The sequence below is a fragment of the Phragmites australis genome, chromosome 12, assembly GCF_958298935.1.
Source record: "Phragmites australis chromosome 12, lpPhrAust1.1, whole genome shotgun sequence".
NCBI lineage: Eukaryota > Viridiplantae > Streptophyta > Magnoliopsida > Poales > Poaceae > Phragmites > Phragmites australis.
This window is the reverse complement of record NC_084932.1, coordinates 14,991,103-15,063,191: the sequence shown is the minus strand read 5'-3', so window position 1 is coordinate 15,063,191 and position 72,089 is coordinate 14,991,103. Positions and strand designations below refer to the sequence as shown.

At 46.9% G+C, this 72,089-nt stretch overlaps 1 protein-coding gene across 1 annotated transcript; it reads left to right on the top strand.

Annotated features, from left to right (window-relative positions):
- Positions 1-41,693: 41,693 nt before the first annotated feature.
- On the top strand, positions 41,694-57,308 carry LOC133887199 (uncharacterized). Its single transcript, XM_062327149.1, has 8 exons — positions 41,694-41,862; positions 42,817-42,840; positions 43,852-43,957; positions 44,625-44,693; positions 46,113-46,609; positions 46,762-47,023; positions 56,622-56,830; positions 56,986-57,308. Exons 1-8 carry the CDS (start codon positions 41,858-41,860, stop codon positions 57,050-57,052), a joined length of 1,239 nt encoding a protein of 412 aa, XP_062183133.1. The 5' UTR covers positions 41,694-41,857; the 3' UTR covers positions 57,053-57,308.
- The last annotated feature ends 14,781 nt before the right edge of the window (positions 57,309-72,089 follow it).

Sequence of the window (72,089 nt, the reverse complement as noted above, 5' to 3'; positions counted from 1 at the left end):
TCCTGTCCCAGGATGCATTCTAGAAACTGCAGGTGCCTTCAAGGCGCCTAAAGCCGTCGCTCCCCTTCTATGGGGTGACGCCAGGGCACACTCTACCCCTCGGGCAGGTCGAGCTGCCTGTCACATTCGGGAGCCGGGACAATTTCCGGACGGAGAACGTCCTCTTCGATGTCGCGGAAGTCCCCCTCCCCTACAATGCCATACTCGGGCGCCCGGCGCTCTCCCGGTTCATGGTGGTCACGCACTATGCCTACCTCACGGTTAAGATGCCAGACCCTGATGGCCCCATCTCCGTGCCCACTGAGACCGGCAGCGCCGTCTCCTGCGCCGAGCAGCTCTACTCGGCCTTGGTCTCTGCTCGAGCCGAGGTCGAAGGACACCCAGGGGGCCCGGAACCCTCTTCATCCAAACCCCGACTCGCCGCCGACGCCTCCATCCCTACGAAGGAGGTCGTGGTGGGCGAAGACTCCTCCCAGGTCATCCGGATTGGCGGTGACCTGGGCGGCAAATAGGAAAGTGCGCTTGTCGCCTTCCTCCGGGCTAACGTCAACATGTTTGCTTGGCAACCGTCCGATATGCCCGGGATCCCTAGAGAGGTGATCGAGCACCACCTGGCTGTACGCCCCAATGCACGGCCGTGAGGCAGAAGGTCCGACGGCAGGTGCCCGAGCGCTAGGAGTTCATTCGAGAGCAAGTCAGCAAGCTCCTTGACGCCGGCTTCATCCGAGAGGTCCTCCACCTAGAGTGGCTGGCAAACCCAGTCATCATCCCGAAGGCCAACGGCACGCTTCGCATGTGCGTCGACTACACCGACTTAAACAAGGCTAGTCCGAAAGATCCTTTTCCTTTACCACGCATAGATCAGATTGTAGATGCCACTGTGGGATGTGATCTTTTGTGTTTTTTAGATGCAAATTTGGGTTATCACCAAATCCGCATGGTCAAACAGGACGAGGAAAAAACTTATTTTACTACCCAGGTGGGGACCTATTGTTATGTCTCAATGCCTTTTGGTTTGCGCAACGCTGGGCCGTCATTCCAGCGGGCCGTGCGCATTACCCTTGATTCGCAGGTTGGCTGCAACGTCGAGGCTTACATCGATGATCTCGTGGTCAAGTCCCGAGACCGTGCCACCTTACTGGAGGACTTAGCCGAGACTTTCAATAGTCTCCGCACTACCCGCCTGAAGCTCAACCTCGAGAAGTGCATCTTCGGGGTGCCCGTGAGCAAGCTCCTCAGTTTCTTGGTTCCAGCCGAGGAATCAAGGCCAATCCTGAAAAGATCCAAGCCATCGAACAGATGCATCCCTCGGCTCGACTCAAGGAGGTCCAGCGTCTCGCTGGCTGCATGGCAGCCCCGGGGCGCTTCATCTCCAAGCTCGGGGAGCGAGGGCTCCTGCTCTTCAAACTGCTGAAGAAGACCGGTCATTTTGGCTGGACACCGGAGGCCTAACTGGCCTTCCAGAACTTGAAGAAGTATCTCACCTCACCGCCCGTACTGGTGGCCCCCTCTGAGGGCGAGCCTTTATTGCTCTACTTCTCGGCCACTCCTCAGGTCGTGAGCATGGTACTGGTGATAGAGCGTGACGAGTGCTTGGGGCAAGGTGTTGGGTCCGAGCTCCCAACCGCCCCCGAGCAGCCTTCAGTTCTTGGGGGCCCTCCCGAGCAGGGAGTCGAGCCTGAGACCACCGCTCCTCCCAACCAGGGAGTCGAGCCCGAGAACCCGGCCGGCCCTGACCACTATGCCGAGCTCGGGGGCTATGACAAGCCCTCGGGTGAGGCTCCAGTCCGGGCCCGCCGCATACAGCGATCGGTGTACTTCATCAGTGAAGTCCTTCGGGACACCAAGACAAGGTATCCCCAAGCCTAGAAGATGCTCTATGCCATACTCGTCACTTCCAGAAAGATGCGCCACTACTTCCAGGTGCACAAGGTCTCGGTGGTCACCACATATCCACTGGGGTTAATCCTCTGGAACCAAGAAGGCACTAGGCGTATCGTCAAGTGGGCAGTGGAGCTGGCGGAGTTCGATCTGCACTTCGTCAGTCGCCAGGCAATCAAAAGTCAGGCCCTATCTGATTTCGTGGCGGAGTGGACGCCGGTCCCCGAGATCGACCATGAAGAAATTTTCGCGTACCCCGGGCAAGATGGGCCCGGGTACTGGGTCATGCACTTCGACGGTTCTCTCACGCTGAAAGGTGCGGGGGCTGGAGTGGTTCTCACCTCCCCAATGGGTGAAGTACTCCAGTACATTGTGCAGCTGCATTTCCGAGCAACCAACAACATGGCGGATATGAGGGCCTCATCGCTGGCCTCCGAGCAGCGGTGGGCCTCGGGATTCATCGCCTGCTGGTCAAGGGAGACTCCCAACTGGTGGTAAACCAAGTGTCCAAGGAATACCAAGCGGATCCTCAGATGGCGGCGTACGTGGTAGAAGTCAGGAGGCTGGAGAGGCACTTCAACGGCCTAGAGCTGCGGTACAAACCTCGCCGCGACAATGCTCTGGCCGATGACCTCTCTCGCCTGGCCTCTGCCCGGGCGCTCATCCCAGCCAGAGCCTTTGAAGAAAGGCTCACACGGCCATGCGTCCTGCCTGCCGACTAGGATGAAGGGGAACCCTCGAGCCTAATTGAGGGGACCTAGGTAGCACCCTCAGTGGGAGGTCCTGTCAGGGTGCCGCCACCCGGTGAGTGCGCTGCGCTTGCCGGTGGTTCTCAAGAGGCCTCGTGGATCGACGAGATCCGATGGTACTTGAAAGAAAACATCCTTCCCGGGGATGATGTCTCTGCGGAGAAGATTGCACGGCAGTCCAAACGCTATGTCATAGTAGATGGGGATCTCTACCGGCGCAGCATGGACGGTGTCCTCCTGAAATGCATCACCCGGGAAGAAGGCAGTGATCTCCTCACTGAGATCCACGAGGGCGAGTGCGGTGGCAATGCATCGTTCCGCACGCTGGTCGGGAAGGCCTTTCGGTAAGGCTTCTATTGGCCTACAGCTCTCCAGGAGGCTTCCGAGTTGGTTCGGCACTGCAGGGCGTGCCAGTTCCACGCAAAGCAAATTCACCAGCCAGCTCAGGCTCCATACTATCCCCCTGTCAGGGCCCTTTGCGGTCTGGGGGCTGGACATCCTGGGTCCTTTCCCTCGAGCAATCGAGGGCTATGAGTACCTCTACGTCACCATCGACAAATTCACCAAGTGGTCGGAGGCGGTCCCAATTATCAAGGTTACCAAGAACACCGCGCTTCAATCCATCTGTGGTATCACAAGTCGCTTCGGCGTCCCAAACAGAATCATCACCAATAATGGCACCCAGTTCACAAGTGCCCTGTTCGGGGATTACTGCGAGGACCTCGGCATCAAGCTCTGCTTCACCTCTGTCGCTCATCCTCGGAGCAATGGGCAAGTCGAGCGCGCAAATACTGAGATACTGAAGGGGCTCAAAACCCGGACCTACGACGTGCTCGCAAAGCACGGGAAATGGTGAATCGATGAGCTGCCTGCTGTGTTATGGGCCAACCGGACCACGCCAAGTCGCGCCACCAGGGAGACTCTGTTCTTCCTCGTGTATGGTGCTGAGGCGGTCCTCCCCTCTGAGCTCACTCTTGGCTCCCCTCGGGTGAATGCCTACTCCGAAGGCGAACAGGAACAGCAAAGACTCGATGACATCGACCACTTGGAGGAGCACCGGCGATGAGCCACCGTCCGAGCAGCCAAATACCAGCAGAGCCTGCGGCGTTATCATCAGCGTCACATCCGGGCCCGGTCACTCGAGGTTGGGGATCTAGTTCTCCAACGCGCTCAATCGCACGAAGGAAAGAATAAACTGTCCCCTATGTGGGAAGGCCCCTTCATCGTGACCGGTGTCCCGCGACAAGGCTCGTTTTGGCTGGCCACAGAGGAGGGGCAGCCGCTCCCAAACGCGTGGAACATCGAGCATCTGCGCAAATTTTACTCCTAGGTGGACATGTTCGTGCCCGGGCCAACCAGGCCAGGGGTCCCCCCTGCCCAAGTTGGCCGGGGGCTGCCACCAACCATGTAAGTTACCACTTCTGTACAAAATTATCAATATACACTCTTATTCTGAGCTTTCTCTCTGGAATCCATATGTTTAATCTGTTTGGTGAGATACTCAATTTGTGCGAGAAAACATGCTCTCTCATTTTTCCTGCTGATAAAAATGAATCCCGGTCGGTATGCGCGTAGGCAGTAGCTGCTAACTTAAGTCTGTTGTGGTAGGCTGTGGTGTCCGGTTGCATGGCAGTGCCCTGAGCACTACCGAGCCTCTTGGGTTCTCGGGTAATCCTACCACTTGAGCAAAGAGTGGTCGGGACCGCCTAGACCCCAGGGGCGGGCTGTCGGTGCTCGGTCTGGTCAGTCCTACACCGGGCTCCACCGGACCATTGGACCTCTTGGTTATGCCTCTGTCTATACACTTCGCTGGTCCGGGTATTCGAGAGGTCTCGGGTAAAAAACGAGAGCAGTCTATAATGAGTACCACACTAACAAAGCGCATCAGGCAAAGAACCTTTTCCTATTTTTCAAACTTGCAAATCAATGATCAAGAACAAAGCAGCCCGACCAAAAAGGGCGTCAGTGCCTAGGGCGTTGCTCGAACTTATGGGGTCCTCGGTAATCCTACCGCTCGAACATGAGTAGTCGGGACCGCCTAGCCCCTGGACCTCTCACCTGCCTTCCAGTGCTCAGGCATTCTGTACGAGGGAACCAAGTTCCCGGGCACCCCAAGCTCGAGGCACCTACCCCTCCTGGATTGGTCGGCTGGTAGGCTCACAGCTGTCCGGTGAGTGACTAAAGTCATATGAATTTTCCTTTCGTACATACGCAATAAACAATTGTTCCGAGTGATCCTCGAGACCCTCGCATTCTAATATGTTCGGCGAGATGGTCTCCTCGCGCACAAAACCCTGCCCACGTGCTCGCTTTTTCGGAACGACAGAAATAGACAGTAGTCGGTGCACCATACAGGCGGCAATGTCTGACGGAGGTCCTTTATGGTGGCCGTGGTGTTCGGCCGGCTTGGCAGTACCCCGAGCACTACCGAGTCTCTTGAGTTCTTAGGTACTCCTACCGCTTGAGTAAAGAGTGGTCAGGACCGTTTAGACCCCAGGGGCGGGCTGTCGGTGCTCGGTCTGGTCAGTCCTACCTCGGACACCATCAAACCATGGGGACTCTTGGTCGCGTTTCCGCCCGCACGTGTCTCCGGTCTACTTGTTTGAGAGGTTACGTGGTGGAAAGTGTTCACTGGTCATGGCGTGCTCCGCGCTCAATGGACTTATCTCCCGAGCAAGGAAATTCGTGTCCATGTCTCTTTGACTTAGCAGCTGCGGACTTGTGAGGGCTCGGGGGCTGGATGCTTGGATGGTCCCACTACTCGGACAGTGAGTGGTCGGGGCAACAGAACCTCTCGGGGGAAGAAGGTAGGGCTCGGTCTGGCTAGTACCTCTCGGGACATCAAGCAGAAAGCAAACAATATGAAGACAAGCACAATGGAGTTGCGATCCCAAAGAAAGACTTCTATTATATTTCAAAAGAAGCATTCTGGAGGGGATCACTCCCATATTTACAACATTCAAAAAACAAAAATATCTAAACTAATCCGCAGGCTCCGACGGAGGCGAAGACGTGTCGCTGCTGCTCGGTTCCGACGTCGGCTCCCGCGTAAAACATGCCGCCACCTCGGCGGTGACGTCACGAACGGCTTCCTAGGCGGCAACTTCCTTGGCCTCGACCACTCCCTGCCGGACCGGCTCTAGCGAGAAGGCAGGGTCTCGGCTGCGGTAGCAGGTGAGAATGTGCTCGGCCACTGCTTGTAATATGAACAAGGGTTCCCGATCTTCCGAAAGGTTCTGGTAACTCTCGATTTGGTGGAAACGAGACACAAGTCGATCCGGCTTCCGAACAACACGATACGAAACCCCGCAATCGCAGCACCACGTCTCCTCTGGTTATCAACCGGCGTTGCACGGTTGACCTCGCCAAGAAGGCTAAAATCCTTGCCTGCGAATCGAAGAACACAAGCAAGAACAAGGAAGAATGCAACCAAATTGCAGATGAATGATTAATCTCACGAGTTGGGGTCTCACAAACCGACGAAACGGCGAAACTGTTCTTGACAGAATAATCTAAGCAAAACCTGCCCTAACGAGAGCGGCGGTGGCTGATAATAAGGGTCTAGGGTCGTCATCCCCCCTGGTCACGCCCCCCTAATGGGCTCAATGACGATACACGGCCCAACGGACCAAAAACGGTGACGCAGCACCGGGACAGATTCTGGACGCTGACTTATTTCGACGTTTCCCGTTGACTCAGAAGGAATTTGGACCTTAAACCAACGCCATTGGTTTCCTTATGAAATTATCTTTCCAACCATATGTGAATCGTCGAAAACGGAGTCCGGATGCATCCTGGGCGTCCGTTTTACTGCTCGCTGGTCCTGGAGGTCGAGGCTGATTCGGACTCGAGTTGGACTGGACCTCCTGCTGTTGTTGGACGTCCTAACTGCTCCTCCACGCCTCCAAGCCTTCCTCTATGTGTCTCCTTGTCCTCTTCATGATTCCTAAGCAACACATAATCATTAGGTAGTAATCTATTCTCAAAATTATATAAAGAGTTGCTTAGGAACGAGCTCACCTCTACATTTAATTGTCGTGCGCGAGCTCTTGTGATTGGACCTTGAAAGTTCAATGGAGGATCATTGTATGTATCCGAGGGAGTGATGTCCTCATCATCCTCCCCCTCTTGAATTGGAGTCGTCCTCGACTCAAGCTCATCATCGGCTCCCAAGTAAGGTTTCAAATCTGCAATGTTAAAAGAAGGACTAACCCCGAACTCGGGTGGCAACTCAAGTTTATATGCATTATCATTTATTTTCTCAATTATCTTATAAGGACCAGCAGCTCTTGGCATTAATTTAGACTTACGCAGCTTTGGAAACCTATCTTTTCTTAAATGTAACCACACTAAATCACCCGGTTCAAGTTTGACTTCTTTCCTACCTTCACTACCAGCAATTCTATACTTTTCATTCATCTTTTCGATATTTATTTTAGTTGTTTCATGCAACTTACGAATAAAATCAGCACGTGCACTAGCATCACTATGTGTTCTTTCAGTGGTAGGTAAAGGCAAAAGATCAATAGGAGCGCGAGGGGTAAAACCATACACTACCTGAAAAGGACTTACCTTGGTGGTAGCATGTGTTGCCCGATTATAAGCAAACTCCACGTGGGGCAAACATTCTTCCCACATCTTCAATTTTTTCTTCAAAATAGCTCTCAACATGGTACCCAAAGTGCGGTTCACTACCTCCGTTTGGCCATCAGTTTGTGGGTGGCAAGTAGTAGAAAATAATAGTTTTGTACCCAACTTATTCCATAGAGTGCGCCAAAAGTGACTCAAAAATTTAGCGTCGCGATCTGAAACAATAGTAGAAGGCATACCATGCAAGCGAACAATCTCTTTGAAAAAGAGGTCAGCAATATAAACGGCATCATCACTTTTATGACAAGGTATAAAATGTGCCATCTTAGAAAAACGATCCACAACAACAAAAATGCTATCCCTCCCCCTCTTAGTCCTAGGCAATCCCAAAACAAAGTCCATCGAAATATCTGCCCAAGGAATAGAAGGAATAGGAAGAGGCATATACAAACCATATGGATTCAAGCGAGACTTAGCCTTTTGACATGTGGTACAGCGTGCCACGAACCGCTCAACATCTCTCCTCATCTTTGGCCAAAAGAAATGTGTGGCCAACATATCCTCCGTCTTCTTAGCACCAAAATATCCCATCAATCCTCCTCCATGTGCTTCCTGCAACAACAAAAGACGAACGGAACCAACTGGAATGCATAGACGGTTAGCTCTAAACACAAATCCATCATTGATCACAAACTTGTTCCATGTACATCCCTCTTTACAGTTCAGCAATACATCTTTAAAATCAGGATCAAGCACATATTGTTCTTTTATTGAGTCAAGTCCAAAAATTCTATAATCAAGTTGGGACAACAAAGCATATCGTCTAGACAAAGCATCAGCAATTATATTATCCTTCCCTTTCTTGTGTTTGATAACATAAGGAAAAGATTCAATAAATTCAACCCACTTAGCATGTCTACGATTCAGATTATTTTGAGAACAAAGATACTTAAGCGATTCATGATCTGAATGTATAACAAATTCTTTAGGCCACAAATAATGACGCCACGTCTCTAAAGAACGTACAAGTGCATACAATTCCTTATCATACGTAGAGTAATTAAGAACAGGGCCATGCAATTTTTCGCTAAAGTATGCAACGGGCTTACCTTCTTGCATCAAAACACCTCCAATGCCAACTCCACTAGCATCACATTCTAGCTCAAAGGTCTTACCAAAATTTGGAAGTTGCAGCAATGGCGCGTGCGTAAGCTTGTCCTTCAAAGTGTCAAAGGACTCCTCTTGTGCCTTACCCCAATGGAACACCACACCTTTCTTTGTCAACTCGTGTAAGGGGGCAGCAATGGCGCTGAAATCCTTCACGAAACGACGATAAAAACCTGCAAGTCCAAGAAAACTTCTCACCTGTTTGATGTTTTGGGGCACCGGCCAACTCTTTATGGCTTCAATTTTCATCTCATCCACCTCAATTCCCTGTGGAGTAATAACATAGCCAAGAAAAGAGACTCGATCCGTGCAAAAGATGCACTTCTCAAGGTTACCAAATAAACGTGCATCACGTAAAGCATTAAAAACAGCACGTAAGTGATCCATATGTTCATCCAAAGACTTGCTATAAATCAATATGTCATCAAAGTAAACCACCACAAATCATCCAATAAAAGCTCTTAAAACCTCATTCATCAAACGCATGAAAGTGCTAGGTGCATTAGTTAAACCAAAAGGCATTACTAACCACTCATATAATCCGAATTTAGTTTTGAAAGCTGTTTTCCATTCATCTCCAAGTTTCATTCTAATTTGGTGGTAACCACTACGCAAGTCGATCTTTGTAAAAATTACAGAGCCACACAAATCATCAAGCATATCATCAAGTCTAGGAATAGGATGGCGATATTGAATAGTAATATTATTGATGGCTCTACAATCAACACACATACGCCAAGTACCATCTTTCTTAGGAACCAAAATCACAGAAACAGCACAAGGACTAAGGCTCTCACGTACATACCCGCGGTCCAAAAGCTCTTGGACTTGCCGCTGAATTTCCTTAGTCTCCTCGGGATTGGTTCGATACGCAGCACGATTTGGCAATGTTGCTCCCGGGATCAAATCGATTTGATGCTCTATCCCTCTCATAGGTGGCAGTCCCGGGGGTATCTCAGCTGGGAAAACATCCTCATACTCCTGCAAAAGGTTAGTGGCAGCAGGAGGTATCGAACTAATAACATCATCAAGCGAATACAAAACTCGTTTGCAAACCAAGGTGTAGCAAATATCATTATTAGAAATTTCAGCAAGGTCACTTTTTAGTGCAAGCATAACACCACCCTTCAATTTTATGCCCTCTACCTTAGAACTAGGTGCAGACTTATCCTTTTTAGGTGGGTAAAGAGAATTAGCAACTTGCTGATTTTCAGATTTAGTATCACGCAAATTAGCAGCTCGTTCTTTATCAGCTTGTACAATTTCAGCAGGGGTCATAGGAACCAAAGTAATTTTCTTTCCTTTATGCATAAAAGTATATGTATTACTTGTACCATGGTGTATAGCATCATTATCAAATTCCCAAGGTCGACCCAATAAAAGTGAGCAAGCTTCCATAGGTACCACATCACAGTCAACATAATCAGCATAGGAACCAATGGAAAAAGAAACTCTGCAAGTTTGTGTTACCTCAGCTTTTCCAGCATCATTAAACCACTGAAGGTTATATGGATGGGGGTGTTGGCGTGTGGTCAAGCCAAGCTTCTTGACCAAATCTGAACTCACCAAATTATTACAACTACCTCCATCGATGATGACACGTGCTCGCCGATTTTGGATGACGAAGAAAATCTGGAACAAGTTATGGCGTTGCAGCTTCTCTGGTTGTTGTACCTTTGTGCTGAGCGCCCGCTGCACAATGATGCTCCTATAGGTCGCTGTGTCATCACTGCCCAAGATTTCGTTGCTCTCCTCAACAACTGGTTCTTCTTCTTCTTCAATGTCAGAGGCGCTGATGTACCCATCTTCCGTTGCAATGTATGCCCGCTGACTTGGGCAATCCTTCTGCACATGACCGAATCCATGGCAGCGACGGCATTGAATGCCAGAGGTGCGTCCCGTTGATGCAACAGAGGAAGCACTCTTGGAAGGTCCCTGCAAAACAGAATTTTTACCTGAGCCTGAAGGTCGTGTAGTGACCGGATTTGGTGCCGTAGCTGCTTGTTGCTTGCTCGCTGGTGAGGGAGCCCTGTAAGTGGATGGTTTGGACAGCCCAAAGGATGGTCCTGTGCGCGGCGTGTATGTGGTGCTGGCCTTGTACTTGCCCTGCTGCTCACGCCCCTGCAACTCCTTCTCTGCAAGCATAGCAAACTGAAACAACTGGTTGACATTGTTAAATTCTTTATAATCAATAATATCCTGGATTTCACGTCTCAAACCCGAATAAAATCGACAAATAGAATCTTCGTTTCCCTCTACTATTCCACAACGCATCAAGCCCTTTTGAAGCTCACCATAATGATCCTGCACAGATTTATCTCCCTGTTCTAAGCGCATCAATTTCTTACGCAAGTCTCTATGATAAGATGGGGGAACAAATCTATCACGCATAGCAACCTTAAGCTCTTCCCATGTACGAGGTGTGGCACCATCTGCAGCTAAACCAGTCCACCAAATAATAGCAAAATCTTTAAACTCACTAGTGGCTTGTCTAACTCTATGTTGTTCAGGTACTTGGTGGGCACTAAATTTTTGCTCTACTGTCATCTCCCAATCAAGATATCCCTCAGCATCATAATGTCCCAAAAAAGAAGGTATAGTAAATTTAACCTTAGCATAAGGATCTTCAGAAGCTCGATTATACATACCTCGATGGTGGTGGTGATGTGGAACGCCACCCATACCTGTGGTGTTAGTGCGAAGACGACGCCGTAATCTGTTTTGCAATGTCGCCGCTGGATCAACATTAACATCGTCATCATACAACTCATCACCGGTGTTGCTTCCATTCACATCTTCGTTGTGCACAGGACGGTTTTCCAAAGCATTTACCCTGTCGGTGAGCTCGGATAACCGTTTGTCCACCCGCTCAACCGCGTTTGCGAGTTTCATCTCAATTATCGCTTCAGTGACAGCCTTGATGACTGTCTCCTTCATCTCCTTCTGAGCATTGTCTACAACAGCTTGTAGCTGCTCTTGGCTGACACACTCCTTGAAGTCCTTTGGTGTTTTATCTCCTTCAACTGACATTGTGGAAACAAACACAACAACAAACAGTGAAGGTTATCCCTAATAATCGTACTACAAAGGTGGAGTGGTGCCTCTCAATCAAGATCAGCAAAGGTAGACACCTTACCAAGCTCTTACCAGGGTTCTTACCAGCAAAACAAAGGATACCTGGAAGGCGTGCGAGCGATTGCAGGGATGCAAACCAGTGCTGTCCAGAAGAATCTATGGAGCTTGGAAGGCACACAAAGAGAACAAATATGTATATGTGGAACACAAATCAGAAACAGATAGTAATGCTGAATTATAGTCCCAAGTACTTGTTCTCGTTGCTGGCCTAAAGTGTTGCAAGTACCAAGTATGTGTGATAAACAAGGTGGAGAAACAAGTATGATGGATAGCAAGAGCAACAGAAACAAAGAACTAAACAGCACACGCTAACACAGCTCACTTTGCCCTTCTCTATGTGCTCCTCTAGATATTGTTCCTCTTTTGCCCCTCTCTTTTTTCTATTTTTTTGGCTGTCGTTGTTTTTTTGGGAAAATTCGACTTTTTCTTTTTATTTTTTTGATATTTTTTTTCACTTAGGAGCACACAAGAGGGAACCACAGAAAATTTGAGCTTAAACAAGTGAAAGACGTGGCCTGTAGAATTTTCTGAAGTTCAGCCGGAAAATGAGAAAAATATTTGGAATTTGAAAACTCAAACTTCGGAGGCGAATTTGGGAATTCTGATTTCGCCGAACCCGGCAAAGCAGGGGACGAACGGATCCGAAACGCCGTTTCGATGCGAAAAACTCTGTGACTTTTCTGAAAACGGAGTTCGTACGCGAAAGTTATGCCTGATTTGAGAAACGACTCCGAATTAGAGGACAAAACGGGAAGAAAGTGGGGAAAATATGCGACGGAGGCTAGGGTTTGATGGAAACGGTGGGGGAAAACACACGAACTGGACTCTAACACGACCTAACCAGCAACAAGACCTTGACCAGGACACAAACTCAACACGACGAACTCTGAAACTGAAATATGCAAAAGCTAAAGGCGCGGAAGGTTGTAGGACAGGAAAAAAAACGATATGGCAGTGGACTATGGAACGAAGGCGAAAACACTCGAAACTAAGGGTAGATATGAACCTGACGGTATACCTGAAGCTCTGAATACCACTTAATATGAACAAGGGTTCCCGATCTTCCGAAAGGTTCTGGTAACTCTCGATTTGGTGGAAACGAGACACAAGTCGATCCGGCTTCCGAACAACACGATCCGAAACCCCGCAATCGCAGCACCACGTCTCCTCTGGTTATCAACCGGCGTTGCACGGTTGACCTCGCCAAGAAGGCTAAAATCCTTGCTTGCGAATCGAAGAACACAAGCAAGAACAAGGAAGAATGCAACCAAATTGCAGATGAATGATTAATCTCACGAGTTGGGGTCTCACAAACCGACGAAACGGCGAAACTGTTCTTGACAGAATAATCTAAGCAAAACCCGCCCTAACGAGAGCGGCGGCGGCTGATAATAAGGGTCGAGGGTCGTCACCCCCCCTGGTCACGCCCCCCTAATGGGCTCAATGACGATACACGGCCCAACGGACCAAAAACGGTGACGCAGCACCGGGACAGATTCTGGACGCTGACTTGTTTCGACGTTTCCTGTTGACTCAGAAGGAATTTGGACCTCAAACCAACGCCATTGGTTTCCTTATGAAATTATCTTTCCAACCATATGTGAATCGTCGAAAACGGAGTCCGGATGCGTCCTGGGCGTCCGTTTCACTGCTCGCTGGTCCTGGAGGTCGAGGCTGATTCGGACTCAAGTTGGACTGGACCTCCTGCTGTTGTTGGACGTCCTAACTGCTCCTCCACGCCTCCAAGCCTTCCTCTATGTGTCTCCTTGTCCTCTCCATGATTCCTAAGCAACACATAATCATTAGGTAGTAATCTATTCTCAAAATTATATAAAGAGTTGCTTAGGAACGAGCTCACCTCTACATTTAATTGTCGTGCGCGAGCTCTTGTGATTGGACCTTGAAAGTTCAATGGAGGATCATTGTATGTATCCGAGGGAGTGATGTCCTCATCAGCTTGGGCCAGAGCACGCCCCTCCCAGGATGCCAGCTCCTGCACAGCGTTTGGAAGAGCCTTGAGACACTGGGCGATCTCTTCAAAGCCGAGGGCGATGTGGCCGATCGTCTCCTTGTCCAGCCCCTGCTGACCCACGTGCACGTGCCCGAGCCTGGCTGCCTTCACGGACTTCCGTGCCTGATGGAGAATGTCTCGCTTCATCAGCTTCACGTTGGTTTGCTCGGCGACGACGGTCTCGAGCTCGTCCTTTGCGATCTTCAACTGGTCCTAGAGGCTGGTATCGTCGGCTGCGCTGGCAGGGACGCTCCTGGTGGGCGGGGTCTCAGCTTGAGCTCGCTGCAGCTGCTCGGCCCGGGCGGCGACGGCCTGCTCTTGGGCGGCCACGTCGGCCTCCCGCTTGGCGACCAGCTCCTCCCGGGCGGTAAGAGCCAACGATGCCGAGGCAGCATCCGCCTCGCGCCATGTGATCTACTCCTCCCGGGCGTCAAGGGCCATTGCCGTTATCTCGACGTCGATTCACGCAACTTGACCTGCTCCTGCCGACGGAGAACATCGGTGCGGCTGTGCTCGAGCTCGTGGTTCTGGCAAGCCAAGCCCGCCTGGGCAGACCGCACGACTTTCTCGCACTTGCCGACCGCCTCCTCCCGAGACAGAAGCAGCCGCTCCCGAGCAAGCAGCTCCGTAGCCCGCCTCCGGGAAGCCTGGTCGCGCTCGGTCGCGAGCCGCTCCATGCGGCTGGCCTTCTCCTGCACGGTGATGGCCTTGTCACGTGTCTCCTCCAAAAGTTTGCCGACCTCTTCCAGCCGCCCCCTCTCTTCAACCAGGGCAGTGCGCTCCTTGTTGAGCTCGGCCCGCTCCACCGTTACAGCCACTTCAAGCCGCCCGATGACCTCCCGGACGCTTTCGAGCACCTCCGGGAGGGGTTCCGGGGCCTGGCTCAACGGTGGCCGGGGGCTGGGTCCCCTGCGAGCCCTCTCTGCAGAGGCGCTTGGGGTCCCCGACAACTACCGCGCCGGCGCTGCCCTCGTCACGACCACCTCCACCGCGGCCACTCGCTCCATCCTCTTAGTGCTCAGGGCGGGCTCGGTCGGCGCTGGCTGCTCAGGACCAGCTGGGGCCCTCGGCTCAGGGCTGGTCGGTGCCCTCGGCTCTGGGCCTGCTGGTGCGCTTGGCTCTGGAACGGGCACGCTCAGCCCGGAAGTGGGGGCTGGCCTCGGCCCCTCCGGTTGCCTTTGGCCTCCTGCTGGGTCCTTGGGTGGCTTGAAAACAGAAAAAAGTTAGTGAGAAGTCAACACCTGGGCAGGCATGCTCGAGACAGAAAGGGACCTGATGTGGTCTTCGGCCCGCGGTACTGCCACCGGGATTCGGGAATCTTGAAGCTGGGGCCCTGCGGCTTTGGTCCGGGCTCTCCCTTCCTCCTCTTCGGTGGAGGGCTCTGGTCCTCGGGCCATTGTGGGCTGGTGTCAGCGGCCGGTTTGGAGCCTGCCTCTGGCGGCTGGTCGGTTTGGGCGCCAGCTGTTGCATCGTCGGCCGGGCCCTGGCCCTCAGGTTCCCGCGCCCTTGACCTGGCCTCCGTCCCGGACTCCGCTCCCAAAGATTGGCCACCCCAGCCACCCTTCGTCGCGCAGCCCGCCACTGGCCGTTGTCGCGGAGGTGACGAGAAAGATGGCTGAGGCACGTTTGCCCGGGGACTCTTCCCCTTATCCCCTTGGGCCACCGGTCTGCTGCCTGCGGCGTCCCTGCGGCCGGCCTGCTGCCTGCTACTGGACTCTTCATCCACCTTGGGGATTTGTATGGTCCCAGGGTTCCGGTGCCCTGGACGATCCACCAGGCCTTGAGCGTCGAACTCCGGCATAGACGCTTGCAGTGCCGCCCAGCCCGGGTCCGCGCAGAGCGTCAGCTCCTGACGGGGCAAGACATCTCATCTTCCGCGGGGGCCGCCTCCCAGGTCGCCTGTGGGGTTCCGCCGGTGTCTTGGGCAGCGTGAGGTGGTCATGGGGGCTGAAGTCAACGTAGACCTAGTCCCGGCGCCAGTCCTCCCATTTGCTGCGTAGCACTTGCGGAATGTAAAGTTCGTCGAGCCCGTCCCACAAGCGGAAATTGCAACAGCCGGCGACGTCCACATCGGAGGACCCCTTCTTCTTCCTGGCCGCTTGCAGGACGAAGAAGTGTCGGAATAGGGCCACCGACGGAGGCACTCCCATGAATTTCTCACAGAAGTGCACGAAGATGGCTAGAATCACCACCGAGTTCTGACTCAGGTGGACAACCTTGATGCCAAAGGTGTCCAGCACTTGAAGGAAGAAGGTCGAGAAGGGTGGCACCAGCCCGGCGATGACGAAGGATACAAAGATGACAATCCGCTCCGGGCGGCGCGTGGAGGGCGGAAAGCTCACCAGCGTCACCACCGACACCTCCCGCTGGCCGGCGGGCACCATCAGCTTGCGGACTTTCTCCGCCCCCTCCTCGTTCACGATGCGTGATTCCGGCAGAACACTATCGGAGCTCGCATTGTCCCGATAGCTGCTTCCTGCCCTCGGCATCTTTGGGGGCGAGGAGTGTGCTGGAAGGGATGAGAGAGAGGGTGCGTTGCGGGCCGAAAGGAGAACGAGAGCTCCTGAGCGCAAGGAGGAAGAAGACAGAGGTGGTGATCGTAAGAATGGCGTAAGGGGCAAAAGTTCGCTCCCCCTCCCTTTTTTATATCCTGGGGATTTCAAACGGCGCTTTCCGTGGAGCATTCTGCGAAGCGCATTCCCTCGATCGGCGCGGGTACCAGGCGAATCTCCCTCGGAAGTCGGAAGGACATGCGTCCTTTTGTTTCCCGCCTAGGCCATACCAAGAGCCTGGGCCAGAAAGACCAGCGCCCCAGAACAGGACACATGGCATCGATGCTGGGATCAGCCTCGAAGAAAACGAGGGCCCCATCTGCAGTCTCTGGGCCATGCCTACCAATGGGCCCGGGGGCTGCTATCGGTGACATGGGAACCAGGGGTCTCTGAGTCCCGACGCCAGGACAGCAGAGTGCCATGTGGCGCCCTCCCTCGGGGATTATCTCCCCGAGGTCTGAAAAGACCAAGTTCCGGGAGAGGGTGCTCGGAGGCCATGAATAATGGTCCCCGAGCACCCGAGTTCCCCAATGACAAGAGAAGTCACAGTTCCGGGAGAGGGTGCTCGGAGCCATGAACAGTGGTCCCCGGTACCCGAGTTCCCTGAGGACCCGAGTCAAGTTTCTGGAGAGGGCACTCGGGGCCACAAACAGTGGTCCCCGAGCACCTGAGTTCCCCAAGGACCAAGAAAGGGCATATCCGGGAGAGAGTGCTCGGGGCTATGAATAGTAGTTCCCGAGCACTCACAGTTCCCCGAGGACCAAGGAAGAGCATATCTGAGAGAGAGTGCTCGAGGCTGTGAACAGTAGTCCCCGAGCACTCACAGTTCTCCGAGGACCTAAGAAGTCCTTCACAGGTGGTCCCCATAGGGGCTCAGCAGTGAAATGTCAATTGGTGAGAGGCCCGATGCTGCATTTAAGAGGGCGCGTGACCTATCACTTCCAACCACTCCCCCCACGCCTGCTGTCAGTCCCTGCCACAGTCTGGCAGAGAGATGTGAGGATATTTAATGTGCAGGTCCCATCGCGCGTCATCCGGCGCGCCTCGGGATAATGTTGCAGGGTTCAAGGCATATCGCATGCTGCCCTGCTGTGTCAGGCTCGCTCTGACCGGGCAGGCACGCAGGGTGCTCGGTGGCTGCCTGGTGGTCCCTCCCTACAGCACCCACTAAAAAGCAGGATGATGACGACAGGACCGGACAGGGGCCCGTTTTCAACCCCCCCCCCCCCCTTGTCGCATCAAATTGCAGCCCATGATGGTTGCTTTCCATTTATAGCGCCTTGGAACTCCCGCCATCCTTTCTGGGCACGCTACCCGCCCCGACAGGTATAAAAGGAGGGCGGGCTCCCCGGTGAAGTTGGACTTGGATCGGACGAGGCTGGATTGACAGACCGAGCTGAGAAGATCGAGACACACAGAAGACAGTGGCTTGTTCAAGACCGAGACAAGCTCACGAAGCTCTAGATTTAGACAAACATCCTTGTAACAAGTGGTGTAGGGTATTACGCTCTGTGTGGTCCGAATCTGTCTAAAATCCCCAAAGTACTTATTCCTCCTGCATCTGATCATTTGTTTCCACCTGCATCTCATTTACTCCCATTTATTCCACGTACGAGGTGGATTCAGAATCATCCTCCCGGCCGAATCTCAAAAGGGGTCCCTTCGGATCCCCGCTTGTGGAGTTCATCCTCTGACACCATGCAAGAGAGCAAGATCTCAAAGATGAGATTGCAAGTCTCAATTAGTGTGTGATCCGATTGACCAAGGGGGAATACAAGTATAAGGAAATCCTCATGAAGAATGTGATGTACTTCAACAAGAGAGGACTTAGACGATTCCCAACCTGGTGAAAAATATCACTAAGTCACCGGAAATCAAGGATTGCTTCATCAAGAAAGTTAATTCATATTGCCAATATTGTAAGGTCACCGGCCACCACACAAGAGAGTGTCCAATTCCTACTCAACCCCTCCCTGCTTTGCATCCTAACTATAAGTCCATTTTCCATTAAAATCAAATTTTTTTTGCATAAGCTTAATAGTAGCAAAGTTATGGCAAAGTTTATTGGCACTCAAGCTAAGGGCAAGCTTCCTAGGCAACTTTAGGTGCCTAAGACTCTAGTGTCTCACGTCAGGGGTACCAAACTTGTTTGGGTACCTAAACAACAAGCTTGATCTCTTACGTGTAGGTGAACTACAAAGGTGGTGGCAAGCATTGAGTGCTTGATAGTGGATGCACACAACATATGACCGGTAATGTAAAGATGTTCACCTCACTAGAAGATGAAGTGGATGATCATGAAAAAGTCACCTTTGGTGATAACTCAAAGGGAAATGTAATAGATCTGGATAAAGGTTGCAATCTGCAATAATCTTTCTATCTCTAATATGCTCTTAGTAGAGTCTCTTAGTTTTAATTTGCTTTCGATAACTCAACTATGTGATCTAGGCTTCACATATTTATTTAGTGATGTTGATGTTGTCATAACTAGCAAGAAGCATAATGATTTAATATTTAAAGGTTTTGGACATAGATATATCTATCTTGAGGGTTTTTCCTCTAATGAAGCTAGTTTGATAACATGCATATTTAACAAGACTTCAATGGGTTGGCTTTGTTATCGCTGACTTGCACACATTAGTATGAGCTAACTCAAGAGGGTGTTCAAGAATGGAATAGTGGTTGGTTTGAATAACGTAATATTTGAGAATGATGAGTAGTGTAGTGCTTGCTAAGTAGGAAAGCAAGTTGCAAACTCTCATCCATACAAGTCTATGATGTCAATATCAAGACCCTTGTAGCTTCTATATATGGACCTCTTAAGACAAACTACCTACAAAAGTCTTGGTGGTAATCTTTATTACCTTATCATTGTTGATGATTATAGAAGATACATTTGGATGATCTTTTTAGATGACAAGATCAAGACCATTGGGATCTTCAAGAAGTTCACAAAGAGGGCTCAAAATGAGTTTGAGGCCACAATTGTAAAGATCTGGAGTGACAACGTGACGGAGTTCAAAACACTCAAGTTGTAGAATATTGTGATGATAGAGACATCAAACATGAGTTTTCATCAACCTACACTCCTTAACAAAATAGCATGTTGGAAAGGAAGAACAAGACTTTGATCACTCTAGCAAGAGCAATTTTGGGTGAGTATGATATGCTAAAAAAGTTTTGGGCGGAAGCAATCAACATGGTGTGTCATGCATCCAACCGAGTATACCTCCACCGACTTTTGAAGAAGACGCCATACGAATTTATCATTGGGAGGAAACCTAATATCTCCTACTTTCGAGTGTTCAGGTGTAAGTGCTTCATTTTCAAGAAAAGAGAGCGCCTAGAAAAGTTTGAGCGTCGTTGTGATGTTGGCATTCTTGTTGGTTATGCATCAAACTCCAAAGCATATCGAGTATTCAACAATGTCATCAGTTTTGTTGAGGAAACTTATGATGTAGAGTTTGATGGATCTAATGGCTCCCAAGGAGAAGGTATCTCTTGCGATGATGTAGGAGATGAACCCTTGAGAGATGTGATGAAGAAGATGTCAATTAGGGATATCAAGTCAAAGGAGGATGATGAAGATGTACCTTCTACTTCCACTCCACTCATAGCATCTCAAGATGATCATGATGATGAGAAGGACGAGCAACCACTTCCATCACAATATGTTCATATCTCTCAAGAGGGACCTCAAGCCCAAGCTCAAGATGTTAGACCACTTCAAGATGTACCTCAAGAACCACAAGCGAAGTAAACACATATTTCCAAGGATCACCCAATTAACTTGATCATTGGGAGCCCATCTAAGGGACTAAAAACATGCTCTTGGCAATATGCTTCATTTTGTAAATATTACTCGTTTGTCTCTTGTTTAGAACCCACACATGTATATGAAGCTCTTGAGGATCCGGATTGGGTGATTGCAATGGAAGAGAAACTCAACAACTTCATCCACAATAAAATTTGGGTTCTAGAAGAGAGGCCTTAAGATAAGAACTTGATTGGAACTAAGTAGGTCTTCTGCAATAAGCAAGATGGGTGTGGTGGTACGCACAAGGCAATACTTGTTTTTGGGTTCTAGAAGAGAGGCTGCAAGACAAGAACATGATTGTAAACAAGTGGGTTTTCTGCAATACTTGCTCAAGTTGAAGGTTTGGATATTGGGGAATATTTGCTCCCATGGAAAGGCTTGAATCCATTCGTATCCTACTTGAATTTGCTTCACATCATGACATTAAACTTTATCAAATGGATGTGAAGAGTGCTTTCTTAAATGGCTTCATTAATGAATGTGTCTATATTGGACAACCTCTCGGATTCAAGGATCCTAGATATCCTTACCATGTTTATAGGTTGCACAAGGCACTTTATGAACTCAAGCAAGCCCCAAGAGCTTGTTATAAACACCTACATGACTTCCTAATCAACCAAGGATTCAAGATCAGGAGGGTGGACACTACATTTTTCACGAAGATCATCGATAACGAGCTTTTCTTGTGTCAAATTTATATTGATGATATAATATTTGGTTTAACTAACAATGAGTTTTGCAAAAAAAAAAGTTGGTGACATGATGTCTAGGGAATTCGAGATGTCGATGATTGGCAATCTCAACTACTTCCTTAAGTTTTAAATCAAGCAATTGAAGGGATATTATCCATCAAGAAAAGTACACGAAGGGCATCCTCAGAAGTTCATGATGGATGATTGCAGGCTAATCAATACTCCTATGCCTACAAATGGATATCTTTACATGGATGAAAAGGGTAAACCGATTGATCAAAAGCTTTATCGTTTTATGATTGGGTCACTTCTTTATCTTACCATATCTAGACCAGATATTATGTTGCATGTGCACTTGTTTGCAAACTAATCCTAAGGAGTCTCATCTTAGTGCGGTTAAGAGGATCCTTAGATACCTGAAGTATACACCTAGCATAGGCTTGTGGTACCCCATATATGCTAGTTTCTTACTATTAAAGTACTCGAATTCGGACTTTGCCTGATGCCATGTGGATTGTAAGAGTACATCGGGTGAGTGCCATTTGCTAGGGCGTTCTCTAGTTTCATGGTGTTCAAAGAAGCAAAACTTTGTGGTCATGTCCATTGTAGAGGCGGAATACATAACCGCTGGAACATATTGTGCTCAAATCCTCTATATAAAGCATACCTTGTTGGACTTTGGTGTTTGTCTAGAGAACGTTCCACTCCTTTGTGATAATGAGAGTGCCGTAAAACTTGCAGACAATCCCGTTCAACATTCTCGCACAAAGCATATTGATATTCGCCATCACTTCCTTAGAGATCGTGTGGCTAAGAATGATACCTCCCTTAGAGGGGTAAGGATAGAAGGTCAATTGGCGAATATCTTCACAAAATCTCTAGCTGAAGCTACATTTTGTAGATTGCGTAGTGAGCTCAATGTGATAGATGGTTAAAACATCATATGATGCCTTGTCAGATGCATTTCATATGTATATATGCTAGGTATTTGTCTAACCTTCTCAAGATAATGGTGAACATGGGTTTTGCTTGAGTTGGTGGTCCCCTCGTTTCACTCAAGGCATGTAGTTGGCTTCACCATGAATAAGCTTGAGAAGGGAAGTAATATGACAAGATAGATTTGTTTATGTTATGCATTCACTTGTCATATAGTTTGCACTCATGTCTACTTTTATGCATTTGTTTTGCATTGCATGTGCATTTACGGTAATAAGATCACAAAGGAGAATATCACTTTTTAAAAATATCGTTTGCTCTCAATGTGAACAAACAACTCTATAAGTTTGCTTAAATCAATGTTTGTGCTTAATGCCAATTGAGTCATGACCTAGCAAATTTAAAGCTTCAATCTTTAAATTCATAGACAATATGGCTCATACATTTTCTTGGAGTTTTTCCCTCCCCTCCTTATTGATTCTTAATGCCTATTGCAGAATCTATGTATGCATTAGCCTTTGGTAAATATTTTCAAATGAGTGTTTGAGAGGTTTAGTTTTCACTCAAATTTGGTCCAAACATGTGTTTTTTTTAGTGTTTTACTTGAAGTTTGGACTCAGTGGGAGATTTTAGTTAAGCAAAATCTTTTTCTCTTCATTGGATAGTCCGACGTTCTCAATCTTATCTTCACCGAAACATCCAACATGAAGAGATCCTTTAGCCTCCCTCTTATCTCTACGCAATTGTCTAGCGTGTTCATTTTACTCATCATCGGAATATCCGGCATGCATAACTCATTATTCTTCCCAAAATGGTCCGGCATTCATCACGTTCCGACACCTGACCATATGGTGATCATATCTTCAAATTGGCTCATTTCACATCGTCCTGGACTTTATTCCGATGATTTATTCGGCGTTCATTCCTTGTCAATAGAGGATCATCCGACCTTCAAAATTTTTTATGGGCCTACTTGTCATATTTGGATCTATGTCGTTGTCACCGTGCTGCCAACTCGCTCTCTCGCTAACGACCATCCCTTTCGTACGCCACCTCTGTGCTGCCGCCAGGCCACGAGCTGCCGCTACAGCTTCCTCCTCTTGCTGTTGTAGCTCTGTGTCGCAAGCCACACGTCTTCAAGCTCCCCGCACATTGCCGCTAGGGTTCATCGATTTTGCCACCTTCCTCACCGGTAGCCGCACCATTTGTTCTGCATTGCTGATGACCGTCACCACCCTTCTCCTTCATCTCCTCATGATGGTGAGATCAAATCGGCCTCCTTTTCAATTTAGGCTTAATTTCATTCAATCCGAGTCAAATTTCAGTCAATTTCCTTTGATTCCATGCAAACTTGATCAATTCATGTGACATGTTCATCAATTTTGTATCAATTCCAAGCTTTAGGGTTCAATTTCTGGATAAATTCATGTCAATTCATTCAAAACCCAAAGCTCTCTCTCACCCTTTTGTTTTAGCTTACTTCTACCATTCTCGCAAACGTGACAAGGGCAAGGGAGTTGAAGCTCCTAAGAAGAAGAAAACTAAGGAGCAAAAGGAGTGGGATCGATCTTTAGCAGCCACAAGTGCACCTATTACACAGAGAGGTCATGGCATATGAATCACAATTGACAGTACTCCACCTCGTCAGTCTACCCACAGTTGCTCTGCCGTGGGATTAGGCACGATGCCTTTCTGCCAGTCGGGCAGTCAGAAGAGGGCTCGTCAAGAGTCCAAGTCAAAGGAGGAGTAGCTACTAGAGTAGCAGCCATAGGCGCTGTCGGAGGGTGAACTCCTATCGCAGGGATCTCGAGAGACCCCTTTTTAGAGATTCGGCCGGGGGGATGATCCTGAATAAGTTCGTCGGAGAAATAAATGGAAGTGGAAATAAATGCAACGGCCGGTGGTGGGGGATGATCGACCTAGTGCAAAGGGAAGTAAATGCACCGGAGTTTAGACAGGTTCGGGCCGCACGGGGGCGTAATACCCTACTCCTGTATGGATGCTATATCTCACCCTGAGGGGATTCCTCAGGAATATATCTGGTTACAAGAATATATTGTCTAACTAAGAGCTTGAGGCTCCTTGTTCTAGCTCTGCTCAGGCTTGCTTGCAGTGTTCTTCGTCTAAGTGTGGCATGGTCGATTGCTTGGGCTTGTTCTCTCCTCCGATGTTTCGATGTCTTAGTCGTGTCTCCGATTTTCTGTTTTCTTCTTTCTGTACGCCCATCCTTTTATGCACTCGCCGGCCACGACATACCCCGAACGGGAAAGAAGGGGCACAAGTTCCAAGACGCCACGACTGAGAAAGGCGTCATCATTTCCTCTGGGCGAAGTGACAGGGGCGGTGGAAAAACGCGGCGCGCGTCCGATCACTTGTCACTGTGGACGCCCTAGCGCCGGGCGCCGTTGAGAGGGCCCACCGAGCAGCCACAGAGTCACCCGGCGCGCCCACCCTGTCTTGTTCCTCTGCCACGGTAGGGCGGCAGGCGGAACGCCTTGAACCTGGCAACGTTATCCCAAGATACACCGGATGATACGGGACGGGACCCGTGCAATTAATGGCCCCACGCCTCTCTGCCAAAGCATGGCAGGGACTGACACTGCGGCGGGAGCAGTTGGGGATGTCAGGATGTCAGGCCGCGCACGCCCATTAAATGCGGCCTCGGACCTCTGACTGGTTGACACCTCATCGGCGGGCCCCTCGGGGTCCTTCTGGGTCGTCGGGGCACCGAGTGCTCGGGGGTACTGTTCACCTCCCCGAGCACTCTCTCCCGGGCACTCTCACACGAACCTTCAGGGAACCGAGTGCTCGGGGGCTGCCACGTGCAACCCCGAGCACCCTCTCCCGAGCACTTTTGCATGAACCTTCGGGGAACCGAGTGCTCGGGGGCTGCCACGTGCAGCCCCGAGCACTCTCTCCCGAGCACTTTTGCATGAACTTTCGGGGAACCGAGTGCTCGGGGGCTGCCATGTGCAGCCCCGAGCACTCTCTCCCAAGCACTTTTGCACTGACCCCCGGGGAACCGGGCGCTCGAGGGCTGCCGCACGCAGCCCCCCGAGCGCTCTCTCCCGGAATTTAGCTCTTCTGATCATCGGGGGACTAGGGTGCTCGGGGGCGAGTGGGCACCTCCCCGAGCACTTTCTTCCCAGTACTTGGACTCTGCGGGTCATCGGGGAACTGGGGTGCTCGGGGACCAGAGGCTGTGGCCCCGAGCACCTTCTTCCAGAACTTAGATTTTTCTCATCCCGTAGGAGGGACCTCGCGGGATGGTGACATGTGGCGGACGGCTGGCCTGGCCTCGGGACTCAGGGACCCCCGGTTCCTGATACACCGACAGGCACAGGCTGGGGTTAGATTACGTGATTTGACCACTCTCAAGTCACCCAAGGTCAAGAAGTTGAGGTTTGTTCTAGTTAGTGAGTGGTTTCCTCCTTAGAGGGATGAAGAGGTGAACCCCCAGTTCTGGCCAGTGTTGTAGGAAAGCTTTCACGCCTCATACTTGAGAAGAAAGGTTAGTCTGAGCGACCACAAGATGCTCAACTGGCACTATATGGAGTTAGCCTTAGGAGGAGTGGACGTTCGGATTCACTTTGACTCGTTTCCAGGATTGTTAGCACTGCTCACTGATCAGAACCGATATGTTGAGGAGTGAGCCAAAGTCTTCTATGCCACAATTTGGATACCTCCAGAGAGGGATTCATTCAGTTCATGTTCTAGGGCGAGCAATTAGACTCTACAAGAACAACATCTTGGAGGCATTGGGGGTTCAAGAAAGTGCCAAATATCTAAACGAGGTTGTTCACCTAGACGGCACACACCCATGTTGCCCTCTTATTGGTGGCATATTTCCGACAGATGATGAGATTCGATCGTTGTTTCACCAGCCCTTCATTCTAGTATCTCCTCGCTTACCAGATATGCTTACACCAGAGGTGAAGGCAATTCTTATGGCCATGAAATGGAGTTTGTTGCCAAGGATAGGCAATGCTGAGGCAATCACAAGTATTCAGCGATGGCTAGTTCTTTCAATCCACACTCACACTCAGTTCAGCATCGTGGATTTGATTCTTTGTGAGATTGAGGATGTGATTGTCGATGGGATGACCATTGCACAATAGTAGCCATATGGACATTTCATATCACATATATTAACTCACATAATCAGGTATCCTGAGTTCCTCTAGAGCTACTAGCGGTCACCAACTTTCTTTAGGTAGTACTCTCCGACTACACCTTCTGACAGGCACCGAGGTTAGTGAGCGATTTTCTACCTTTCATAGAGCGAGAGAGGGAAACAATTGAGGACCAAGCCCTAGCTGAGGCAAAGGCAGAGTTACCAAATGCCATCTTTGATATTGACAACGATAGTGATTCTGATTCAGGCGACATGAAGTACATCAAGCTTGTCGCCAGTGTTGGAGCAAGAGTTCGTCTTGCCCCAGCAAGTACGGCGAGAGTTTCTTCTAAGGAGGAGACTCAAGCTTGGAGATGAAGTTTAAGAGGGAGGAACACCACGAATGTATTGATGGTAGAGAAAATGGATCGATATGGGGGGAGTATCACAGCATGACTGGGTGTTCCTTCACCTCTATGTCTTTCTACCCTCTCGCATCTTCTAGCCCAGGTGACCATGGCTCCTATTTATAGGGTTATGTGTAGCTTGGCGTATAAGTTATCATAATGTACAAATATCTAGGATCTGACCAAATTATTGGATCTTATCCTAGATAGCTACTTTCTACCCTATTTGGGAGATAAATATCCACCGTAGTAACTATCGTGGTGCCTGCCCCCTGAAGGGGGCAAGCCGATCGCCAACTGCGGCCCGGCGCCGCACTATCAGCGGTGTCAGGATAGCCTCTATTACGCCGGGGTGTCAGAGTGGCGTCCACCAGCCTAGGCATTTAATGCCGATCACTTCCTTGTAGGCAAAGCATGACCGATGCTCCCCTTCCGATAGATCTTTCCTGCGGCCTGATGACTCACCTTGTAGCCTCCGGGAAGCTGGCCCGAGCAGTTGGAGACGGGGCCTCAGGAGGCATGGCTCTGGGAGGCGAAGGCTTCGGGAGGCAGGACTCTGGAAGGCTGACCCTTCGGGAGGCCGAGGCTTCGGAAAGCCACCCGGGTACCGGTGGGGTGGCCCGAAGGGGTCCACAACCTCTGGGGGTTAGGCCTGTTGCTGAGACTTTGGAGGCTGAAGCCTCAGAGGGGCCAGGCATGGTTCTGAGTCATGGGAAGGCTTCGCAGGTACGAAGAGGTGGCACAAAGGAGCCTGATGCCTTCAGAGGTCGAGCCTTTAGCTGAGGGTTCGGAGAGGCTCTGGAGGGACCTAGATAGTAATCTTCAACCATTATCCTTAGGCTGGTTTATTTTCCCCCAACAGTACCCCCTCATTCTTGGGCCCCAATGTTTCAGAGGGGGGAGAGGATGTAGAGGAAAACTAACTTCATCCTAGTATAGTATCAAGGATGCCCAGTGGTCATTCCTTGTCCTTAAGAAGTTTTATCGTCGAGTTCTGTGGGCGTCGATGGAGAGACCCAAGGCTGATGGTGTACTGACAGTGGTGATATGCTTCGAAGCTTGTTGGAGCTGGCATGCGCGGTGTCGAAACCACAGGCCAGAGGGGCGTCGAGGGAGGTGATGCACTCCAGGGTCCGTGCCGAGGCTGATACAGGCTATCCGGATTCCTTCGGTAATGGTTCTTCTTGCCTTTTGAGGTCGCTAGAGTAGAGATTACGTGTAGGATCAGGGGACCCCGCGCGTTAGCCTGGCAGGATGAGACGTGCCACTGCCACGTTCTGATTAGACAATGCAAGGGGTCGTTTAGGGCCTTGTGCCCACAACCCTGTCATGCGTCGAAAGGAGTCTGGGTTATTAATATGACAGGACATCTATGCGAGAAAATGAGGCATTCATCATGGAACACTGCCACGTGTTAGCGGAACGACCGGGGTATGGCCATGATCCCCTCAAGCATCAAAAGGGGGACACCGCTGTGTCGGTTCCACTCCATCTTTCGAGCTTACGTGGTTGCTTGGCCCGAGTATAAAGCTAGGGTCAACCGGCTGGATTCTCCACAGCCCTACGAGTGAGCAGTTAACCTTGTCTTGAGTATGGCTTCGTCTTCCTCCTTATCCTCTTCGGAGATGTCGATGATCTCGACGGCTTCTTCAGGAGCCAGACCGTTTCGATCGTCGGCAGAGGCGCCGGTGGCCATGCCGCCTCCATCTCTGCAGGGGAGGCGGCTGCCTGCCGCTCCGGCCCGACCCTTGGCTTGGGAGGCCACGCCTGTCGGGATCATTGATATCTCCAACGACGATGAGGAGACCAACTGAGATCTCCTGCTGGGGGAGAACGATGAGGAGAAGCAGGCGTCTGCGGAGACGATGGCGACTTTGACAGCGAAGGAGGAGGCTGGCAAGACGAGAGAGAAGGCCCTGCTGGTGACCTCCTCAGACTCTTCTTTGTCCTTCGACAACTTGGGAGTCGGCTATTGTATCAGCTTCCGTAGCGGCAGGCCATAGATGAGGCGCATACGCCGACCCATGCGTGGCCCCTGCCGGGACCCGTAGGAGGTGAAGGCGGTCTTCTGGAGGGAGCTCTTGGTGAAGTCGTGAGACATTCGTGTCTCACGATAGACTGTGGCCTTACTGTGGGCCCATGGCTTGACCTAGTCACCCTTATTCTTTCTCCCCCTGGTTTGCTCTGTTGGGATCTGCCTCCTTCGTAGCAATCACTATACTGTAGCTTTTATATGTGTCCTCCGAATGTACTAGTTGTTTAATAATATAATATGGACCTTCGCGGATGGTCGTGTCTCTTTCTGTATCGGAGTGCAAGGGGATCTTTCGAACGGGTGACCGTATGTATGTGTGCCTTCGTGCCTTTGAGCTATGCTTCTTCGTCCCCTTCGTAGGTGATGGCTAGTTTCTCGGATGACCAATGTACCGAGCTTCCGCATAAATCATCGCCGGTTTCGCTCCTTCTGGGGGAGAGGTGGCCTCGGGAATCTAGTCATGGTAGATACGTAGGGTAACTAAGGAGGGTCGGTGAAGTAGTGGCGACCTCATCGTTCCCAATTATTGCGAACTCCTCGGGCTCGGCACTAGTAGGGCCTTCTTCCAAATTTGTTCCAGATTTCAGACCCAGCAAAGTCCATCTAGAACCTTTGGAGACAAGCCCGAGGCTAGATGGGAGAGGTGGTCCGCGACCCCCTCGGCCCTTAGCCACTGCCCGAATCCAAAGGTACTCCGTCTGGAGCCTGGCAACGGCGTGTTGGAGGCAAAGTCGAGGGCTAGGCTCGAGAGGTGGTCCGTGACCCCCTTGGCCCTTAGCTATTGCCCAGCTCTGGAGGTACTCTGTCTAGAGCCTGGCGACGATGTGTCAGAGGCGAAGCCCAGGGCTAGGCGGGAGAGGTGGTCTGCGACCTCCTCAGCCCTTAGCCGCAGCTCGGCTCCGGAGGTACTCCGTCTAGAGCCTGGCGATGGCGTGTCAGAGGTGAAGCCGACGGCTAGGTGGGAGAGGTGGTCCGTGACCCCCTCAGCCCTTAGCCACTACCCGGCTTCGGAGGTACTCCGTCCGGAGCCTGGCGACGGCGTGTCGGAGGCAAAGCCAAGGGCTAGGCGGGAGAGGTGATCCACGACCCCCTCGGCCCTTAGCCGCGGCCTAGCTCTAGAGGTACTCTGTCAGGAGCCTGGCGACGGCGTGTCAGAGGTGAAGCCAAGGGCTAGGCGAGAGAGGTGGTCCATGACCCCCTCGGCCCTTAGCCACTACCCGGCTCCGGAGGTACTCCGTCCGGAGCATGGCGACGGCATGTCAGAGGCAAAGCCGAGGGCTAGGCGGGAAAGGTGGTCCGCGACCCCCTTAGCCCTTAGCCGCTGCCCGACTCTGGAGGTACTCTATCCAGAGCCTGGCGATGGCGTGTCGGTGGCAAAGCTGAGGGCTAGGCGGGGAGGTGGTCTGCGACCCCCTCGGCCCTTAGCCGCTGCCCAGCTCTAGAGGTACTCCGTCCAGAGCCCGGCGATGGCGTGTTGGAGGCAAAGCTGAGGGCTAGGCAGGAGAGGTGGTCCATGACCCCCTCGGCCCTTAGCCGCTGCCCCGCTTTGGAGGTACTCCGTCCGGAGCCTGGTGACGGCGTGTCGGAGGCATAGCCGAGGGCTAGGCGGGAGAGATGGTCCGTGACCCCCTCGGCCCTTAGCCGCTATCTAACTCTAGAGGTACTCCGGAGCCTGGCGATGACGTGTGTCGAAGGCGAGGCCCAGGGCTAGGCAGGAGAGGTGGTGCACGACCCTCTCGGCCCTTAGCCGCTACAATGAACCTGCGGCCTTTGCCATGGACAGTCAAGGGTTCTGCTCTATTTCCCATGCCACACAGCGTGGGCTTTATTAAATGTCAATATAATTTTCACAAATGACATATGAAATGTGTCTTTAAAGGAGATGGTAGGGTAATGATTTTACCTTTTATCATTCGTGTTTGAATCACGTGGGTCATACCTTTCTCTGTAGGGAGGGGAGTTTTAATACCCCTTTGATCTGTTTGCTGTGCCTTTTGGAGGCTAGCGGGTTCCGTACCCCTTCGGCACGGAGGTATTTACCTTCAAGATGCCGGGGTACTCTTCCCGTTAGGTCCTTTCAGAACCTTTCCGTCCGGCGGAGTTTTTGGAAAACATCCCCATTTGCGGGGGTTTTTTGGAAGTGTCTTCATTTTGGCAGAGGTTTGGTAAGGCTCTCTGTTGTGTGAAGGTTTTTCGAAGTCTCTCTGTTTTGGCGGAGGTTTGGTAAAGCTCTCCGTTGTGCGGAGGTTTGGTAAAGCTCTCCGTTTTGCGGAGGTTTGGTAAAGCTCTTCGTTTTTGTCAGAGGTTTTGTTAAACTCTCCATTGTGCGGAGGTTTTTGGAAGTCTCTCCGTTTTGGCAGAGGTTCGATAAAACTCTCCGTTGTGAGGAGATTTTGTAAAGCTCTCTGTTTTTGTCAAAGGTTAAGTAAGGTTCTCCGTTTTTGTCAGAAGTTTTGTAAGGCTCTCCATTTTTGCCAGAGGTTTTGTAAGATTCTCCGTTTTTGCCAGAGGTTTTGTAAGATTCTCTGTTTTTACCGGAGGTTCTGTAAGGTTCTCCGTTTTTGCCAGAGGTTTTGTAAGGTTCTCCATTTTTGCTGGAGGTTTTGTAAGACTCTCCGTTTTGTCAGAGGTTTTGTAAGATTCTCTGCTTTTGCTAGAGGTTTTGTAAGACTCTCAATTTTTATCGGAGGTTTTATAAGACTCTCCGTTTTTATCGGAGGTTTTGTAAGACTCCTTGGCATGTATGAATACCGAAGGCCCTACACACTATCGGAGCTACGCCTACCTTTCAGGAAACCTAGGTAGTCTTGCCTTACAGATGACCTAGACATGCTACACCCACGGTGTGTAGGCTTGTCGTGCTCCTAAGAAAACGCCCGGGGTGCACCGCAACACTGTCCACCAAGGATGTGCCCTAGCACATGGCATTTATACGACCGAAGCTACGCAATACCTTCCAGGAAACCTAGGCTTGATGTCTTAGTGGTGACCTAGGCATGTTGTGCCCGCGGTATATAAGCATGTCGTGCAACGAGGATTTCCCTTGCTACAGCATTCCTCAGAGCACCGCATCTTCACCTCAGGGCCATCCCTTGATATGCGACGTCCACACACTATCGAGGCTACACAATACCTTCCAGAAAACCTAGGTAGTCTTGCCTTCCAAGTGACCTAGGCATGCTATGTCCATGGTGTGTGGGCTCCACTGCCTATCAGGGTAAAGCCTACCCTTCGGAAAACCTTTTCAAGTGACCATGGGTTTAGGCAAGCAATGCTTACTGGTGCGTGGCCCTGTCACGCCTCCAAAGAAATCCCTCGGGGGCGCCGCAACTACATTACCAAGGAAGTCCCTTGATAACCGGCATCTACACACTACCGAGGCTACATAATACCTTCAGGAAACCTAAGCAGTCTTGCCTTCCAGGTGACCTAGGCATGCTACGCCCGTGGTGTGTAGGCATGTCATGCAACGAGAATTCCTTGCGATGGTATTCCTCAGAGCACCGTATTTGCGCCACCGAGGACATCCCCCAGGGCGTAGCTTCAACACCCAAGGCTATGCAGATGCCTTCCAAGGCACCCTAGGCATAATCTGCCTTCCAGGTGACCTAAGCATAAGCGGCACCCACGGTGTGTGGGCTACACTGTCTACCGAGACTACGCAATGCTTTCTAGAAAATCTAAGCAATCTTGCCTTCCAGGTGACCTAGGCATGCTACGTCTGTGGTACATGGGCTTGTCACGCCACCCGAAGATGTCGCACGGGTGGCGCCGCAACACGGTCTATCAAGGAAATCCCTTGGTATATGGCAACTACACTTCTGAGGCTGCACAATGCCTTCCAAGAAACCTGTGCAGACCCGCCCCCCAGGCGACCAAGACACGATGCGTCTGCGGGAGTGTAGGGATTTTGCATGGTTATACTAGCTAAGTTTTGCAGTCTACTGTTGGCAATAAGAAGTTGATTTTAGTATAAAACATAGATAGGTTATATAACTATTCATGCTAAATGAGGATGTAACTTAAGTTCTACTGCTTCTACTTAGTGGCTATCTATTGCAAAAAACTTCTAGCAGTAAGGTTGGAGGCTTCCAACATACTCTAACCTTGCTGTATGAAAGATAGATCACTAGGTAAACTACTAATAGTTAACAGTGGGCATACCTTTGTAGAAATAAGGCCTCTATTGTGAGGCTTGGAGGCATCGAAGCATGTGGCTAGGCCGGGAGAGGTGGTGCTTGACCCCCCTCAGCCCTTAGTCGTTGCCCAGCTCCGGAGGTAATCCGTCTAGAGCTTGGCGACAGCATGTTGGAGGCGTAGTCAGGAGAGGCGGTCCTCAACCGCCTCGGCCCTTAGCCATTGCCTGGCTCCGGAGTTAATCCATCCGAAGCCTAGTGACAGCATGTCCCTGACTCAGTTCTCATTGCTGGATATAGTACCATTGGTAATAGTGACGATGCAGGGTTGAGGGGCCGGGGTTTTGCCCAGGAGTTTTTCCCAGGCCTCCGAACCCTGCGTCTCCTTCGTCGGCTCCTTCTACAGCCAGGTATCCTACTTGCCTTCTGAGGTATTCCTCCTGGAAGGTCATGAGGGTGCAGCAGTCATTGGTGTTGCGGTCGCGCCTTGGTCCGTGCAGGATGCACCCATGTGCCTCCGGGGGCACTAGAGCTTGGAGTTGTCGTTGGGGTCGCTACCGAAGGTGGTGTGTCCTGTAGCCTGTGGCTTCCCCAGGGTTTCCTTCCCCTCTGGGAGACCGTCAAGGCTGCCCTGATGAAGGTGGCGTGGCAAGGTGCTGAATGGTGTTGCAGCAGCATGACACAGCCTGAATAGAACTCGAAACTCTAAGGGAACTAGACACTAAAGCCAACAACTCGACATGACAATGCAATCGACGATTCAACAAAATCAATGATTATATGGTAATGGCGAAAAGCTCAGATTTTCTTAGACAAGTTTTAAACCTACTTTTTCGTGGGCTATAGGTAAAAAATGATAAAACATGTGGTTTAACCAAGTATTCTGGCCGCACCTAACCTCTATTTATGGGGCATACAATTCCCCTAAATTCTTTGAAACAAACTAAGAAAATAAATCCAATTCTATCTCTATCTGTTACAATATCGGTTCATTTTGATGATTCCTAGTCACTTACAAGGAATCCATTAATGGGGCTGAATCGGTCGAAAAGATCACGTCATAATCTTTTCAAGATGTTGCTAAATACTTACATAGGACTCTGTATAAGAGAGATATGTTCATTTTGTTGCACGGTGGTCTACTGAATCCGATCTGAATTTGGAAGCTGAGTTGTAGTAGACTCAGAGTCCGGCTTATACCTGACTTGAGTTATCTTCTCCCATATTTCTAATTAAGTAGCAAAACATCAAAATAATTATTAAGTAGCATCCTATCCTCATAAGTATAGATGCGAACAGAGAGAAACGAGCTCACCTCATGATTTAATCGATGTACACGAGCTCATGTCATAAGACCTTGCAATGATACATCAACAACTCACTCCGAAGGATTACTTATAGTTCGTGTATCTGTAGGAGTGATATTTTCATCAACATTAACCATGGCCGATCATCATAGAGATCATGTCCTTTTCTCCTTGTCAGATTTCCATCTTTGGTCACCATGTGGCCATACATGCATTTACAATGTCGTCACAACCTTTGTTACCTTTGTTGTTGTGTCGTCGTGTAATTTTCATTCTTGCATCTTCCTCAAATTTGCATTAGTTACCTGGTAGAAAAGGATAGTACTAGTTGCCATACCTCCTTGCTTTGCCTCTGAACTCAACATGTCTCCAACATGGTCCAACGGAAGGAACTGCATGGAGTATTGAAAGATATGATGGAAAGAGCATGTAAGGATCAAAACAGATGGGAACAGGTGGGAAAATGTCTAAACCATTTTTACTTTCATATTTGTTCAATAGGGTGGAAATGAAAATGGAAAAGCCGGGAACGGAAATGTTGGGGGAAAATAGACCAATCTGAGGATAATGGTTGACGATCACTATCAATGGTCCCTCCGGAGCCTTCGGTCTCCGGACCCTCAACAGGAGGCCTGGCCCCCAGAGGCGGCAGACCCCTTCAGGCCACCTCTTCGGCACGCACGTGGACTTCTGAAGACTCAAAACTACAGCAAATCCCTCTAGAGCCTTCAGCCCCCGGACTCTCAGTAGGAGGCCTTATCTCCTGAGGCTATGGACCCTTTCGGGCCACCCCTCCGGTGCCCATGCGGCCTTCCCAAGCTTAAAGATGTAGTCGGCCTCCAGAGATAATATCAAGGAAGAAAAGGACACCCTCCTGCAACCGACCTGATACGAGGTGACGGGCAATTAATACCGGTGCAAGTGGCGCTTATCCTGACACCCCTGGCAGAGTGAAGTCAGGCCGCAATTGGTAACCGGCTCACCCCTCAAGGGGTAGATACCACAATAGTTACCACGATAGATATTTATCTACTATGTAGGGTAAAAAGTAGTAATCCAGGATAAGGGCCAGTAATTCGGTCAAATCATAGATATTTGTACATCGTGATAACTTGTACACTAAGCTACGTACCACCCTATAAATAGGGGGTTGTAGTCATCTGAGAAAATGAGAGGTCATAAGGAGAACGCTCAAAGCAACACACAGGACACAAAGGTGCCCAAGCGTCAAGGCAACACACAGGATACAGAGGTGCCCAAGCGCTAAACCACGCTGTGATATTCCCCCAGAATGAATCTATTTTTCTACTATCAATACATTTGTGGTATTCCTTCCTCTCAAACTTCGTCTTCAAGCTTGAGTCTCCTACTTAGAAGAAACTCTCGCCGTACTTGCTGGGCAAGACGAACGCTTGCTCCAACAGTGGTGCCGTCCGTGGGGATTCGAACACATAAGTGTTAAAGAGAGGTAGAAATTCCCCAGAAAAACCACCAACGCGCTGGCCGTCATATCCACCGTTGCAACCATGCAACCATATGTGTGGCTGTATCAACCATGCACATCACATGTACCCTCCAGCCACGCTGCCGTATGGGACGGCGTTCCTCCGGCCTTGACCAACCCAGAACCTTGGGTCGGTACGGAAACTCCAGATGGCATAGAGCCCTTCTAGCCTCTGCATGATGAAGACCTCGCTGCACCAGGAGAGGTCATGGCTAAGGTCGCAGCCAAGCAGGCCACTTTCCAGTGGTTCTGGGCAGTCAAACCTAGGAATGTTCCCGCCTGGACTTGGTCCCAAGGTATCTCCTTCAACAGCACCTGGGATGCCTTAGGCGAGCCAACATCTTCGGAGAATCTCTCTACCCAGTGTCCTCCTTGGGTCCCTCCAGCGAAAGAGGGTTCCGAGGAGGTGCAAGGGTCCAGAGTGCACAGACCCCGCCAGCGCCCCCGACGTAGCTCTCGCGATGCCAAATATGCGTAGGGAACCCCAAGTCCACCTCGTCCAGGGAAGCATAGTCGGAGCCTCTTCGGCTCTGAAAACCAGTTCACCAGACGGCCTCAACGGTCTCCCCAAAGGGAAGGAGGCCTTGGGGAAACCACGGGCTCTGGGGCACGTGGCCCCCAGCAGCGACCTCAACGTCAACCACAAGCTCCGGTACCCCTGGAGACATATGGGTGTATCCTGCACGGACCAGGGCGCAGCCACAACACCAATAACTGTTGAACCCTCACGACCTTCCGGGGGGAGTATCTCAGAAGACAAGTAGGATACCTGGCCATAGAGGGAACTGGCGAAGGACGACACAGGGGTTGAAAGCCTAGGGCAAACTCCTGGCAAATCCCTGGCCCTCTGACCCTGCTCCGTCACCACCAACTCCGCCACCAACGGTGCAATATCCCAACGACGAGGACTGAGTTAGAGAACGCCATCGCCAGGCTCCAGATGGGTTACCCCTGGAGTCGGGCAACGGCTAAGGGCCGAAGGGGTCGAGGACCACCTCTCCTGACTAGTCTTTGGCTCCACCTCTGACACGCGCCATCGTTAGGCTCCGGGTGGATTACCTCCGGAGCCAGGCAACGGCTAAAGGCCTAGGGGATTGAGGACCACCTCTACCGGCCTAGTCGTAGGCTTCGAGGCCTTCAAGCTTCATAATAGAGGCCTTATTCTGGCAAAGGTGCGCCCACTATTACCTATTGATAGTTTATCTAGCTAGTTTATCTTTCGTACAGTATGATCAAAGTATGTTGGAGGCCTCCAAGCTTACTACTAGAAGTTTTTACAACAAATAGCCATTAGGTAGAAATGGTAAGTCTAGATTATGTCCCTGTTTGGAAGTAAGCATTAGAACTAAGTTACATCTTCATTTGACATGAGTTATAAATAGTCGTCTAACCTAACTATGTCTTGTACTGCAATTAGCTGCTTATTGCCAACAGTAGTCTGCAAAACTTAACTAGTACATAATGATGCAAAAACCCATGTCTGCAACCGCGCCACATGCCTAGGTCACCCAAGGCGCAGATTATGCCAAGGTGTCCTGGAAGGCATTACATAGCCTCGGTAGTGTTGAAGCCACACCCCGGGGATATCCTCGGAGGCGGAGATATGATGCTCTGAGGAATGCTGTCGTAAGGAATCCTCGTTGCACGACATGCCTACACACCGCGGGCACAACAAGCCTAGGTTTTCTGAAAGACGTTGCATAGCCTCGATAGTGTGTAGATGCCGGTTATCAAGGGACTTCCTTGGTAATGTAGTTGCGGCGCCCCCGAAGGATTTCTTCGGGAGGCGTGACACGTCCACGCACCTGAAAGCATTGCTTGCCTAAACCTAAAGTCACCTGAAAAGGTTTTCCGGAGGGTAGGCTTTGCCCTGGTAGGCAGTGGAGCCAACACACATGCAGCAGCGCAGCATGCCTAGGTCACCCAGAGGGCAGATTATGCCTAGGTCTTACAAAGCCTCTAGCAAAAATGAAGAGACTTCCGAAAACCTCCGCAAGACAGAGTCTTCAAAAAACCCCCGAAAATGGGGATGTCTTCCAAAAAACCTCCGCCAGACGGAGAGGTTCTAAAAAGACCTATTGAACAAAACACTTCGGCATCTTGAAGGCAAACGCCTCCATGCCGGAGAAGTGCGAAACCCACTAACCTCCGAGAGGCACAGCCAACAAATCAAATGGGTATAAATCCCCCTCCCCGCAAGAAGAGGTATGGCCCACGTGACTTAAACACATATGGTAAAAGGTAAGTCATTACCCTATAGTCTCATCTAAGACACGATTCATACGTCGTTTATTAAGTGAAAGCCCACTTTGCGTGGCATGGGAAATAGTATGGAATCCCCAACTGTTCATTGCAGGGGTGGCAGCTTCCGACACATCGTCGCCAGGCTCCGGGCAGATTACCTCTAGAGCTAGGCAACAGCTAAGGGTCAAGGGGGTCGAAGACCACCTCTCCCGTCCGACCTTCAGCTTTACCTCCGACACATCGTCACCAGGCTCCGGGTGGATTACCTCTGGAGCCGAGCAACGGTTAAGGGCCGAGGGGGTCGAGGACCACCTCTCCCATCTGGACTTCGGCTTCGCCTTTGACACACCGTCACCAGGCTCCGGTGGATTATCGCTGGAGCTGGGTAACGGCTAAGGGCCGAGGGAGTCGAGGACCACCTCTCTTGTCTGGCCTTCAGCTTCGCCTCCGACACGCAGTTGCCAAGCTCCGGACGGATTACCTCTGGAGCCGGGCAACAGCTAAGGGCCGAGGGGGTCAAGGACTACCTCTCCTGTCTGGCCTTCGACTTTGCCTCCGACACACCATCGCCAGGCTCTGAGCGAATTACCTCCGGAGCCGAGCAATGGCTAAGGGCCGAGGGGATCGAGGACCACCTCTCCCGTCTGGCCTTCGGCTTTGCCTCTGACACGCTGTCGCCAGGCTCCAAGCGGATTACATCTAGAGCGGGCAACGTCTAAGGGCCGAGGGGGTCGAGGACCACTTCTCCCATCTGGCCTTCGGCTTTGCCTCTGACACGCCGTCGTCAGGCTCCAAGCGGATTACCTCCAGAGCCGGTAATGTCTAAGGACCGAGGGGGTCAAGGACCACCTCTCCCATCTGGCCTCCTCTGCTAATACGTCTTCGGTCTTTGACTTCGACTTCGACGCCGGCTGCACCTCCAACCTCATCATAACCCTAGGGCGTGCCGCCACCACCAATGCACCATCAGCCTTGAGCTTCGCCATCAACACCCGCAGTTCTCACTGAAAAATCATCAGGGACAGGGAATGGCCTTTGGGCATTCTTGTTACAAGCTCAGGCTGGAGTTGGTTGTCCTCTACATCCTCTCACCCCTCCAAACGTTGAGGCCAGAGAATGAGGGGTATTGTTAGGGGAAAATAGATAGTCTGAGGATAATACTTGACGATCGCTATCAAAGGTCCTTCCGGAGCCTTCGGTCTCTGGACCCTTAGTGGGAAGCATGGCCCCCGGAGGCTGCAAACCCTTTCGAACCACCTCTCCGGCATGCGCGTGGCCTTCCGAAGCCTTCGACCCCCGGACTCTCAGCAGGAGGCCTTATCCTTGGAGGCTGCAAACCCCTTCGTGCCAACCCTCCGGTGCTCATGCGGCTTTCCGTAGCCTAAAGATGCAGCTAGCTTCTGGAGATAATACCAGAGAAGAAAGCACACCCCTGCAGTTGACTTGACGCGAGGTGACGGGCGATTAATGTCGATACAAGTGGCGCTTATCCTGACACTCCAATGCGATGAAAGTCGTCCTGACACCCCCCGGCAGAGCAGCGTCGAGCCGCAATTCAGCAGGCACCACAATAGTTACCACGGTAAATATTTATCTTCTACGTAGGGTAAAAAATTGTTATCCAGGATAAGCCCACTAATTCGGCCAGGTTCTAGATATTTGTACATCGTGATAACTTGTATACTAAGCTACGTACCACCCTATAAATAGGGGTCATGGTTATCTAAGAAAATGAGAGGTCACAAGGAGAACGCTTAAGACAACACACAGGACACAGAGGTGCCCAAGTGCTAAACCACACTGTGATACTTCCTCCAGACCGATCTATTTTACTACTATTAATACATTTATGGTGTTCCTTCCTTTAAAATTCCGTCTCCAAGCTTGAATCTCCTCCTTAGAAGAACTCTCATCGTACTTACTGGAACAAGACGAACTCTTGCTCCAACCAAAAACGATCACAGAAATGTCAAGTATTCGAAAACGGACTAATCTAAATGAAAATATGCCAATATCAGTTAGGAACCGGTGATTCAAATGGACACACATGAGCATACGACTGAGTTTAGGAGCACACATGCATCGTCTGAATAGAACACATCATCAGCATACAAGTTAGGAGTCCTATGCATCACCTCTTAATTTGATCAAATGAATCACCATCCTGGTGCAGAATCGAGATTCTTAATGCAACTCGGCTACACACAATTCGCTCACAGAAACGGAAGTGCTGCTCCAGAAAGACTCTAGTTTTCAAAAACCGGAGCTCAAAGAGCGTTGGTGATCAGCTTCTCTGCAAGTTCAGAATGAAACAGAGGCATGTTGGCTGTAGGCTGAACCCTCCATGGCCCAAGGCTAAGGCGAGCTGTAATTCTAGCATGTTCTGAAGAAAAAAGGGCCTGAAAAGAGCATTCTTTTTGGCCCGTCTGGCCTAAGAAATCCCCTACACCTTCTGCTTCATCAGCCCATTAGAAGCCCAGACCACTCAGTCCAGCTAAGTCTTTCTCGATTTCTCTCAGGCTAGCTAAGTCTTTCTCAGTTTCCCGTTCCAGCAATGCTCGAGTTCTTCGCGAGTGTGTTGGACACGTGAGACTAGAACCAACTGCTAGCAGCCTTATAGGCTAGGCTTGGCTGATGGGATGATCCCAGGATGGCTAGAAACGGGACTACAAACGGGATTGTCCTGCCCAAAACTCAAAAAATCTAAAAACAGGTAGGATGATGTCTCAACCATTTTCAATCTCGTTCCCGTGTAAGATCCGCGAATCCAAAAAACAAGTAGGAAAATACGGGATACGGTTGCCGGATGGGATGGGATTCCCGTCTTGTTTTCATCCCTAAGAGCATGTTTCGCCCTCACATGTCTTCATGCATCATGTGTTTCACCATGTGGTAGTGGTAGTGAAGGACATGCCTTAGGCAAACAAGCAACCAAAAGAGGACAACTCGACAAATAGATGTAGGCCAGGCGGATGCCTTGACTTGAAGAGTCTCTTGTGATGGTACTTAGCCGATGGACGAACATCTCACTTGGGTGAAGGTGGTGGTACTTAGCCAATGGACAGATATCTTACTTGAGTGAAGGTGGTGGTACTTAGCCGATGGATGGACATCTCACTTGGGTGAAGGTCCTACTTGTTAGGAACAAGTGTTGCATAGGAGACACCACTCCAACTAGGGTTATACCTTCTAATATTAAAAAAAACATTCAGTGAAACATGCTAGTATTAATGTTGCTCATTCCTTTGATTAGAAACACTAGCATAGGCAGACAAAAACCATAGTAGTTGAACAACCATGCTATCGATCCTCAACAACGTCACATTTGACTAGACTATTGCACCATTGAGCTCGGATACTCGAAATGAGTGGGAACAGAATACAATTGTCATATGGGGGAGGCAACTTCGCTATCCTTTTCCTTGATCTTGTACTGTATGTATTGTGTTACTACCAATGTTAGTTTTGTGTAACAAAAACAATAGATCCGCCTCATGCTTCACCACATGAGTCAAAAGCCTACAAAGCCAATACTATAAAACAAACTCATCTTCTTAATCTTGTGTCATATGTATTAATCCTCCATCTTGAGTTTTTTTAAACCTCTATCCAAGTTTAATGTTTGCACATTTTACTAATGTGTTCATCCAAAGTTGTCCTTGCAACTTAAGCATTTGATTTCGTTGGGTTAATGGATTCTTTCATCGTGTTAATAGTTCTTCCAATAAACCAACATCAATTCCATTCTATTACAGAAGTATGGTTTCGTTGAGTTTCAACTAGCGATGAATATATTTTCAACTTTTCCACGTTTGGTGTCCATAGAAATAATCAATTGAAAGTAAAAAGGCACATAACATTCAACCAAGAACCATATCAATGTAAGTATAATTGAAAGCGATAATCTCACATCAACGCTAAGTGCACAAATGAGGCAAAATAAAATGGAGTTGAACTTGGTTAAAAAATAAATGGAGTTGAAAAAAGAAAAATAAAAGAAAGAAAGAAAAAGAGGCGCTAATTTGTCCATGCACGTGGCACGCGATGCAGCAGACCCAACCCAACCCGCACCGAACCCCAACACCCCTGAGCCCGCACGAAACTCCCAACCGATCCCCATTACTCATTCTGCCCCCTAACCCGCCATCTGCTCTGTTAGATCATCTCTAAGGGATTTCTGTTAGGGACTAAATTTTCTTCATGAAGGGATTTGTTCTTTTTAGCGTTCCAACGTTTCTCTTTATGGTTTCTATCATAAAAGAATTCTTAAGATCATTTCCTTCAGACAAGATTCTCTTCCTTTTTATGAATTTTTTTTAAAAAAATTATTGGAGATGAGAAAAAATAAAAAAATATGAATAGGATAGGAATAAGAAAGGCATTGCTAAAATGAAGAAAATATAATTAGAGCTCTTATTAATCCCTTCTTTCGTGCCACCGCCACGGCCCCTCAAACCGCAGTCCCAAAAGCTAGGTTTTTAGCCGCCTCTTCCCCCTCTCGCCGCGGCGGCCGGACGCACCAACCTCTCCGAAGAACCCCCAGCGACCCCCCGACTCCTCTCCGTTCCAGATCGTTGTTTATGAGGTACGGATCGGCCGCCGCGCTCCTGGATCTCCGCTTCTTCTTGTCTTGGTTGCCGTGTTTAGCGGATCTGTAGAGCTCGGCAGCGCGGTGGCTCCCGGCAGGATGGATCGGAGAGTTTCTCGTTCTTGTCGTTGGTGGTGGTCGTTTGGGCTCGAGGTGATGGTTCTTGATGTAGTAGCTAGGCACGTAGGTGGCGGATTTTGATTGTTGGTGGGTTAGGGTTTTCGGAGTGATTTGGCGTCAGATTTCGTTTGATCGGATCGATATTATGTTGGTTTAGTCGGCTGGGTTCCTTGTGATGATTCTTGGTTTAGTCCCCGCGTGATAGGCCAACGATTCGATGCGTGTAGGTCGTTGTTGAAACCGGCACAGAGATTTGTTTGGATGTATAGGTGCCTCTGATGCTATTTCGTGGTTCGGAAAAAATCGGGGGCCTGATTGAGAAAATTCGAGATGCTGGGTTGAGTTGCTGTTTTGCTGGTTGTCTCTAGGTTCCTTGAAATTTTTGGCCGTTGTTAGATGTGTTTGAATGTGGCCGTTGGTAGATGTGTTGAATGTTTCTGGTGCATGGTGATTGGCTCCCCAAAATTTTCCCCTGTGATTGAACACACCCTTGGGAGTATCCTCAAATTTCTTCTTTGTTTAGAGTTGAATAAGGGGTGCTAAACGTCAGTTGGTTATTCGAGAATTTCTTTTCAGTGGGTGATTAGTCTTGGCCAACAAAACAAAACAAAATAAAATCAAAGAAAAAAGAAATGCAGGACCTTTTCAATGAATTTGTTTGTTAGGTTTTATGTGTAACAAACAAATCTTAAGTAAATAATCAAATAACCATCCTATGTTTTGCTTTCTGTATATCCAACATAGAATTAACTATCATGATTTTGTTTCCATGTGGTAGACGCAGTAGTCATCTTTGGCCATATGGTCTAACTTCTATCCTTTCCTTTGCAGCTCGAAGGAGAAGCCCACTCTTGGGTAAGACTTACTTCATGTTTTCTTGTATCACTTGATCGCAGTCTTGTTGGCATGGATCCTTGTATAATCTTAGTACTTCTATATTTTGATGCAACTTGATATGTAGGACCTTTTGCTCCATTTTTCAGACCTTTTGTTTTCGATGTGACTACAGTCACTTTTTTATGTAACAAGTTAATGAGATCATTGGTGTTTGATCAAATATTCATGAGACAGTGCTTGTCCAAATGACGGCCCTTTTTAGCTTTGTTTCATTTGTTTACTGAACTTCCTATGAGTTGGCATGTTGTATCTCTTTCTATCTACTAATAATACTTAGGAGAAGTTTGCGGTTGCTTTGCTGTGCTTTTTTATAAGCTTCTGTAGAAAACAAGTTGTAAAGGTTCATATATTTTGTACTTGAAATTAAATCAAGTCATTAGATAAATTCTGTTATATAACTTTTGTTCCTCACACACCTGTCGTGTAATTTGAAGCACATTAATAAAATAATATCTCGTTTTGCATCCCAAGACAAGCAGTTACCCAAACAGTAAAATTTGTGGAAGCAGTTCTAACAAATGAAATTATCATAATCTACCGCAATGCCAAATGGAGCCTAAACCTCTCAACACAGTTGCAGTTTAGGCTAACGGAGTGGCCAATTGCAGCATGTTGGGAGCAGAATGTTGTTACATGTTCAAGTTTTATTGTTTTGTTCCTTTTAGGGTCAACGTTTTATGATGCTGGTAATTCAATTTCTGTTGGTCATTCTTTGGCTGTGTTTGGACTTGGTCTATCGCAACTGTTTTAAAGTAACTTGTCACGATTCTTTATACTGACATAAAGTTTAGCCCTCATGATTATAATTGCATCACATGGTTTTCGTATTATAAGTAGTGATTTGTCTGCCTTTTGGGTTATTACTCATAATGCCTGGTATTTATTTGGTAGATTGCAAAGCTTCTTTGGAGAGCCCATGTCGCAGGATTGTACGTTGATGTAACTTAATTTGTTTTGCCATTATTGCAGAGGCACGCGGATCAAGACCCGCAAGCGGAACATCGCAGCTCCTTTGGACCCTGCATCATTCTCGGATGCAATTGTCCAGATTTATCTGGATAATGGTGGAGATCTGGTTAGGCCTTCTTTAAGTATACCTATTGACATTTCATATATAGTTTCTGTTCATGAGAGATGTTGTTAGGCTTTATGAATCATTCTTGATTTCTCAACTTTACTAACTATTCACTTAATAAGTTGATGGTTTGGTTAATACCTTGCTAACTTATTTTGCGACATACACAACTTAGTTTATGTATCATGGACATGTATGTACTCGTATTTTATGAGGATAACAAAAGAATCATATGGTGCCTCCGATCCAAAATGTAAGTCATTTTAGCCATCCTCACTACCAAATATAAGTTGTTCTACAATTTTGAGTCACTTCTCCATCCCATTTTCCTGTTTTGCCCTTACCTAATACGCTATAAAATAAGACCTTTTATTAGTATCTTCATCTTCCATGGTTCTCACTTACTCTAATTAATTAGACTTAGTTCTCGTGCTTAAGTATGAAACTACTTATATTTTGGTTCCAAGGGATATAATACGAGGTTCCTTATTTTTATAACTATATTGAAGATAAAATTTGATTGATGTGATGGTCATTTGAGTAACAGCTAAATTTGAAAGTAAATTGACCTTAGACCTATGGTTGTGGTTTTGTTGCTTCAACTTTCTTTTTTCTTGTATTTTCTACTATGCTCACTCAACTCTAAATAATGGAGCTTTGCTAATAGGAACTTGTCGCCAAAAGCATTGAGTCCTCAGATCTCAACTTTTCACGTTACGGTGACACCTTTTTTGAGGTATGGTCCGTGAAACTGTTTATGTCCAATAATTTTCGAGTTTATTTCATATGATCATACCCTATTTGCAAGCACCGAAATTGTGCCTCAAGCCGAGTATATGAGGTGCCATTTCAGTGCTACTAGGCATGAGGGAGAAGATGTTAGTTTCGGTGGAGAGGTAGTTCCCAAGGAGGGTACCTTTCGATACTTGAGATCGATGTTACAACGGGATGGTGATATCGATGAAGATGTTAATCATAGAATCAAAGCCGGATAGATGAAATAGTGCCAAGCTTCTAGCATCCTCTGTGACAAAAGGGTGCCACAAAAGTTGAAAGGTAAGTTATATAGGACGGTGATTCAACCCATGATGTTGTATGACACCGAATGGTGGCCAACTAAAAGGCGACATGTCCAGCAGTCAAGTATAGCAGAGATGCGTTTGTTGCGATGGATTTGTGGCCATACAAAAAGGATCAGATCCGAAATAATGATATATGTGATCGGGTAGGGGTAGCGCCAATTGAAGAAAAGTTTGTCTAACATCGGTTGAGATGGTTTGGACATATCCAATTAAGGCCTCTAGAAGTACCCATACATAGCGGGATACTAAGGCGCGCTGATAATGTGAAGGAGGCAGGAGTCGACCAAATCTAACATGAGAGGAATTTGTAAAGAGAGACTTGAAGGAATGGAAGATCCCTAAAGAACTATCTATGGATAGAAGCGCGTTGAAGTTAGCAATCCACGTGCCAGAACCATAACTTATGCGTCAGTTTCCTTGAATCGTTATTACTTTTACTTTCTTACTATTACTAGTACATTTGTTTATTATTGTTTTATCATCATCATTTTAGTTGGATCTTATGGGTTTCATCTCTAGCCCACCTCAACTTGCTTGGGACAAAAGCTTTGTTGTTGTTGTTGTAACGTGCCAATTTGTCAATATTTTTTCTCTTCGTCAAACCTATATTAAAAGCTTTTGAGTAATATTTTGCAATTCTGGATTTTTGTAATGGACCTTCACCCACACATCTATTTGGTTTTTGAAACATTTTTATTTGCTTTTCCAAATTATGACCTCAGGGCATGCACTGTCTAATTATGCACTGGGAAGCGATGATGCTATGTTGCCATGACATCATTCTGCCATGAGTCATGCTGTTGCCATGCAGATAAAAATCAAAGTATATATATTTTTAATGTGTTTCTGTGTTTAACTTGCATGTTCAAGATGTATTCTATCCTCTGAACTATAGAAGTTTTGTGCAAGCCATAGTAGGATGCTGTTTTTTTTTTGCTTCTTTTAGTCTTCATTTGGCTTTGAGATATGTTATCTGTACTGTGTTGCTTCAAATTCATTAGGGCCTTGTTTGCCTATTTCGAAACCTTTGTTGTCAATGCAATTCATGATAATAAACGGTTGAGAAAACACAGGTCGTTTTTATTGGAGGGCGCACTCAGCCTGGTACAATAAAACCTGAAGAAGAAGGAGAACATCACCCTTATTCTGTCCTGGATTGTGCATCGCAGCGCGAAGCAATTTTGCCTTATGTTCTCTATATTCAGAAAACTTTACGCAGGAGGCCTTTCTTAATAAAGAACCTTGAAAATGTTATGCGCAAATTCCTCCAATCCTTGGAATTCTTTGAGGAAAATGAGAGGAAGAAACTCGCCATTTTCACGGCACTTGCATTTTCTCAGAAGTTATCAGGTCTTCCAACAGAGACTGTATTTCAGCCATTGCTCAAGGATAATCTTGTTTCCAAAGGGATAGTGCTTTCATTCATTACTGAGTTCTTTAAAGAATATCTGAAAGAGAACAGTTTGGATGATCTAATTGCACTTTTGAAGAAAGGCAAAATGGAGGACAATTTGCTAGACTTTTTCCCATCAACAAAGAGGTCCTCTGAGGCTTTAGCTGAACATTTCATGTAAGTTTATATCAAGTGTTTGATGTTTGTCTTAAGCATAGAACTCTGTAGTTCTGAATCTTTGGTTTCGTTTCCATTATGCTCTCATTTGCATATTATGTGCAAATGAGAGCATATTATGTGCTGATGCTTCTCCTTTTTGCATGGCTCAGCAAGGAAGGTTTGACTAGCCTTGTTGAGTACAATGAAAAGGTAATGTTTGAAGTTAAACTTAAGGAGATAAAGTCAACACTGACTACCATGATCAATGAAGAGGCTGAAATATCTGAAGTCACTGAGACTGTCAAGCAGCAAGTTAAAGATGCTAAGTTTCCTGATATTGATGTTATCCGCATGCTGTGGGATGTGCTTATGGAAGCTGTTCAGTGGTCTGGAAAGAACCAGCAGCAAAATTCCAATTCAGCACTTCGGCAGGTAATATCATTGTCTAGATTACACTTACAACTTTCTTTAGAGTTTTGGCACCTGCATGATCATTTCTCTTGTATTCTGGAACTTTGAGAATTGGATATTTAGGTCCTCAAATGTGTGTGAGTCCAGCAGGTCCAAACCTAACTTAAATTAGTAGTTAGTGATGACAGTGTAATTTGACTTGTGTAAGTTTTACTACAGTTTACTAAGAATAACAGTAAACCTGTTAAATTTGCCCTAATACTGAAACGTCATTCAAATCCAAAGAAACAAATTCTCCATGATTTTGCATGATCATCATGTTATCAAATGATAGTTTTGACCGAACCTTATGGCATCTCTAATCGCTGAACTATGATTTGGACCCAATTTAACTAGTTTTGCATGTTTAGGGATCGAAACATGCAGTTCTAAAGTTCCAGGACCCGAGTGAAGGTGTGCGTGTAGTTGTAGGATCTAACTGCACTTTACTCATTTTCGTTATTGTTTTGCATAATATATTACATACTGCTTGGAGTTACTTAGTTGTCTTGTTTTGGTAGTACATTATTCTTCATTTCTATCTTTTGTTGTGTTATATCTATTGGAAACTTGTTTACCGAACACAAGGGTGGGCCTTCGGCCCTTTAGAGGGAGCCGAAGTCTTGTTAAGGTGACACACGCTTATGGGAAACTACGTAATATTATTAATGTCAACTGTCATTTCAGGTACAGTGACGATCTATTTATAGCCTATACTCAACCGCTCCCTATTACAATTTACATCATTACTCCTCTAACTGTTATATTCCCGGTATATTTGGGGGTAATTTGGTATATTCCTAAGTATATTGGCATTTTTACAATTTCACCCTCCACCATCCTCGGATTCCGACGGAAGTCACCCCTTTGGCTTGGCCCCCGAAGGTCTATCGTAGACGGGACCTTCGGCGCACCCTCAACCGGCTTCAGCACGGCATCGCGAATTGACCTTCGTTGACCTTTGAAGGCCCCTCAGAGGCTCTGCCTGCAGTGACGGTTTTGGTGCTCCCTTCTGGGGATTTCTTGAGGGCGATGTGGGTAGGCCTTCGATTGGTCTGAAGGTCTGGTGCTACATTCATCACTTATCCGAAGGACCCCTTTGACAGTAAGCATTATCCTAAAATAACAAAACTGTAATCTTTATTAGTAATTCGTGTCCATTAGAGGGCTTCGACTCACCATCCGAAGGAGGCCTGTGAGGCCATTCCCCAATAGTAGCTCCTCACGAGTAAGGTTCTTCTTTGATGGGTCGAACCTGTGAATCAAATGATATGACCGAATGCTGTCCCCTTTGGCCCGTCGAAGACCTCTTGAGACTCGTCTTGGCTTTTAGCAGATAGCCCCCCTCTGATCATTTGACTATTCTTATTTTACCGGGTTGACGAATTTGTCCCTACGTGACGTTTAGGATTCACAAACGGTAGTTACCATTGGATCGTTCTTAACGTCATTTGGGCAACGACTCAATTTCCTTGTTTTACTGCATGCTCATTGAATCACTTGCTTTCGTACGAAGTCTCTCACATCTCTTTCCGAAGTCCTAAGAGATCCCATGGCTTTAAAAAGCAAATCCGGTCGTCCGAAGACGTACGGGATCGGGCGATCCAAGGTTGACGAAGAAATTGTAGTTGAACTAATCAAGAAAGGCCTGATCAACGATGTTTCGAAGGTTAGACTTCCGAAGGATTAGGAAATTCTGGTGCCCGAAGACGACGAAGCCATTGTTTTGTGGACTACTTCCAAGCAAGGCTTCATCTCCCCTGCGACGAGATGGTGCCAAAGGTTCTGAAATTGTTCAAAGTCTACCTCCACCAGCTGATGCCGAATGCCATCGTTCAGCTCAGTCTCTTTGCTTGGGTGGCAAGTTCAGAAGGAGTAAAGGCCTCGGCTAGGGCTTCCGTTGCAGCCCACAAACCCCACCACCTACCGAAATCGGTTTTCACGTCCAGCGTGCAAAGCGAGGCTCACTACAGTTGTGTGAACTTCACTTACTGTGCTGGACTGACGATGCTTGTCGTGGCCTACAACATGGTTGTTACGGCGGCATGGCGAGGCGCGGCGATCTACCACCGTCACAACTTTACAGCGCATAACACGTGGCGTGGCGACGCCATACACGTGGCAAATGAACACATTATAATCTAGGATATTAGCAAATGGCAATGTAAATGTAGCTCAACAGTTATAGTCTAGGATATTAAGAAATGTAAATGTAGCACAAAAAGAAAAATAGCAATGTTAATGTAGCAAAAAAGACATAGAACTCTCTCATCATTCAAAGTTTCAAATCTCTCATCTCTCAAAAATCATCCAATGCAAACTCATCGAAATCGTTAGAAGCATCCACGTTCTCCGCATCATCCTCAATAGCATCCATTGGTTTGTCACCAAAATCATCAACATCAACATCATCCATAATGATGTCTTTTTTCTCTCCTTCATCATCTTCAACCACTCTTGCTTCTTCAACCACTCTTGATATGTCTTGCACGACGAGCATAGGTTGTAGGAAGGTTACGACCTCGAAGCTCATGTGATGCATCAATTGCTTCATCAACTTGGCCTCATATGATGTCCGAAGCACTAGAACCTTGAGATTGGGCCGTTGGGTCAATCCATTCATTTTCCCAATCAAAGTCTTACATAACCAAAGGATCATAGCTTTTATCTGCTTCCTCACGGTGTTTTCGGAACCTACTAGTCATTTTTCGATTGTAGGCAACATAAACCAAATCATTCAATCTTTTATGCTCTAGCCGGTTTCTCTTCTTTGAATGAATCTACAAGCAACCATAAAAGCAAGCAAAGTTAACAAAACTATATTATTAATTTTGCTAATTGAAATGTGGAACTTGAGTACTTCACTTACAAATTCAAAAGTGCTCCAATTACGCTCACAACCGGAGTAGCCATGTTTTGAAAAAATGTGGCAACAACTTAGAATATTACTAAATGCTAAATAGTAAATGCACAACATACTTGAAGTAACAAAATATGTGCTATCATACTATGCTAACAGCTTAACACGAACAAGATATGTGCTATATTGGATATGTGCTAAGTGTTAACACTAACAGTCTAACACTAACAACAAGATGCTTGAAGTGCCTAACACTGTCAAGGAATCACAGTATCACACACATGTACTAGAGCAAGATGGAAAGCTATTGTGCTATACTAGATTTGTGCCACTACAGTCTCGGCAGCTGCGACGGCGGGGATCCGCGACTCGCCTGTCGCTAGGTTAGGGAGAAGGTTTGGAAGTTCACTTGCCTCTCAAACCCACTCGATCTCTCCTCCCCCTTCTAATCCCCTTCGCCTGGCTGGTATGGCACCCGCCAGATGACATTGGACACCAAACGATGCCATGTCGACGCCACGGCAATGTCATGCCGATATGATGGACAACATAGAAGCCAGCGTCGTGGCGAGGCCCAAAATACCGCCACGCCGCCATATCGTCGCCATGATAACTATGGTCTATAAAAATAAGTGGCTAACGGATTGGACACAATGGTGGTTCTACCATAAGGTAGACCAAAAATAGTACATTGCGTCCAAGTGCGAAGAGGTTAAGGAGAATCGAGCCCCAGATGTATAACTGAATGATTCACCAGGTGTGTGAAGCACCTGAGCACGTGCGACCTCGTAGAAGAGTTCGTGGGGTCCAGGGTGTGGCCCCACAGCGAAGGTTGGTCAATCCCAGCCTTCGGTGATAAAGGGCTGGAGGGACTCTGTCGTCCCCATCCTTATTTTAAAGGTTTCGTAGGTATTTTTGTTATCCTGTTTCTTAATTGTGCTTCGGCTTTCTGTCTTGTCAATTTGACTTGCCACCACCTTAGAGTCTGTCTTGACCAGAACCATTCGGGCACGAAGTGCTCGCGCCTTACGAAGCCTAAGGAGAACTGCTTCGTATTTTGCGACGTTGTTTGTCGATCAAAAATCAAGTCTGGCGGCATATCGTAGCTTCACGCCTAAGGGTGAAGATACAACTGCTGCTGCGCCAGCACCCGGAGTCCCCCAGACTCTGTCATGATACACGATTCATACTGGGTCTAATGGGATTTCCTCTAGCTCTTCGGCATGTGGCGTCCAGTCTGCCAAAAACTCCGCTAAAGCCTGAGATTTAATCGTCGTTCTTGCGACGAAGATCAATGTAAATGGTGCAATCTCTGTGGCCCATTTTCCAATTCTTTCTGTGGCTACACATTTTCAAACATGTCGCAAAGGGATAAGGAGTTAGGTATTGTTATCTTGTGAGCTCTGAAATAATGGTGAAGCTTCTGCGATGCCATCACCACTTTGACCTTGCCAAGGCTTCCGAAACATATTATATCAGAAATTGCTGCGGCTTGTTATTTACTTGCATCTCTTGCACAAGTACAACATTTACTGCCGAAGGAGACACCGCTATGTACAGCAACAGCCCAACATTTGGATCTGTGCTGGTCAGAGTTGTCAGCTTCGTCGGGTATTTCTTTAACTCATTGAAAGGCATCCTGTTGCTCCTAGCCCCACTTGAAAGGGTCAGAGGCTTTAAGGGTTTTGAAGAAAGGAAGGCTTCGCTTAGCGGATTTGGCAATGAATCGGCTTAGAGCTGGCATTCTTCTGGCTAAGTGTTACTCTTGTTTCTTGCTCTGGGGAGGCCTCATGTTAAGTATTGCTTGTATTTTCTGGGGATCTACTCCGATGCTCCCTTTTGACACCAAGACACCCAACAATTTCCCGGATCGCACACTAAATGCACATTTTCCTGGGTTTAGCTTTAGCCCTGCACTTCATATATTGTCTTTCATGATGCTTTTGACTACTATGTTGTCAACATATGTAGACATTTTGGCTCAACTGCGACTTCAGTACTATTTGGACCGGTCTAGCGAAGGTGGCACCAGCATTTCGAAGACCGAAGGCCATCCTTACAAAACAATATATGCCGAAGGAGGTTCTGAAACTTGTTTTTTCCTCGTCTTCCTTCGCCATCCAAACCTGATGGTACCTAGAATATGCATCTAAGAAGCTTAACATTTTATAGCCAGCAGCGGAGTACACTGACTGATCAATGCGTGGCAAAGGGAAGTCATCCTTCAGATTGGCTCTATTAAGGTCTGTGAAATCTACATACATTCTTCATTTTTCATTACTTTTCTTGATTAGCACCGAGTTGGCCAGCCACTTAGAATGCAACGCTTCGCGTGCTACCCTGGTGTCAAGCAGCTTCTGCACCTCAACTTTCGCTACGTCTTCCCTCTCCTTTGAAGCCTTTCAAAGCTTTTGCTTCTTTGGCTTCGCATTTGGGTCCACATTTAGAGTATATTGGATGATTTCTCTATTTCTTGCAAATCCTTCGACAACCAAGCAAAGACATCTTCGTTGTTGCAACAGAACTGTGTCATCCTTCGCTTGGCCTCCTCTGTCATCTCTGCTCCAATGACAACTGCTCTGTCTGGCCTGTCTTGATATAGCAGCAAATTCTTGGTCTAGCCTTTGGATGTAGCCTTCGTCAGCTGCTGTGTCTGTAGTTGTTCTCCGCACTCCTCAGGTTTCATTGGAGGCTCTGCTACTACATGAACATTTTGTTTGCTTGGTGTATTTCCCACTTCAATCATACGGGCCACTTGTTGATCTCCAAATACGTTATGACACCTTCGGGATCAAGCATTTTCATGCACAAGTAATCGTGGTGTGGAATTGCTTCGAATTTGTTCAGGATTCCCTTTCAGAAAATTGCATTTTAAGGATAGGTTATATCAACCACATTGAAGGTGATATCCTCAATCCGAAAGTTAACTTTTCGTCAAAAGAAATCGAGATTTCAATTTTTCCCAAAGCGTCAATTGCTTTTCCCCCGAAGCCTAGCAACCGGGATCGAGCCTGCCAAAGGCTATTTTGCTGCAGGCCCACCCTATCAAAAGCATCGGCGAAAATGATGTCTGCCGAACTCCCACCATCTATGAGGATTCTGTGCATTTCGTCCCCTTAAATGTTTGCAGTGGTGATGAAGGCATCCGTATACGGGTAATCTAAAACCCTCATGTCTTGTTGTGAGAAGGTGATTGACACATGAGACCACTTCAAATGGACATAAGTAGGGCCTACACCAACATGGTTAACTCTTCGCACATACTCTTTCCACTGTCTCTTTGATTCAGTTTCCTGACTGGACCCTCCAGTGGTTGCTAGCACAATATTGAATCCCTGAGTTACTGTGTTCACCGATTTGCTAGTTTTTTTTTTTGGGGGGGGGGGGGCTTTGATTGCTAGCTTTGGCCAAGGGGGTGGGAGCGTTGATTGAAAAGCTGTTTATCGACCAAAGGTCTGGTCTAGTGGGGCCGAAGGTGTATGAGCGTATTGGCTATGCCACAGCCATCGGCCGCCACTGAGTAACAAATGCCGAGAGGCTTGGGCTGCGACTCTAATTGTATTCCACGTGTTGTCGTGCCTAAAATGTGTGGCGTGATGCACAACTCTTGCAGGATTAAAGGTTTGGTTAAATTTTCTTTCATGGCTATAACCAACGGGTACTGTGTAGTCTTAGGACCGGCACCTTGGCCATGCAACTCACTGTATAATGCGGTTGGATCCCACAAAGCCTGTCCGCCTCGGCTGCCTCGGCCTCCACGACGTCTGCCACTTTGTCCGCCTCGAGCACCCCCACCTTGTGTTTCGATGATCTCTTGCATGACCTCGTCTGTTTCAGAGTCTATCTGATTGACTTCTTTGATGTGTACTCAAATGCTTCGGTTTTCTTCACACGCTTTGGCTTATCCCTTGACTGACTAGCGTTTACGTCTCTGCTTGAGTTTGGCTTCGATGTGTTAAACGCTGCCAGCTCACTTTTCCTCCGAAGATGGTCCATCCAGACCTTGCATACTCCTCCATCTTGTTGAAGAGCTCTTGCACACTCTTCGACCTCTTGCGGTAAGCTTTCTTGCCAAAAGTCCTCCTTTGATGCCCTGCATAGTGGCATCGATGATGGTATCAAGCCTTTCGCCTGGCAGCAAACATGCACAAACTGGAGTCATGGAGCTTCTCAGGTTTCCAGATCCAGGGTGTGAACCGAAGTTGTCTTGTCGAACTCCTTCCTTTCTCATTTCAGTCGTCGCCTCTTTCATCCTCTGCCGGGGACTTTCACGAAATGAAAACGGCGACGCATATAGTTCTGTAGTCTCCTTTGGCTGTTGCTTGACTGCGAAGAGGTTGCCGACGGTAACCTTCTCTACTCGATTGCCTTGGAAATTACTATAAAGGGCATTACACAACTGCTTCCATGAGTAAATAGATCCTGTAGGCAAAGCGGAGTACCACAACCTAACTATTTCCTTGACTGCCAACACAAAGGCTTTCGCTTGTGTTGTGTCATCTCCCTCAGCGAATTCAACTGATGTCTCGAAACTCATAACGAATTCCTTTGGATCTGACTCTTCGTCAAACATTACCACCCTCGGCATCTTGAAGCCCGAAGGCTAGGGCTGGTTTTGCAAGCCGACGGAGAGTGGTGATTCTGGATCGCCTGCACATGACCTATGTCGAAGGTCTTGCATTGGCCGTGCTGCAAATGCTAACGAAGGTGTTATCATGGGGCGGGTCTGCTCACCTGCCTCTTGCAATATGTTAATCTCTACTTGCATTGTCTCCAGAATTCTTTAGGTTTCGTTGGCTCGCTAGCAGTACTTCGTGGCTTTCCGACTTGCTGCCAAGCTATTCAGCATGCACTTTTCCTGCACAATTTGCCTCTCCAATTCTTCAACTTCTAGCCTCATCGCTCTTCCTTCTTCAGGTTCTTCCTCTCCTTCGTACTTTTCTAAGTTATCGAAGTCGTCCAGCTCTTCAACAAGATGTGCTTTCCCCTCTCTTCTGCTAAGGATTTGCCGAAGCTTCGAAGCGGGCCCGAAGGTTAGCTTCTATTGTATTGCTGCATTTGCATTTTGCTGGAAAGCTTCACGAGCTTTGCCATCGCCTGGCACCATCTCTTTCTCACTACTCTGCCCCTGCTGGTCGTCGTTGCCTACACCGGTCAAATTGTTGATCGACTTCTACACCACCAAAGGGAGTGTTTCGGCTGGTGGAAGCAGTTGGTTTGGTAATGTTGCTGATGTATCAACATGTTTCGGTTTCTTGGGTGGCATGGCTTCGGAATGTTCGATCCCCACGAACGGCGCCAACTATTGGAAACTTGTTTACCGAACATAGTGGTGGGCCTTCGGCCCTTTAGAGGGAGTCGAAGGCTTGTTACGGTGACACTTATGGAAAACTGCGCAATGTCATTAATGTCAACTGTCATTTTAGGTACACTGACAAACTATTTATAGCTTGTACTTAACCAATCCCTGTTACAATTTACATCATTACTCTAACCGCTATATTTCCGTCATATTCGGGGGTAATTCGGTACATTCCTAAGTACATTGGTATTTTTACAATTTTACCCTTCATCATCCTCGGATTCCGACAAACGTCACCCCTTCGGCCTGCCCCCGAAAGTCTATCGCGGATGGGACCTTCGGCGCACCCTTGACTTGCTTCGGCATGGCATTGCGAATCGGCCTTCGGTTGACCTTCAAACGCCCCTCAGAGGCTTCGCCTGCAATGACAGCATCGGCTCTCCCTTCGGGGGATTTCCTGAGGACGACGTAGGTAGGCCTTCGAATGGTCCGAAGGCCTGGTGCTGCCTTTGTCACTTATTCGAAGGGCCTCTTCGGCGGTAAGAATTATCCTGAAATAACAAAACTATAATCTTTATTAGTAATCCGTGTTCATTAGAGGTCTTCGACTCACCATCCAAAGGGGGCCCGTGAGGCCATTCCCCAACAATATCCATGTGCGATTTCTTGGTGTCATTTGGTTCATGCCATTCTGTCACATTTTTTAGGGAAATTTCATTAATACCTTCACACATTTGATATGTATCACATATATCGATCTATGTTGTACTCCCTCTGGTCATTTTGGACAGTGGCATGGTCTCCAAAATAGTTCTTTGACCACCATTGTCAATTGTAATATACTAATATATACAAAACCCAGTTGTATTATAATATTAAGAAAGTACTTACCGAGACAAAATTAACTTGGCAATATTTCGTACGTATAGAAACAAATATATAGTAAGATAAGATATTGATAGCCGAATTTTCAAAAGTTTGATTGCATTTGCATGTATGTCAAATATGTGTTTGTGACTCAAGATGTTTTTTTCGAGATTAATCTACGCAACAATAATCCAGGTCTTTACCAGCATACTGGTGATGCTACTATTTTATTTCCATTTTATGCAAGTCTTTAGCCGGCTTGATTTGGCTTAAAGGTAATGCAGTTATGATACAAGATTTAAGTGTATGAGCGTTGCTGTTTGCAAATATTAGGTAGTGTAAAATGAGATGAAATTGGCACAAAAACATAATAGTTCTGAGTGAAAAGATAGTTTATCCTGAAAATATTCTGTTTAATGGCACTAAAACGTATTGAATGGCTACTCTACATTTCTCTAGACGACAACTGAATTTCAATCCCCCCCAACAAAAAAAACTTTGATGCCTATATTCAAAGGCATTGAAATTAGTTTCTCCATTTGCATTTACAGGTGAAAGCATGGGCTGGCCTTTTGAATGCTTTTTGCACAAGTGGCAGACTAGAATTGGAACTTATATACAATGTTCAGACACGGTGCTATGAGGATGCTAAGCTGATGAAGCTGTTTCCTGAAATTATAAGAACACTGTATGATCAAGATGTCCTAGCTGAAGATACTATCCTTCTTTGGTTCCGTAAAGGTTCAAACCAGAAGGGCAGGTAACTACCTGCACTACTTAGCCCTTTTTATGTTGTTACTTAATCCATTTAATTTCCTTTGCATAATCAAGAAATGATATGCTACTTCTCCACACTGGAGGCTTTATGGTGCTTTTTTGATATGTTAGTTCCTAATAACTGTAATGAAATGGCAGGCAATCTTTTGTGAAAGCTCTGGAACCTTTTGTCAAATGGCTCGAGGAGGCTGAGGAGGAAGAATAAACTGTGCTCTACCGGATATTGTCCGGATCCTGCTTGAAGTATTTGCTTATATTTCCGAAGTTTGAAGTTTGTGGATGAAGTGATGTATCCTCTGCTTGTTATCGGCTAGAGTATTTTATGATGACATGTTGAGCCGTCTGGCTCTGATCTGCTGAATGCTATGATATGCTGCAAGATATGGAAGTCGTCAACTTTGTTGTACGAGGATTCGGTGAAACGTTGGTTATCATTACTTAAATGATTGTTCCAGATATTATTTCAAGTTGTGTTGTGCTTAATATTGCAGGTCATACGTAACAGCTCAGGGAGCTGTACCCAATCTGATGGGCTTCTATGTTCAAATCCGTTTTGGAAGCGAGTTGAGCATATAGCTGTGCCTGTGCTTCCGTAGCGCTTGGGCTTTGTAGCAGAGTACTTAGGTTCCTGCCTATGTGGCTGAGCGCCGCCTATGCCTCCTTTCACTGCACCTAATGTTCAACTTTAGTCGGCCCGAGTCCCTGAAGAACTCTAGGAAGTATTTTCCCTGGAGACTGGCATGTGCATTCCTTTCAGAAGAGGAGGTTTTTTTCGCAAGATACCATAAAATAGGAACCGATTATACAATAAACGATTGAATGATTTGGTGTATATTGTCTATAATCACAAAATAACTAGTAGGTTTCAAGGGGTTAAAAGTTATCCTTTGGTTATGGAAAACTAAACTTTAATTAGGAAAATAAATGGATCAGACTCAATAATTCAACCTCAAGATGCTCATGGTTGCAAGGACCTCTTGGGACCAAATTGATGAAGCTATGGATTCATAACCTATGCTTATCGTAACCTTTTTAAGATCTATGCTCATTATGTAAGAGTTACACCAAGAGTGGCTGAAGAAAACGAACTATATTCAGAAATAAAAAAAGATGACATCATTTTGGATAATGATTTTGTAGATGATTATAATGCACAATCAATGGATGCTATTGAAAATGATTTAAAGAATATGATAGCATATATAACGATCTTGATGAATTTGCATTGGATGATTTTGAGAGATGAGAGAGTTGTATATGACTTTTGAGAGATGATTTTATAATATCGTAGACTATAACTTTTGAGCTATATCTATACTGCTAAGATAGTTTTCTAATATTCTAGACTATAATACGTGTATAACGTCGTCTGGCTGTGCTCCATAAGCAATATAAAGGTCATCTTACCTCTTCGCACCTTCGTAATAATTATGGAGCTAGCTATCTTCGTATGTCCTTCATACATGCATCTTTTAGCTTCTTCATCAACTTCTGAACTAACTTTTCTTATATCTCAATTAAACAAGTTAATCCATAAATAATGTTGTCATTGGAGAGCTAGATGCTTCAGACAATCCAATAGTTTATAAGCCATTTAAGTTCAGATAAAAGTAAGCTTAGTGTTCAATTCTTATATATATATTTTTCCACATCTTTTGGACATGTGTATACCAAAACGGTAGTAGGCCAATGGCAGGCCTCACCACAACCTCTAGACTTGGAGAATAAACACCAAACCCGAGCAACCTGACTAATCCAAGCAAATGCCAAATATGTATTCAAACAAGATATTAATCCCTAGGGGTGGAAGGGATTGTGTGGTGGGAGGGCATCAGCCCAAGCCTCAAGTGGTTTGGTTCTACCTTGGTTTCTATTCCACAAGTGCCAAACGAGCCCTTAACGAGACTAGTAACCGTGCATGTGTGACACGCACGAGTAATTGTACAACTATAATTTCTAAATTATACAGACACTTTTTATATTCTGAGTTAACATAAATCAAGAAACATAATATGACAAAGCTTAAGCCATCCTCCATAGATATTTAATAAAACCCTGCAAGCATCATGAAGGCTAGTTTAATTTAATCATATTGCAAGCCTACAACTACTACAAGAAAAAAAATACATCTAGTACAACTCTAATATGTCTCACCACTCCAATACATCTCTATACACAATATTTTTTGTGCTCTTTCCTATATGATCTATATCTTTATTTGGCTTATCAAGAATCTGAGTCATCTGCCTTGACACACCCATCGATAATACAACATAAAGCTGGCCATATGAGAACACCGGCTCGAGAAGATAAATACCAATATTAGGGATGGTTTGTCCCAGCGCTTTGTTTATGGTCATTGCAAAACTCAAGTGGATTGGAAATTGTTTCCTCTTAACCTGAAAGGAAGTGAAATGCCCTCTGAGGGGGATATTAGGTATGAACACCCTCTTTCCAACATGTTGGCTGCCAACAATCTCGGCATCAATCGCATTATTTTGGAAGGCTCTAACCTTAATGCCTTGTTCCATTGCACATACCATTGTGGGGATCTAGGTTCCAAAGAGGATAACCTAAAATAGGAAATTACCTGATAGAAAAGAGTAGTTTGCCACTACCATTGAGCCCAAATAGCACTATGGTGTTTTCGAGGATTTCAGGCAAGAAGCTGAGGAAAAAAACAGGCAAAATTATTGCTTATACAAAAATAGAAATCTAAACAAGTAATGTGACAAGCTTCAATATGTAGCATGGCATCTCAACTCACCAGCTATCCTCCCATGTAGGAACGGCTGATTTAGTCCACAACGGCCTCAACTCTTTCTCTTACGCCCGAGAGCTTTTCTCTCGCCCTCGCTCTCACGATCCTGTAAACACGAGCACACATAGCTAGATTGTAGGATGTTCAACTGCTCTCCAATGAGCTCATGTACGTGTATAAAGGACACTCTGCATGATGAATGAGAATTGCACATTGCATCCTATTCTCCTTCATGGTATCAGCTTCATATTGATCCAACTAATTTCTTCCATTGCCCATTGCTCAGATGGCGACCAGCTCATCCTCCGCGTCCGCTGGCTCCTCTGGCAATCTGACCAACCCCTTCCTTCCCCAACGTTCTCCTCTGGTGCCGATCGCTTCCACTTCCGTCCACCTTGTCAACATTCGCACTCACGTCCAGATGACGTTGAACTTTCTCGAAGCCAACTACTCAGCATGGATCACCTTCTTCGACGTCACGATCTGCAAGTTCGGCCTCCTCAACCATATCAATGGCACGGTCGACGCACGTGACAAACTCAATGACGAGGAGTGGACGTAGATGACTACTGCATCATGTCGTGGCTCTACACCACCGTCTCCAAGGAGATCATGGAGACCGTGGTTTAGCCCCGTCGCATGGCGTAGGAGCTCTAGAAAACTATCCGCAACCTCTTCCTCAACAATTCCATGCAACACGCCTTCTACGCCTTACAAGAATTTCACAGCTTGTACGAAGGTAAGCTTAACGTTAATGAATATTGTGGCCACCTCAAACGCCTTGCCGATTTGCTGCGTGATGTTGGACACCCCATTCGGACCCGGCCCTCGTCGTCAACACCTTGTAGGGATTGAACTCTAAGTTCAGCCATGCCATCTCTTTCATCACATCGAAGCAGCCACAGCTGGACTTCCTGTATACAAGAAACTATCTGGTACATGAAGAAACTCGCATGGAACACGCCGCCAAGATGGAGGCAAACACGGCTCTCCTTGCGGTCAGCTCCACCAACATGACGACCACAAATGGCAAGGCTCCTTACCCTTCACCAATGAACCCATCGACGTACTCGCCGTCCAAGGCGGGAAATGACCACAAGAAGAAACGTAAGCAATCTGATGGCAAGAAGCATGTTGGCTCCAACGGCACGCATTCCTTGACCCCGAATGCGCATGCAGCTCAGTGGGCCACTGCCTACAACCCGTGGATGGGGGTTGTGATGTAGACGGGGGTTCCCAATCTTTTGATTAGAGCTGGGATAACTTCGATTTGGGGAGGGGTCAACGTTGGCGGTCTGACAACAACAACTATAGGGGTGCTATGCCTTAGCAACTGGTACACCAACTCCGGATTGTTGTTGTTCTTGCCGTGCTAAGAACAACCTTGAACCTACTAGCAATTGACGAACAAGCAAGAACAAGATGGATAAGCGGATAACTCACAAATCTAGCCATGGGATTCAATCTGTTACACCAAGGTGGGGTTCTGATTCGAGTAAATCGGGTGACCTAGCTGATACAGACGTTTACAAGTAAGAAGCAGAAGCTATCTTAGTCTAAAACAAAAACTCCCTTTCAAAGTGGCGGCTACTAGTGGTATTTATAGGTAGCAAACCACCAGGAGGTGCAAACCCTAACTTAAGATGTACCGGCATGGGCTCTACTGGATACAAGGCTCAAGGCCCATAGCTGGAGGGTTCGAACATATGGTCTGAACATTCTTTGGCCGATTTCGAATAGGTTCTGTGGAATTTGATGGTGAGGTTGGATCCATATGAAAGTAGATGAGGAGATCTTTCCATCAAATACTCATGAGCCTCCACCATCCTCCGGAGTCAAGAGTTATGACTGATTCAAAATGCATTGTCTAGTGGTCCGAACTTGCTTTTGGTTACTCCTGCTCCCATCTGGTTCTTCTCCCAAGTTTCGAAGCATAAGAAAATTATCACAGGACTTTAGTAGCATACAATTCGGAGAAGAACTTGTATGGACAGCTAGAAATGACTTTACCTGATAATTAAGTTGACGTGCTCGAGCTCGAGTCATTGGCCCATGCTGTGCAATAGGCGTGGCTGTCCCATTAGAAGGGATGTCCTCATCTTCCTCCCTTTCTTTTCTTCTCCCAACTATGGTTTCGAATATGCAATGTTAAATGTGGGGCTGACCCCAAAATCTGTAGGCAACTCAAGCTTGAATGCATTATCATTAATCCTTTTTAGCAGTTTGACGGGACCATCAGCTCGTAGGAGTAACTTAGACTTTCTCAATTCAAGAGACCTATCCTTTCTCAAATGTAGCCAAAACAAATTGCTAAGTTAAAAAATGACATGTTTCTTTCCTTTACTACCAGCAAACTTATACTCCTTCCTCAAATGGCCCCAGGTTGAAGGGACCATCAGCTCATGTGAGTAACTTAGACTTTCTCAATTCAAGAAACCTATCCTTTCTCAAATGTAGCCAAACCAAATCGCTAGGTTCAAAAGTGACATATTTCTTTCCTTTACTACCATCAAACTTATACTTGGCATTCATGCGCTCTATATGTTCTTTGGTGGTTTCATGCATTTTTAACATCAATTCAGCACGTTGTTTAGCATCAAAATGCAATCTCTTCGAAGTTGGTAGAGGCAATAGATCAAAAGGGGCATGAGGTACAAATCCATAAACAACCTCAAAAGGGCACATCTTAGTAACAGAATGCTATGAAAGATTATAAGCAAACTCAACATGAGGCAAGAATTCTTCCCACATCTTTATGTTCTTTTTCAAAATAGCCCTAAGCACATGGTAGATAAAGTTGTATTCACAACCTCAGTTTGCCCATTAGTTTGGAGATGACAAGTAGTTGAAAATAAAAGTTTAGTCCCCAACCTAGTCCATAAAGTTCTCCAAAAATGGCTAAGGAATTTTATGTCACAATCAGAAACTATGGTGTTTGGTACTCCATGCAAGCGAACAACCTCATGAAAGAACACAACAACATGTGTAGCATCATCACTTTTGTGGCAAGGTACGAAATATGCCATTTTAGAAAATCTATCCACCACAACAAAGACGCTATCCCTCCTCTTCCTTGTTTTAGGCAATTCTAAAACAAAGTTCATAGAAATATCCTCTCAAGGTGCACGAGGAACATGTAGAGGCATATACAAACCATGGGGATACAGTCGTGACTTATCTTTTTGGCATATCATGCAGCGAGCAACGAAACGCTCCATGTATCTTCTCATCTTGGACCAAAAGAAATGATCGGCGAGGATGTTATCCATCTTCTTCACACCAGAGTGACCCATCAGCCCACCTTTGTTTGCTTCCTGTAACAACAATAAACGAACGGAGCTAGCTGGAATGCACAACTTGTTAGCTCTAAACACAAACCCGTCGGTGAAGAAGAATTTGTTCCAAGTTTTTCCCTCTTTACAATTCAGCAACACATCCTTAAAATCATCATCACAGGCATATTGTTCTTTAATTGTTTCTAGGCCAAAATTTTTGATGTCAAGTTGTGAAAGAATGGTGTAACGCCTAGACAAAGCATCAGTAATAACATTCTCCTTCCCCTTTTTCTGTTTGATGATAAAAGGGAAAGACTCTATGAACTCAACCCACTTAGCATGTCGATGGTTCAATTTTGCTTGACTTCGAATGTGTTTCAAAGATTCATGATCAGAATGGATAACAAATTCTTTAGGCCATAATGATGTTGCTATATCTCTAAAGTCCAAACTAGAGCATATAGTTCCTTGTCATAAGTAGAAAAGTTCATACTAGGCCCACTCAACTTCTAACTGAAGTATGCCACAAGTTATCCCTCTTGTAACAAAACACCTCCTAATCCAGTTCCACTAGCATCGCATTCAAGTTCAAAAGACCTATTAAAATCAGGAAGTTGGAGCAAAGGTGCATGTGTTAACTTATCTTTCAGCATGTGGAAGGCGTTCTCTTGCGCGTTTCCCCAAGTGAATGGCACACCGTTCTTAGTAAGCTCATGTAGCAGGGCAGCAAGGTGCTGAAATCCTTCACAAAGCAACGATAGAATCTAATGAGTACTAAAAAGCTACGCACTTGTGTGACTGTTTCTGGGGTCGGCCAACTGTGTATTGCTTCAACCTTGGCTTGATCAACTTCAATTCCCTGCGGTGTAACAATATAGTCGAGAAAAGAGACTTGATCTGTGCCAAAGGTGCACTTCTCGAGGTTACCAAATAATTGTGTAGTGTGTAAAGCATAAAAAATAGCACACAAGTGATAAAGATATTCTTTAAAGATTTGCTATAGATCATGATATCATCAAAATAAAACAACACAAATCTGCTAATTAAAGCATGGAAAACTTCATTCATTAATCTTATAAAAGTGTTGGGTGCATTAGTTAAACCAAAAGGAATTACTAACCACTCATATAGACCGAACTTAGTTTTGAAAGCAGTTTTTCATTCATCTCCCAACTTCATGCAAATCTGGTGGTATCCACTATGCAAATCTACTTTAGAGAACACAATAGAGTCACTCAATTCATCAAGCATATCATCTAACCTAGGAATAGGATGATGATATTTGATGATAATGTTATTAATCGCTCACAATCCACACACATTTGCCATGATCTATCTTTCTTAGGAACTAAAAGCACCGGAACAGCACAAGAGCTAAGAGATTCGCGCACACAACCTTTTTCAAGCAATTCATGCATTTGGCGCTGAATCTCCATGGTTTCATCAGGGTTGGTTCTGTATGGTGCATGGTTTGGTAAAGAGGCTCCTGGAAGGAGATCAATTTGGTGTTCAATCCCTCAGAGCGGTGGCAGCCTCGACGACACCTCCTTTGGAAAAATGTCCATGTATTCATGTAAAAGGTTAGTGACAGCGGGAGGCAAGGAAGAAGGTATTTCCTCAAGTGAAAAAAAAGTTCCCTTGCAAATTAAAGCATAGCAAACAGTAGTGCTAGCATCAAGCTCTTCCATATTAGATTTGCTAGCAATGAAACAAGATCCTTTCAGCTTTCTTGTTATTTTGTATGAGTTCCTTTGCCACAATATGATTTTCCCTCTTAGTATGCTCCTAATTTTTCAACTTGCTAGATCTAGCATTATCATCTTTCAAAATAGCTTCAGGAGATATGGGATGTAACACAAATTTCTTGTCATTATGCATAAACAAGTATTGATTAGTTTTACCATGATGCAAGGAATCTCTACCAAACTGCCATGGTTTACCTAACAATATAGAACATGTTTGCATAGGCACAACATCGCAATCACTAGAATCGTGATACGAACCGATAGTGAAGCTGACTCTCACCAACCATGTTACCTTTACCCTGTTGCTATTGTTAAGCCACCGAATGCAGTAAGGTTGCGGGTGTGGTTTGATGTTTAATGCAAGCTTCTCCACCATTTCAGAACTTGTCAAGTTGTTGCAGCTCCCTCCATCAATGATTACAAGGCAGGAGCGCTCTTTGATCACGCACTTGGTTTGAAACAAGGTGTGGTGCTGATTTTGTTCAGCCTTCTCCATTTGTGCACTTAGCACTCACTGCACCATGAGACTTTCATAGCGGTTCGCGTCCTCTGTGCCAATGTGCTCTTTGGCTTGATTATGTGCTTCATCTCCACCTGCATGGTCAGCCACAAGCAAAGCATATGTATCTTCATCCAAATCACTAACAGAAGAGTACCCACCATCTGGCCACACAATTAGCCCTTGTGCACATGGCCGTACCCCTTGCATTGTAGGCACTGAATGTCTCGTGTTCTTCCTGAATATGCAACAGATGAGGAACTCTTAGCAGGTGCAGCCGCTGCTCCCTTTGATGCTTTAGATGTATAGGGGGCTGAATTTGATGCAGAAGGATGTGGTTTACTGCTCGAGGAAGATGGTGTAGCTGCTCGAGTTGATGGAACATCAACAATGGATGGTGTCCAAGAGCTAGCACAACCTGTAAGAGTGTTAATTCACGTGCTTGCTTGACATTCGTGCACTCCACAAACCTGAGATGGTTTGAAAAGGGTCATGCGGGCTAGATTTGTGCCTTCATATCATGCACACGATTTGTTACATAAATTGCAGCAATTAAGATAGGGCAACAAATCTGTAGAAGAATATTATCAAGCATTGCAAACTGGGATGCTTCGCTGTGGGTTAGTAGAAAACGAGGACACTGCTGTAGCTAGATTCATGGGTGGATTTGTGCGATGATACTCACTCCACCAAATAGAAGCAAAATCGGTAAACTCACTAGTAGAAGCCCTAACATGTTTGTTCTCAGGAAAGTCATGACAAGAAAACTTCTAATCAACAGCTAGTTCCCAAGCAAGGTATGTATCTGGATCATACTTCCCATCAAAAGAGGGCATGGTGAACTTGATCTTGCCTAAAGAATCATCAGCATCACGTACCTCTCGCCGTGGTGGGTGAGCACCCATGTCATGGTGGTGCTGTTGTTGATGTGGATGACCATTTACCTTGTTCTCAACATCGGTGTCTGCGGAATATTCAACTTCATCCTCACTTGCAGCGCTAACCACTGCATTGTGGCTGTTGTTGTAGCGCTGAGCTGAACCATCATGACCATGTTGGTCCATCCTCTCAAGGCGGCTCAGAATACCTGCAAGAGTGGTGTTGACAGCAAGGGAGTTCTCCATCAATGAGAGCTTGGCATTTGTGTCAATTTGGGCCGCCTCCAACTAACCAAGGTAGTGATCAGTTATCTGAACATCCTCATCAAGGCTTTCAGCATGCAGCCTCACTTTGCACTCAATGTGTTGTATGATGCCCCTCGTACGTGGTGAATGTGGTGGAGGACCATCCACACCTTTTGACATGGTTACTAAACAACAGAAAAATTCAGAAGAAGATATGACCTATCAACTAATGGGACTAGGTGATAGCAGATTCCATTTCTCCCAATCTCGTGCAATCGAGCTCTTACAAGTTCTCACCATGCTTTGCAGACAGTGTAGGCAACCAGCAAGAACAGAAAAACTCCTGAGTGTTTTAGTGCTGGTCACAAGCACAACCTGTGATGTGGTAATCAAATATGTGGAGCTATAGGTGGCTTCAATTAAGAATCAAGGAACAGCTAGAACCACATTAGTCAAAGCAAGTTGAATAAGCGCTCAATGATGGTACTATGCTGGTCCTAGGCTAAACCATGCTAGAGATTGGAGCCTAGACACAAGGGTAATCACACAAGGTCGCCAAAGTTGAGCACAAACAGAAGACAACAGATTCAGTCCCTTCTCCCCCTTCTTTTCCTTTTTTCTTTTTTCATTTTTTCTGACTTTTCTTTTCTTTTTTTTGCCAGGGGAAAAAGGTAAAAAGAAGAACTCTCTCTGAATTAAGAACACTCGGATTAGCTATTCATTAATGACTCCAAATCTGAGTTCTACACAAGAGACTTCTCAAATCAGTCCACCAAGTTGGAAAGGTGCTTGGAAGACTACTCGAATTGAACCACAAATCTTAATTGGTGGGTGTTTATGGTGGTGGTGGATGTAGTGGTGATGATGGCGTGAACAGAACTCGGAACTCTAAGGGATTAGACACTAAGAACCAGCACTTGATATGATGATGCAGTCCGAAAACTCAACAAACAAAGGACTAAGCGGAACACCAAAGGCTTAACTTGTTTTGGAACTCAGAACTAACCTATTTTTTTTGGGGTTTTCCTGGAATGTAGGTAAAAGCAAAGAACAAAAAAATCTCTTACTGAACAACCTTGAGCTCTAATACCACTTGATGTAGACGGGGGTTCCTGATCTTTCAATGAGAGCTGGAATAACTTTGATTTAGGGAAGAGTCAACATTGGCAGTCCAACTACAATGACCACAAGGGCACTACGCCTTAGCAACCGATACACCAACTCTGGATTGTTGCTATTCTTGCCGTGCCAAGAACAACATTGAATCTACTAGCAATCGACGAACAATCAAGAACAAGATGAACAAGCGGATAACTCAAAAATCTAGTCGCGAGATTCAATCTGTTACACAAAGGTGAGGTTCTCATTTGAGTAAATCGGGTGGTCTAGCCGACACATGCGTTTTAAGTAAGAAACAGAAGCTATCTTAGTCTAAAACAAAAATCCCATTCAAAGTGGTGGCTACTGGTGGTATTTATAGGTAGCAAACCACCAGGAGGTGCAAACCCTAACTTAAGATGCGCCCACATGGGCTCTACTGGATACAAGGCTCAAAGCCCAACGCCCATAGCTGGAGGGTCCGAATATTCTTTGGCTGATTCCAAACAGCTTCTGTGGAATTTGATGGTGACATCGGATCCTTCTGAAAGTAGACGAGGAGATCTTTCCATCAAGTACTCATGAGCCTCCACAATCCTCCACAGTTAAGAGTTATGGCCGATTCAAAATGGCGTTGTCCAACGGTCCAAACCGACGGTCCGAACTTGCTCTTGGTTACTCCTGCTCCCATCCGATTCTTCTCCCAAGTTTTGAAGCACAAGAAAAAAATCACATGACTTTAGTGGCATCCAATTTGGAGTTGTATGGATAGCTGGAAATGACTTTACCTGATAATTAAATCGACGTGCTCGAGCTCGAGTCATTGGCCCATGCTATGCAATAGGCGTGGCTGTTCCATTGGAAGGGATGTCCTCATCAGGTTGTCTAGGCATGGCCAGTACTGCAGTGGCGCATGCGGGGTGCTGGCATGCTTGGGTCGTGCCATGGCAATGCGGCACAGCATGCACTGACAGCTTCGGTGCCACAAGCTAGCATCCCCAACTATGACCAGCAACAACAGGTGCCGACCACCACGCCACCAAGGCTCCTCACTTCCCTCCACGGTATGCCATCTCTGGTGACATACACCGGTAGAGGCGACTGGTTCCTGAACACCGACGCCATGTCCCACATGACCTCCAACCCTGGTAGCACAACTTCCTACTCTCCCTCCACTTCTAATTCTCACATCATTGTCGGCAATGGAGCTGCCCTTCCTGTCCGTCACACCGGGCATGTCTCCATTCCAACAACCTCCTCTTCTTTACAACTCAAAATATTCTCATCTCATCTGCCCTTATCAAGGATCTTGTTTCTGTTTGTGCACTAACCCGAGACAATTTCATTTTGGCGGAATTTGACCCGTTTAGTTTCTCGATTAAGGATATATGTACCAAGATGGTTCTTCTCCACTGTGAAACCTCAAGGGATCTCTACCCTCTTTGTCCATTCAACGACACCAGCCACCTTAATCTCCATGAAGTCCACTCGTCTGACCTCTAGCACGCATGACTTGGTCACCCAGGAAATGCAGCACTTTCCATCATTTTGCATTCGTTTGATTTTCAATGTCATAAATCTGAGTCACATACATGCCATGCTTGTCGCATCAGCAAACATGTCAGACTCCCTTTTAGTTCATCTAATAATATAGCTGCACTCCCTTTTCATTTGTTACCCTGTGATGTCTTGACATCACCCATCATGAGTAATTCTAGTCTCGAGTTTTACTTTGTTATACTAGATGACTTCTCTCATTTTTCTTGGACATTCCCATTTGGCACAAGTCAGATGTTTTAGTGACTCTCATTTTGTTTCATGCTTACGTCTCGACTTAGTTTCAGATGCCCATCCTATGTTTTCAGACAAACAATGGCTGGGAACTGATAACAATGAATGCTGCTCTTTCCTTGCCTCCCATGGCATATTGCTACGCCTTTCATTCTCATACACGTCCCATCAAAATGGATGCACCGAACAAGTCTTTCGTACACTAAATGACACCGTCCTCATGCTTCTCTTTCACACTGGTGCACCACCCATGTTTTGGCCAAATGCTCTCGCAACAGCGACACACATGCTCAACCGTTGCCCTTGTCGGACTCGCAATAGTAACACTCCCTTCTAGCTTCTTTTTGGGTGCATATCATTATTATATCATATCATTATCTTTCCCACACTTGCTGAGCGCGTCATATGCTCACACTTGCTATTTTTCCTATGCCATGCGACATGTGTGCTGCTGCTCAGTGAGTGAAGATGTTGAAGACTATCAAGACAAGGTTGTGACATTCTAAGCGTGTGTCTCCTTGTCTCTGTGGTGTTGTTGGGCACCAGTGCTTCTGTTTCGTTGCAGATATCTTCATAGAAGATTATATATGTCAATTGCTGTAAGATTTTAATATTTATTCTATAAAAGTATTGCTTTTGTTACTTCACCTGTGACGTCCTTATGTGTGTTGAACATCCTGAGCACACATAAGCCGTATCTGGTTTTGGCCGGTAAAACCGGGTGTGACACCTTGTGTGATCATATATTCTGTTTATTTGAAGATTTGCATGCCACTCCACACCTACAAGAGATTGCGCACATAATTTTTCGAAATAAGAACCGTAACAAAAGAAATTAACAAACAGGTAATTTGAGTGGTTAGGGATATAAGCTTATCAACTACTAAAAATTCTACCTCTACCTGCTACAATCAGATCATTAAACCATATCCTCTAGAAGCAGTGACAATCACATCTTCACTACAAAGGAATCAAAATTTGCCTCTGAGATATAATTTCCTTCTCAACTACTTGAAATTTTGCATGCAGAGGGGGCATAAACACTTTAGTATAATGGAATCAAAATATAAATAATTGCATGTTCACTATTATGGTACCATTGTAACACAAATGCTAAGACATGGATAAGAAAGTATTAGGAATCAATAGCTTAACACATGTGTCGTAAACAAGTTTGGTTAGAACTTCCTTTAATAGTCGAGCTGGCGGAGCATGCCGAGATCCACGAGCTAGCTGAGCGCGCCAACGAGGCTGGCCTTGCCGATGCCCTCGAGGAGCACCTCTGGGTCATCCCCCTCCCTGACGCCGCATACAGCTTCGGATCTGACAGGCCATACTCGTTCCTACTAGTGGGCTCACCGACAGAGAAGCATGGATCGACATCGGGGCCAACAACATGGAGGAAGCTAGGGGCGTTATGGGAGAAGGAGGGTCGGGCCACAATTTGAGAGGGGGTGCATCGGGAAGAGGCACGGTTGCCGTAGGAAGAGGCCAGGCGCAGTTTTTCCTCCTATTTTTATTGAGCATGTGGGAAGAGGCCAGACGTGGTTTTTACTATGGTTTTTTATTGAATAGGTTGGGAATCGGGAGCTATGTAAGGAAGGTGACCACACTGATTTGGTATGAGGGAGGCGATTTGGTTGGCCTGAGAGCTAACTAAAAAAGACTGTTTGGCCCCTCCTCTCCTCTCTCCTCCTGTCGCTCGCCACTTGCCCCTCCCCGCTGCCCGCTTGTTTATCCAGGCAAGGTGCTACAGTAAACTATTGTTTTTCAGCAGAAATAGATGGTGTTATGCAGCATAAATTGCTACTTTTGTTTACCAGAAAATGCAATAAAAAACAGCACGAATTTTCATTGATAACATGGATAGATGATACAAGCATATGCATTCAAAGCGCAGGAGCACGGCATCACACTTGCATACACCATGGGCATTCTGCATCAAAAGCTACATCTTTTTTGGCTAGGTTCTTCTTCAGTACAGTTGCTTTTCGGTACTACTCCCTGTTGTTCTTTAGTTCCTCCTCAGTTCAGTTGCATACATGCCCTTCTCCAATCTGACAACCATCATATCATATCTTGAGTTAATTGGATCGACAGAATATTTGAGCACAAGTTACTTTAGTAATAATAAAAAACGTGGATACTGGTCTGAACCTGACCTTAGACCACTCGGACATCCTGACCTTGCAAAATAGAAGGATGCAACAAGCCAACAAGTAACTATAACCTTCTAAACATTCTTCCTTAAGACATGCAATCCAACCTATACTGATATAGCCCTTAAGATATGCAGTCAAGCATAACTTGATACAAGAAGGGACAGCGCAAAGCTGTACACTTAAATACTACAAAGCATACTTTACAGCTTTCTTAAAGATCAAAGGCTCAATGGTCAATATTTGTTTTTTCTAGAGCCTCAACACTAGGGTACAAGCTATAGTATTTGAATGCATGCCCAAACATACACCACACCACACACACACACATGCTCTAAGGCACACGTTAGACCTACAATCGATACACACACGTTTACTGAAGAGATTCACGAAGCCTCCGGCTCAATGGTCAATCTGAATGCATGGCAATGCACATAGTTTGGGGACAGTGAAAACTCAAACTTCGACAACAGGAGTGATAGCACAACCTTGAGCTCAACCATTGATAGGTTTGGCTAGTGCAGGTCCAGACACCGATGCCAAAGGGCATGTACACATGAGAGGGCTTGCGGGTGCCTACCGTGCCGTTGGCCAACCTCCTTAGATCAAACTAGCAGGCGACGGGGAGGGCAAGTGGGTGGCACATCAGGGAGAAGAGGTAGGTGGCGCCGGAAGATCTGGATCGACCTGAACTACTCCCAGTCACATATGGTTGGTCCTAGGGGCAAATCAGTCTTTTTAGTTGGCATGAGAGTTGTTAGGGGAACGCCCCAACCTGGAGATATTTAGA

Bases quoted from the DNA above. Each gene is read 5' to 3' on its own strand.
- LOC133887199 (XM_062327149.1), top strand. The intron at 42,841-43,851 runs GTAAGACTTACT...CCATTATTGCAG, and splicing joins AAGGAGAAGCCCACTCTTGG to AGGCACGCGGATCAAGACCC. The intron at 46,610-46,761 runs GTAAGTTTATAT...TGCATGGCTCAG, and splicing joins GCTTTAGCTGAACATTTCAT to CAAGGAAGGTTTGACTAGCC.